We start from the raw sequence: 60,948 nt of genomic DNA on the forward strand, positions 1-60,948 counted from the left end.
GGTATCCCCGATCCACTGGAACAGTGACATCAATCTCTTGCAGCTGCTCAGTTACGCCAAGCAGAAGATGCTTCCAACTCAACATCTTCTTCCCACCAAGTAGCAGTCTGCAATAATATTAGATCACATAACTATTCTGATGGATTTTCAAGTCACCATTCTTCATTTCCTAGTATGTGTTTGCATTTGAATTTTTAAAAGGATATTCAAGAGGGAAACTGGTAACTTCTGAAATTACTTAAATAAAGAAAGAGAAATGACCATACACAAGGAAAAAGGTGCTACAAGTACAAGACATTCAAATTACTAGTCTATTTCATTTAACTCTATTGGTTCAATTACATTTCAGTTGGTTCATATTCAGCCACAGATGATAAGACATTAGCAGAAAATTTTGCAGTGAGAAATTCTAAACATGAACCAACAACTTAAATGATGTGTATGAAACTGTTATATGAAAGTGAGCTAGTGTGGTAGACAGAACAAAAACTGAAACATGGTACACCATTTACCAAGAATGTGCTTAAATGAGGATACACTATTTACAGCTCATATGCTTAGTGACATTAAAACCAGAAAAGTTTTTGTTAAATGAAAGAAATTTTGTACTCTCCTTCTCACAATTTCCGTGGAAACACCACTTTGAGCTTTGGATTTAATAATTCTCCATGCTTGGGTGGTTTTGAGTTAGAAACATTGTGATGTGTGTGTAAAAGAGAGACGGAGAGAGACAAAGAGAGAGAGAGTGAACATTGGGGGTTGGCTAGTTAAATTATATTAAGATAAAGAGAGGGAACCTTGTAGCCTCTACGAAGAAACTCCAGTGAGCTTCCTTTGTCCTCTTGCAGTCCCAGGACCCTCAACAGTTCCTCTTTGGTCTAAACAACACACAAATAATCAGCCTGAAAGCATAACAAATTATTCTTGCAACTAACAGAAAGTAACTGATTCTTGGAGTTTGAGATAGATATATACTTCACCCAGCGTGAAGCGTGTTGCACTCTCTGCTACACAAGCATAAGAACCATCTGCTTGTTTAAGCATTACCTGCCAAGGCCCTGCACAAACAGAAAAAAGATGAGAGAAATACCACTACATGCTGGACCAAGCACATATCCATATTGAAATGAAGGGTTTAGGGTTTGTCAGAATAAATTAGTGCAACAAAATCATGGTGAACAACTACAAACAAGCTGATTGTACAGAAATAGCCCTCATTGATAAGGCAACATTAGGGTTACTAATCGCATCCATAATGAAAACATAAACCAATACCAGCTTCAGTCCAGAACCAGCTAATGCACAGAAGAGAACATAAAACAAATCCCAACTCATGTCCAGTGATGAGGAGATAATTAACAATGGGCGTGAAAAAAAGGGACAAAATGACACTGAAAGAGGTAGCAACATAAAAACTTTTTAAATGTCCAGTGAGAATCTGATCTGTCAATTGTTTTATAATTTTTACATAGCCATTTAATTGAGAGTCTTCTTTTTCCAAAAATAAAACATAAAAATAATGGAAGTAAATAGTGTATATACTAACTTGTAGAATTTCGAAAACTGGCATTAATAGCATTTTTTTAATAAGAAACAAAATTTTATTCATAAATAAAACGATACAAGTGGGATGAAAGAGATGTCCCTCAAAACCATAATAACACCCTCAAGTACAAATGAAAATTAAAATCAAATCAAAGCTTTCCCCCATCAAGATGAATACACACAAAGATGCCTGCCCACAGAGAAGCCATCAGCAGCAATTTAATATTACTTCCAGGACAATTTAAGTTATTTTTTCTATATTTCTTCTGAACAAACTATGGGAGTACAGACTAGATATGCACCTTCAAGAAATAAAGAAAACAAAGAGAATCAAATGACTCTGCAAGCTGTAAGGTCCTAAAATAGTCAAACTGTAAAATGTCCAAAACGAACAAGTAAATATTGCATGGCATGCTTATGACGAGTTATAAATTTTGTTCATGGCTCTTAGATGATTTCTAGACAAATCCCTTGATGTGCTATTCATCAAGTCCAGACCAACACTAGGGTAGAAACCGTCGTCACGCAATAATAGGGCATCTATAAGTTAGCATAACATACAATAACTTCTGATTATTTTTTTAATCGTTCCTCCAAGAACTCATTATATAATTTAAACAATTTAAGGATGTGTTCCAATTTATGTGAAAAAATAAATTATAAACCTTAGTCAAAGATTCAGATTAAAAAAAAAATGAAAGACCTTAGTGAAAGATATTGCCCATAAGATTAGGAATAAATAATAATCAGGTATATAAGACAGTTTTTAAGAATATATTACATACCAGGGTATTGGCGAAATAATGCTCCACTGTAATTCACTATATAAGGTGCTACTGCTACTGTCTTAGGAGTTAACAAATAAATGGTTACCTAAAATTTGAGTTAAGAAAATTGATAACAATCAAGAAAGGTAAATAAATTTAATTTACCTTTGAGTACTCTCTTATTCGAATATAGAAGACTGGAATAAATTGAGAAAGAAATCGGTAATGCAAATCTTTGGTTGGAAATCCGAAAAGGCCCAAGTCAGCACTGCATAATTAACAGCCTCTAATTGAAAATGAGAAGTATATTCAGAACATAACAAAATCAAATTTCATTCTATGGTCAAGAAGGCCACAATGATTACCGCAATGTATCAAGTTCAAGATTAAATAGAAGCGTTGGGGTTGACATGGCAAATTTTTCCTGCAAATCCCAAGGGGTCACAGTAGGAAAAGGAGCAATACACCGACAATACTTTACACAATAATCAAAGGATTTGATAATGCTAGCCATATTACCATTCTCATGATTAACATGTGAAATTGTCAACTTTAGGCTGTAGACAACTTCAAACTTATGAGACGATAACACCTTTAGACTCTGTTCTAAATTAGTTAGAGACTCTGCCATAGGAATATGTGATGGGGAAACAGCATACGACACCTTGAACATTTTAATATATGTTCTCAGTTTAAATTGTGCATGGTCAGTTTCAGGCAGCCAGCAATTTCCAATATAAAGTGATACTATGACTTCTCCAAACTGAATTTGGCAAATACATAAAAATAAGAGTACATGTATGGTAAAAGATACACATACGATTACATGTTAGGGTTAAAGTGTAAGACACCCAATCTTTTCTCAGTAGTTAGTAACCACACACCATGGATTCAGGAATGCAGACGGGAGTACATATTTGATATATCACTAAATAACCAGTATTTGCACATTTAATGTTTAGGCCTCTGTAGATTTTAAGTACAATATCTTGAAATAGCTTATCTGAGTTTGATACATCAACAAAGTTGTTGAAACCTATATACAGTGCATATGCATACATGCATTCACATGTCTACCAAATTATGTCCATCTACCAGATTTTCTAGATCAAGGAATTGTGGGCTTTAGATTCCAATAAATAAATGTACAGAATTTGAAAGATTGACTCATATCAAACTGATTCTTACATAATATAATCATTGGCCAATGTGCACTGATATAATGAGCCACAAAAAGTTATGACTAACTAAGAAAAAACATTGAAAGAATTCAGGTACTTAAACAAGTATACAACCATCAAGCATAAAACTCATAAAATCATTTTGAAATCATATTGCAAGTCAACAATTCAAAATAGGTGAGAGAACTAACACTGAAGAGACCATACCACATACTTCTCTATTGGAGCAAGTTCACGCGCGCTACAATTAATGAATACATAAAGAGAGGGTGCCTCATTGGATGCCCAGCGATCTGAAATTGTAAGAGATAACATAGAGATGAAAGTTAATACTGTTTAGTACATAGATGGATCATATACATGGAAAACAAAGAAAGCAAGAAAATTGGTGTAAAAATCCTCAGTTAAGATGAAATTTAAGAAAAGGAAAGCAAGAAAGCATTTGAGTCAGATACCTACCTTCATTTTCATCTTCGAAATCAAAATCCAGTGTATTTCTTATGGATCTGAAGAACATGGTGACTGGACCACCGGGGACATCATCCAGGGAACCTATGCTTATATCATCAATCTGAAAGGAAATAATCAAAATAAGGAGTTTATTGTTTAAGTCTAGTTACTGAAGAGTTCTTGTGCCAATAACATATCAGTATAAACAAATAACAGACTTTTTAATACTTCAAATATATGGGGATAACAATGATTTTTTTCAAAATGTATTAAATGTATACTACTATTTTTAACTTCTCTTTTTATTTTATTTTATTGTGACTCCAAAATTTTATCCCAACCCCCCAAACCAATTATGAATTAATCGCCTGAGGAGATTCTGATGCAACTGTTACACAAGACAATTAGAGAATAGTAAAATTATGAGTTAATTTTCTACCGAGTCGATAGCTGTTTTAAACAGCTGAGAGGCCCTTCGTTTTTCTGGCTTATCGGGAAACACCTGTATATAGAAGAAATATTTAATATACTCTCCAGATAGAATATATAAAACATCCATATGAAAGGAAGATTCTTCTTACAATGCAAGCTCTTGTTTCCCTTCTTTCTTTTAGCTTCCTTATAACGGCCAAGGCAAGTTGAACGTTGGCATCAATGAATTCATCTGAAGACCCCTTTACATGTTTAGGAATTTGAGAAAATCATGTCTCATGTATTCAGAGTGCTATGTGTCATCAAGAAGCTATATCACTGTGATTTTTTTTTTTTTTTTTTTTTTCGGTGAGAAACAAAACTTTCATTAAACACATGAAAGAGTACTAGTCAGTGGACAAGGTATCCACCAAATACATCAAAAATTCTATATAGGCTAGGAAACATGAACAAAATTCTACAACGGCTAGGAAATATCTTCAAATATCACTGTGATTGATATTTGTTGATTTCATCTTATCATTCTGATTGATAAGATGCCATCAACAATTAAAAATGATACTGGGTTATAGTACACCTTTTTCTTTTTATCGGCGGGGGGAGGGGGAGGGAGTGGGGGCTTAAGTACAGCATGCGGTAATAATCTGATGGGTCCTTCAGTTAACTACGAACTTGATAGCAAAGAGAGGTACCTTATAGGAAGATATGTTGCTAGGCAGGGGCCTGCAGGCACAAGCTCAAAAGAAAAATATACAAGAAAAAGAACAAGTATCAGGAGAAAACATGGAAGCACTCAAAAGCCTAGACAGTAGGAAAAATAAGCACATATCTAACCAAAATTTTCATTCAAGAAGAAATGGTAAAAAAGTACGGAATTCCATGGTGAAAAATGAAGCCTTCAAACTATATAATTGATAGGAAAAGGAATCCGTTGATCTAGTAGTCTCTAAACTACATAACCTCATTCTATTAAATATAAAGCTTAGTTAAGTAACTTCCATAATACTGTACAGTATCATTAAAGCACTTCCAAAATGATGTGTTCTTTATCAGGCATTGCTAGTTGGACCAAATTTAGATACTTTTTATCAAGAAATTTTCCCAAAAGTCTTGTTCCAATTCATTGTTCATTGCGATAAGCTTCTCAACCTTTGTAAGATATTTTCCATCTTTCTCCAAGATGACAGGTTATTCAAAATGCCAAACACGTCAAGATTCGCAACCCCAAAATTACATTGTACTCAACATTTTTATTGTTAAAATTTCCTTATGGATCATTCATAAGCTTCACTTGGTTAATGCTCGACTTCCCTTACCAATTTTGCAGAGTCACACCCAACGCATGATGACTTAACATATGTGAATTTAACAATACTAAGTAACTTTTTAGTAACAATATGTAATCCTGAAAGCTACTTTCACAATTAAACTTACATATGAATGGAAGCTGACTGGGAAAGCTGTGACTTTATTATTCAAATGAAAGAGAAATAAAAGCAAAATAATAAAAGAGAAATCAAATTAATTTAAATGCACTCAAGGAACGTGCTCAAAAGTGAAAATTCTAAATTGGGTTGTGCTCATAAAACCATTTCAAGCCAAATTAACGAAATGGGTATCGATAAGTCACTCTGAAAATTATTAATTTCTCATGAAACAAACAAAACCCAAAGACCAAAAAAACACATAAACTATATCACCTCAAAACCTTCCACAACTTCTCCCCAACTGTCTCAAAAGCCAGAACCTTTCAGCAATCCAAACATAAAGAGCAAAAAGACTTACGGGAAATCAATCTCCAAGCGGGTTTTTCCATCTTCAAGAGCAAAGGCAAGCGAATTTGCAGCATCAGCAGCAAGGACCTCATAGGACTTGGGCTTGTAAACTGGAACTCCGGCCTTGGGATCAAGACCTGAAGCTGAAGAGGCTTTGTCAACACATTGGACTCTTTTGGTATTGAATGGGAATCTTGGAAGAGCTCGAAAACTTGAGAAGGTGAAGAGGGTAGAAGTAGTGGTTTTGGGTAATGAAGAGAAACAAGTGTGAGAGAGAATAAGAGAGTGGTGACCAGCAGCGCAATGTGGGGAGAGAATGTAAGGTTGTGAGGAGAAGGCCATGGTGGGCATGGCTATCCCAGCGTTTGGTGGTTGGTTTTCTTGTGAGGGAGAGGAGGGAAAAGAAACCGAAATGGATTAGATTTTTTTGGTCGGTATTTGAACAACTTTGTTCTTCTTGTTGGGTCCTTTTAGTTTGAGACCATTGTACTTCTATGATTCTATTCTATCCCAAATATTTTGAGTTGAGTGTAGGCCTGTTAAAAAAAAAAAGGGTCCAGGCCCAATGGGCGTATCCCAACCCGAGGGTTATGGGTTGGGCCGGCTCAGTGTAATGAGCGGTTCTAATTTAGCCCTTTGTTTAAAGAGTAGAGCTTAGACCTTACATTTTAGTTTGACTCAATGACTTAGACCGGCTCTATACTAGAAGCAATAGTTGGAGAATAAATAAAAAAATTTGTTTCATATTTTAGAATTTAGTTAATTCGATCAATAGGCAGGACCTGGACTTGGCCTATTTAAGGTTTCATTCAACTCATCCAATCACAGTGCCAAAAAACCCAAGAATGGGTAGGGTTTGGGCCCTTCTTTCCTAATATTAGACTGGCCTAGTCCTACACATTCGGCCTAGGGAATTAATCTTTCTAAGGTTAAAATTTTTGGGTAGTTATTAAGAAAAAGGATTGCAAGCAAAAGATCGTCTTTGAGTTTATTATCCAAGTGTATGTTGGATGCAGATCATTCCTTTCGAGAGCAAAAACATAGGCAAGTTTTATCAGAAGTAAGAAAGTTGCTTTTACATGAGGTTTAAGAGGCCTTTTAACTCACTTTCTCTTGAGACATGCACTTGTACTTATTCCAGGTTAGTTCAAGCAAACAGTTCTCTCTAGTTTTTGGCAAGCCCCTAAATATGGTTCCACATTTATCCACTAGTTTCTATAACTAAGACCATTTGAAGTTTTGAACCCACCTACTCAAATATATCAGAGGTTCTGTTTATGTCATATGACTCATATTGTCATGACTCCTTGTCACCCACCAGCTTCAGCAGCAACAGCTGAACAGCCTATCTGAGAATCCAATGTGTTTATCAGCTGCTCACTCTCTGCAACACTCTTTTAGATGTCTGCATTGCTCAAAGCAACCTTTGGGAACTAACAATGTCCAAGGCCGGCCGTCAATTCCATATTATGTGATTAATTAATATGGTCAGAAAATGTGGTGCATCTAGTATTATCCAAAAAAATAATTATGAACCTGATCCACTTTTATCCCCAAAGAAAAGTTCAGATTGCATTAGAGGGTTATACAGATATATAACAATGAGGCGAAATAGAGATTTAGTGCTCAAATTTAATTTATCATCGAGCAGTGAATTAACCCTTTATGAATTGTTATTATTATTATTTTTTTAAGGAATAACCATTTATAAATTTACGCTACTACCATATGGTTTTTTCTTTTCTTTGAGAATAGGATAACAATATTGTTAATTAATTTCTTTTCAACACAACATCTCAGGGAAGACTTCAATTAGCATGTACTGATGAAAAAATTAAGTTATATATAATGTTCTCAACTGGACTATTCTTCATGGCAAGAATTCCACAAAATCAATATTTGTACTTTCAACAGGATTATGAAGAAAACAAGATACCTGTAATTTGTATGGCCTGAATTAACAAAGTAACATATCAGAAGGCAGCAGATAATAAAAAAGCTAAAAGGGATATTCTACTAATGGTCCAAATAAAAAGCAACATATTGTAATTACATATTCACTTTATTGGAGGTGTATGTCAAAAATGCTATCATATGCTAATGCTTTTCTTGAAGTTAGTGGGTGTGTGATTTGGAGCGCATGTTTGGTCACAGACCTTTTGCTGAATTGCCACTACTGCAAAATCAGCATATAAATAACAATATCCTCCTATTATTTGATCTCTCATATGAACCTAGCAACAACATAGGAGAGTGGGAATGCAGATTTTCTTTATTTGATCCCATGAAAGGCTGTCTGCTACAGCATTTGAAGGTAAAGGCTGCCATTCAGAGCACTTGCAGTAGTTCCTTTCTCTTTTTAGATTCAAACAGATTCGATCTAATCCTTACTTTCTCATCTGTACTAGAAGGACCACACAATAAAGTTACTGATGAACATTGCCTAATTCTGATTCCTGACTTTCTCATATGTACTAGTTAGGGATATTGGCAAATCTATTCGTTATATCAATGTGATGTCACATTACCTAAAGGATTCAAAATTCGCCTCTGATATTTTGTGTGTTAATTAATATGTTGTTTATTTAAAATAAAAATGAATCTACTTTGGAGTTTGGACTGGACAAATTCAACTCCATTTGAACTTAGGTGATGTTTGATTCAATGGAACGAACATGGATGAAATGAGTAGTCATATGGAATGGCCTTCTTTGGTTGACATAAATAGTTTAGGAATGAGAATTCTCATTCCTCCAATATTTGGTTGACATAAATAGTTTAGGAATGAGAATTCTCATTCCTCCAAAATATTGGAATGGACATTCGCACATTTGAGACGATAAAAGTCAATTAATCTCTTCATAGTAATTTACTCAAGCTTGGGACTCCAAACCCCCAAGGCACTAGCCTAGAGGCATAAATCTAGGTAGACCCCTACACCCCATGCCTTGAGCACTAAACTACGAGTCACATACCCCATTCCCAAACATTGTACTTGGATATGTGGACCTTAGAACTTGGCCAGCCCAAAGACCCTTGACATTGAGTTGTGGACTTGGGATTCGAATCTCAATTCCGGAATTTGAACCTATAATAAAAACTCGAGCCATCAATACCACACTCTAAATGTAGGTCTTAAATAATCAATCCTTTAATTCTTAATCCGTCGCTCATGAACTTTATACTTCAAATTCTGAGCTCTAAAAACTCGAATGGTAAGTCAAGAATTTGAGTAGTAGGCTCGTATACTAATTTTCAATCAAACTTGGTTCCATTTTGAACCAAATAATAGATTGATTTCATTTTCATTCATGTTTCCGTATTCTCATTGCCATTTCTATTCCTATTCTCATGACCATTCCCATTTCCCTACCGGCTCCCTACATTGCCACTAGTCTTTCTCATTCCCATTCCCATTCCCATTCTAATTCATATGACCATTCTCATTCTATTCCTACGACCAAACACCAGCTTAGAAGTCAACACTCGTGTCCCCGTGACATCAAAGTTGCTCACTTGTTAAACTGACAGACTGCATGGATGTACCACTTTGCAGCTTACGCCTTGAAGAAAACGGTCACTCGTTCTCTCTGCAAACGAAGCAACACAAAATGGACGATTTCATGAACCTGATTTGTCCTAATTCTCCTTCCGTACGCCCTATCTCTCTCTCTCTCTCTCTCTCTCTCTCTCTCTCTCTCTCTATTTCTTTCTATTTTTCCAAATTTTCAATATTTTTCTCCCCCTCATTTCCTCTGAATTTGGTTTCCCATAATCTCTTTCTTTCTTTACCTTTTACATGCTGTAATGGAAGCTAAGAAAACATTATGGAAAACAAAGGAAAATGTTTTTATTTCCTGGAAAACGAGAACACTCCTCTAAACCCAATTTCTTGTGATTAGTCTTTTGTTAAATGGAGTAAAATTTTAACTGTAGTTTTTGCCTGTTTATATTTTTATGCTCAGTTCGATCACTTGGAGGTCAATATGTACGCTAGAGTCTGTTTTTTTTTTTTTTGTTGTGTTTGCTGATTTTATTCTTTTAATATGATGCGTTTCGTTGCCGAACAAATGCGCAAGTGTTTAGAAACTTAAACAATTTGTGTTATATTCTTCTTTATGTTCTTTTCAATTTTATGGGATCCCAGAATATATAATCTGGTTCACACAAAATTGAGCAGAAATAAATTTGTTGGAGATGAGCTTATTATTTTTCATCTTCTTCAAAAACCAATTTAAATTAAGAATTTAAGCATCATTCATAAAAAGATTAATACTTTTACTAAGTAAGAGACAAGGATTGGTCTCTGCTTCAGTTGCTGGTGACTTCTAATTACTTGTAAATTTTGCCATATCTGTTTGGCGCCAAGAACCTCCACTTATATATTCTTAAGTGAGACAAGACAACTAATGGCTCAATTGGGTTTTTCAATTCCTAGGAATTTATACAGATAATATAATTCAATTTACAGACAATGATATAACTGAGTTCTGATTGTAATTTTCTGCCATCTTCTTCAGGTATGGGGATGGGAATGGGACTTTCCGAGTGTTTTGGAAACATATATCCTTTAGATTTTAGTGTTTTGCGTGATTGCTCTTTCATACGATGAAATAATTCTATTAGAACTGCTTCTCCTTAACAATCTCTACCATTTTAGGTTTTGGTGCAAAATTTAGTGACTGCAGTTATAATTGCTGTACTTGGAATCATTCAAAGGACTGACAGAAGAAGTTGGAGGGTGGGTTTAATAAAATATATTATGTTCTTGGTTGTTGTTGTTTTGAGAATGCAAAGGATTGAGTAATAAATTTACATTGGTAGCTACACTGTGTTGAAGTTTCACCTTCATTCAACAGAAAGCACAGGCAGGCAGTTCTATTTCTGTTTCTAAGAAAATGTTGAAGATTGAAAGAAAATAAGGAAAGCCAAATGACTTTAGGACTAGCTGAACTATCCCACACCACTGCCTGAGTTTAAGGTTTACTATGTTAACTTGTCCTGAAACAGTTTCACATGCAGGCGCACATGTAAACACACACCTAAAAGTGCATATTTCTTTTTTCATAGTGAAAAAAGCATGCTGCCTTGATATTAATCTTTATTATCAGTATTTTTGTTTTTGAATTTCTCTTCGTAATGAAACTTACATGGCTTTCTTTCTTAGTTTATCATCAATTACCTTTTGAAGACTCCCAAATATTATTCTTGTTTCATCTCTTCCATCATTGTTTCCCAATCTTTATAGAGTGTCTTTGAACCATAAAGCAGTTCTATCCTCTTTAGCTTCAGTCTCTCCTTCTAGAGCCTTGCCTTGGAACTTAACCTCTCGGAAGAACCTAAATGATATGGAATTCAAGAGTTTTTTATTTGTTGTTTCGTACCAGTAATATTACTTTAAGTTTGGTCCAACCTGATAGAAGGCATTGGTCTGTTTATGTGTCCGAGGTGTTTTCTTTTAACTCATTTTTCTTTGGATGTTAGATATTTCAGATAACCTTATTTTTGGTCCTTGTCAAATCAATACTTTTGATATGCTTCAAAAAAGGAGGCCCTATGCTTCATTGTATCCTCATTGGTGCGTCTTCTGAGGGTGATGGCCAATAGGAGAACCTTTACACTTCGGAGATGTGCAGTACTGGCTTTTATTTGGAGTGTGTGGTTGGAGAGGAACATAAGATTTTTCGGAAATAGGGAAGATGAGTTGATTTCTTAGGACAGAATTAGATTTCTTGTGTCCTTGTGGGCGTTTTTATTTGAGTACTTTAGGGATGTTCCAGTTAATGCATCACCTTGATTGGTCTGGAGATTTGTTTCGAGTGTGGTGTGGTTTTTCTTGTTTTGTGTTTTTAGTTAGTTTTGCCTAGGTGTACTGCTTGCCCATCTTCCATTGTATATTATATTATGTCTGTTTTTGTACACCCCCAATACATTCCCGTTTCTTATAAAAAAAAAGTCTAGTTTCGAGACAAGGGCTCTGCATTAGAATTTGCAATAGAAGATTGTTACTTATACTTATATTGATGGCTCATCAAATAATACTCAGATGAAATTTTCGGAAAAACTTTTCTTGCACTTTCTTCCTGCCATTGGAGTATGTATATCAATTTTGGACATTGCTTTACTTTCGAAGAAAGCACTTCATGGCGTCTCTATCACACATCATGAATGGTTATTCAGATGTTCTCAGTTTGCATTGTGGGTAAGGGACTTGTTTTGTCGCAGTTACAAACTTACATGTTATGATTTTTTAGAATTTTGACTGAGTCATTGTTTCCTAAAATTATGTAGACAATTATTATACTCTTCTCAAAGTGTTTCAATGGTTGCCACATTTTTTGCAATCGGATCCTGTGTTTCTGGTGGATTGCAAAATTGCTTCTGGGAATTCTTCATTTGCTGACAACATATTTATCATTGCCATTTCTGGTACATTTCTTTTCTTGAATTTTCTTATTGCCATTTCTGTTGTTCAATGTGGTTTTCATCTGGAAAATTTGCCATATCTTTTTTAATTAGTAAAATTTGGATATCCGATGTACGGTCTACCCAAATCACCCTACTTTTCGCCACTTAAGATGAAGTTGATAAAAAAGCAGTGTTGTTGAATTTAAGTATATATTTATGGTACTTATGCTTAATTATCAAACTGTTTGTCAAAAACTTCCATATAGATAAATAGTGGTCATGATAGTTCTCCGTGGCATCTAGTCTTAACTCTATTGGGTTCATTTTTATAGTTAGGTTTCAGAAATGGTATCTGATTATTTTTTTGTAAATGGAATTATAATTTACAACAAGTTTTTTCTTACAGGTCTGGTTATGTGTTAAAGAGATTTGTATTGTTTCCTTGGACATCATCTTTGGTATATCGATTAACATTATCAGAATAAAGCGGACATCATCCAAGAGAAGGTGTCAACTTTTGTTCTAATCCTTTTCTTTCTGATCATACTTACATAAAACTGTGTGCAAGTTACACTGTAGATTAGTATACTGGTCGAATGATGAAATTTATAAATGATGAAGTATTATACTTTAAAAAAAGATAACTCATCAATGCAAGACAGTTTTGGAAAGTTAAAATTGCAAGTTTCCTTTTAATGAGGGTGTTTTTTATTCTCTCTCTCTCTCTCTCTCTCTCTCTCTCTCTCTCTCTCTCATATACTACAAATATGTCATATTCCAAATTAAGGCTTGTACGCTTGTAATGGTTATGTTATTGTCACTTTTTCACAAGTGTGTTTGCTCATTTATTTGTATTGTATCCATATAGATCTAACATTGTATCCCTTGTCAAATTCCTTTAGATCCTTTAACTATACTGTCTGCTTGGTTAAGTTGCAGCTCAATGGAAGATACACTACTTTCTGCTGACATAGATGTTGAGGAAGGCTGTCTTAAGGACTCTGTAAGTTATATATGTCATGCTACTTTTTCTTATTCTCTTTTCATTCAATTAAATTTAATGTTGTCTTAGAAACATTTTTTGTGTTTGGTATGTTTTGCTCTCAAGAGTAACAAGTAGTTGTAATTAGATACTGGCAATCTTAATCTTTCTGGAACTATAAGGTTTACTTCATATTTTATCTTTCTTTCTTTATTGTTAGAGATGTGCTTTTCCTCCATACTAAATATTTTATGGTGCAATCAAGTTAAACTCTGTGACCTTTATTGAGATAGTTTAGATGGAAACTATACAAAAAATTTGACCTTTACAATGTACATTTTGCTTTTAAGAGTTTTCTTTTCTAGGTATTGTTGAACAAAAGCCTAAATGAGTGCAAATATTTTTACTTGTCCATTATAGAAACTTCAACCTAGGGTCTTCAGGATCTAATTCAAGGTAGAGTTTTCTTTTTCTGAACTTATTGATGCAATCAAGTCGGTAAAGTTTTGAAAAAAAATTTCAGTAAAGTTTCAAAAAAAATTCTTTTTCGAATTCAAGGTAGAAATTTTGATGGTGCAATAAAGTAAAGTTTTGAAAATTTTTTCAGTTTCCCACTGTCTTCTTACATGCACCTGGTAGTCTGGTATCATTTTAATTTATGTTATTTTATTTGTCATAGGGAACATAAAATTTTATTAAATAAGAGAAAGATGGATTACAAGAAAAAGAAGAACAAGATGTCCACCTATACTCAACAGACAAACCAGAAAGATTACGAGAATACTGTACATTCAGCTCATAACTTGCACACAATGAAGATAAATTAAACTGAAGAGTTTAATGCTAATTATGTACATGAGTAGTTTTTCAAGTTTAAGTTGTAACTATTGAGAATGAGATGTCCCTCGTGTGGTGTTTGTTAATAGTCGTCTTTTTCTAAAGTTGTTGAGCTCATACTTACAATCTTGTATTGATTGTCAAAGGGAGACACTCAGAGCTATTTCAATCTTATGACATTCAGATCTATCACTTCTGTGATGAATCATGGTGTCACAAAGCAGCTTGAATTTGAAGATTTGCTTCAACCTCCTACTGATATGGATCCCTGTTCCTGTCATGATACACTGCTTAGCTGTTGGCAATCCCAACAGAGTCGTTTCCCTGACCCATCCCTCTTTAGGGCAATCTGTTGTGCATATGGATGGCCATACCTTCGTCTGGGCTTGTTGAAGGTACTCTTTCACATATTGTAGATTTCTAGTCATTAATTTATAAGTAAAATATTTACTGTTTTCCATTAAAGCTTTTAAATTGTTTTTAATGAACTGAATTATTACCTTCCTTATTTGGTCAGTATATTTAAAATATTTTGAACACTTATATGATTTGTTAGATACATCCGTGTATTGACAAATTATAGTACCAATTCTGTAACAATGAATAATTTAAAAACATAACGTACAAATGGGAAAAAATCATATAATATTGTAATTTTTCCAGGTACTTAATGATTGTGTTGGTTTTGCTGGACCGTTGCTTCTCAATAAGCTGATTCGCTTCCTTCAACAAGGTTTTGCACAAATTGATGGGTTCCTTTTTGTTGGTCATTTTACATTGAAAAACATTTAGTGTCATTCATGCTCTCAGCCTCTCACTTTGCTGTCTTTGTTTTCTGGAAATTACTTTTAGTGTGTGGTCAATTTTCCTTTTTGCTACCCCCATCTGTTGTCACTTGTATAAGACTGTTGGAAAGTTTCTTTAACCAAGTCTCATTTTTTTTCCTTTGTGAAGAATTGATTGCAGATGAACTTATATTCACGGAATTTGTCACTATTTTGTCTTCTTTAGGGATTGGTCTTTTCTTGCTACTTTTTCTGATTAAATGCTGTAGCCATGTATTTCTGTTTGGGTTTTGCTTTGATTGTTATTTCTTTCTTTAGCTGTAGACTAAAAGAGTGGATGTCAAGGGAGCACCTTGACCACTGTGTTGAAATTTTCATTTTTTTTTTTTTGAAAATTTTGTTTCTTATAAAAAAATCTGTTCTGTCTCTTTTATCAGGTTCAGAGAGTTTGGATGGCTATATTCTTGCAATATCCTTGGGCCTCATATCTATATTTAAGTAACAGTTCTGATTCTTGAACTTCATTGACACTGTGAAGATAGTTTTTTACTGTCTCCCTCTTCTTTTCTCCCCCTCCCTGCCTCATTCACATCCCCTTCTTTTGTTTCCCATTTTATAGCATTGTTACAATTAGTTTTTGGTATTTAGATACAGAGCTAATGTGTGCCTTAGAAATATAAAGAAAACATATAATTCTTCCATTTTTGATAATCAAATATAATGATAGTTCATGCATCCATAGGGCCCACTGCTTGTTTTGTTAATTATCAACTAATGTATGGTAGAATAAGACAATTGTGAACCTCCATACATATTACATGGTACATCCAGTTTTCTCTTTTAACCATGGGTTAACCGGAAGGGTCATTTTGGCCCATGGGCTACTATTGGGGGTCCAAGAGACGTATTGGTATATTCACTTTTCGGCTTAGCTTGCACCTAACTATTATTGAATGCCTATTTAGTTGTTGTCAAGGTATAATGCTGAAACTTGTGCTTGAACAGAAACTGTGTTTATGATTTCTTTTACATTCATAGCTGTATACTTCATTTATACAAAAAAACTTTTTTTGGGTAAATGTGTACTTAATTTGCATTACACATGTCAATTTCTTTTTCTGATAATATTAACTTTATTTAATGGTAAATTTAGTTGAAACAATTTTCCAATTTTTCAGATCATTTTTGGATACACAATATACTTTTCATCTTTCAAAACTGAAGCTCAAGCTACGATCTAGTATCATGACTGTTATCTATCAGAAGGTATACCTTTTTATATCCCTTTATTTGAAGTGTTTGGACATGATACTAGTTAAGAACTAGACTCTGTATCTTCCTTTCCTCATTATACATGTGACATCAAATTGTTTGTAGTAGTTTACCATGACTTGAGAGGAGTAGAACTTGTAGTCTTTTTCAAGACAGTTGAATTCCGTTTTTGAATGTAGTTCAGGTGGTTTCTGGTTTTTGTGTGGTTTTGAAATGTTTGTTCCTGTTTTTCAGTTCTTGTGTCTTATTTTTGTAGGTTGAGGGTAGTATCTTTTGTGGACTGCTGGTCCACTATTCATTGTACTCTTTTTCTTTATTAATACAAGTATCTTGTTTCCTATAAAAAAGAAAAATGAAAAAAAGAAAAAAAAAAGATTTGGTTGAAAAAACTGATTTATAGCATTGTCCAGCTTGCCCCCCTTCAAGTTGCAGTAGATTGCTTTCTGTCAATTCACATATATAATTATGATTTGGATTGTAAATTTCAGGCATGCACGCTGATTTTTTACCTTGAAATAGCTCCTTATATCGATGCTATATTAAGTTCTCTCTTTCTAATCTGAACTCTGTATTATTACAAATGATTGTTGAAAATATATGGTCAGCTTACAAAGTTGATGTGTGCAGCTGTGGTTTTTTCTTTGTTCATCCATCTTCTACTGACCTAGGTCTTTGATCTACTAAAGAACTACTATTGCTTTATCTTAAGTTTATTCTTCTTTCTCAGTGCCTATGTATCAATCTAGCAGAGCGATCAAAATTTTCTGAGGGGGAAATCCAGACATTCATGTCCATAGATTCTGATCGAACTGTCAACTTGTGTAACAGTTTCCATGATATGTGGAGGTAATGCCTTTGTATTGCATCAAAGCACATATCTTACGCTTTTTTTTTTTTTTTTTTTTTTCCTGTAGTTACTAATGTACACCTTCTTGAATTTAGTTTACATATTTTTTTTTATAAACTAAGGCCTCTTTTTTCCAATTTTTTTGACCTTTTCTTCTAAGGTATAACTAATTTAAGAATTAATTTTTTTTATTATTCATTAAATTAATTTTATTTTTTGTTTGTTTTAGATTTTTTTATCTTCACATTTCATAGAGTTGAAGGTTTCCCATTCTAATAATGCCAATGTTGCACAGATCCATATGATTTTATTTTTATTTTTTAATATCTTTTGTTTTCTTTCTTCTTATGAAGTCAATACATGTACCCTGTCAATGGTTCTTTCAATTAGTCAATACTATATTTTACCACTCTGCTCATATTAATAAATGTTTGTTTTCAATAAAAAAAAAATACTTGTACGCTGTCAATGGTGCTTTGGATCCCATTCATTTTGTTTTAGTTCTATTTATCATAGCAATGCTTGTTGAGAATATATCCCACATCAATGGTTTTCTGATCCATCCTATTTTCATGAATGTTTCAGCTTGCCTTTACAAATTGGGGTCGCTTTGTTTCTTTTGTATACACAAGTCAAATTTGCATTCGTTTCTGGGATTGCAATTACCATCTTATTGATACCAGGTACCGCTCAATATCCTAACTCTTGCATGGAATTTGAAAAAGAAGCCTACACTTGTTCTAATTTTCAATTTTAGCAATTAGCTTTATCAAATGATGTGAAGGTTGTGCATAACTTTCATGGAATTTAATGAAAAGCCAAAGAGTTTTTTCGATTTTCTGTAATATATAATAAGTTATTCAGAAATGTGTAAAGAGTTATCGATGTTTTGCCGGAAAAGTAAAAGTCTGTTAGGGAAGAGTAAGAGTCATTAGTAAGTAAATTATAAAAGAGTGCTGCTATTTGCACACCTTTTTTTTTCTTTTTGCACATAATTTTTATACTTTTTCTCATTTCACACCCTCACACTCCTCTCACAATTAAATTTTCTCAAATACACACCCCTCCCAATTACCATAATACCCCTATTTTATACATTTCACAAAATTTCTCACCACAAACACACCCCTTCACCCACCACACCCCATCAACTCAGACAAAAAAAAAACACACCCCTTCACCAACCCACCCAGCCCTCCCCTTCCCTCTCCGACCAACCTCCCCGCATGCAGCACCGGCCACCCTCCTCAATCCCTCTCTCTCCTCCCCGCATGCAGCAGCACCACCTCACTCCCTCCCCCCGTTTCACCCGACCTACCCAGCCCATCTCCCCCTCACCCGACCACCACCTTCCCTCCCGCACCCTCCCTGCACCACCTTCCTCCCTCTCTCTTTCTCTCTCTTCCCCGGTAGCACCACCTCCCGTCACATTCTCTTTCCTAGCTCCCTTTCTCTCTCTGGCTTATCAACCTAGCCACATTCTCTCTTTCCTCACTCTCTTTCTCTCTTCCGAACCCATACTCTCTCTCGCGACTCCACCTCCCCGCAACACCACATCTCCTGCAAGTTCCGCGAAGCCCAACTGCCGGCTCCAACTCCTTCCAGCCACCTTGTGCAACACTGAGCTCAAACACCCGCCAGCCCAACTGCCTGGTCGCATCGTCGAAGTTGTCCGCGCGCCGTTCGGCACTGGTATGTCGAAACTAACAATTTCGTTCGGCAGTCATCCGCCGAAAATGTGAGTTTCGTTAGGCAGGTACCCACCAAACATCCACGACCCGTTCGGTAGGTGCCCACCGAACCAGCTGCAATTTTTCCGAGGTGGAAGCTCGATGGTGCGCGCTGATGGAGGAGCTGTCGCTGATGTCGGCGGCTCGAGGGAAGCTGGGCACTTCTCCGGTGTGGAAGAGCAGCTGAAGGCACTTCTGATGTTGATGGAGCAGCTGGGCACTTCTCCGGGGTGGAAGCTCGACGGTGCGACGCGGGAGTGGCGCTGGTGGCAGCTTGGCTCTGTTAGAGACAAAACAGAGAAATGGAGAGAGGAGAGAAAATGAGGAGGTGACCGGTGGTGGTCTCACCACCTGGTTCACCGGTATTCGCCGCCGCCGGGCAGAGGAAATTCGAGAGAGAGAGAGAGATAGAGGTGATCGGTGGGTTGTCGAACATTGGGAGGAAGAGGAGGTAGGGTGGTCTTGGTGCTGTTGACGGGAGAGTTGCAGACAAAAGAAAATAAAAAAGGAGGAAAGAGTTGCAGACTGCCAAATAAAGAAGGAGAAGAAAGAAGAAAAAAAAAAAAAAAAGTTGCAGTCTGCAGACACAAAGGAGAGGAAAGAAGGAAAAAAAAAAAAAAAAAAAAAGGAAGAAGAGAGGGGTGTGTTGGGAAGGGCTTTAGGGTATTTTTATAATGGGGTAATTTTGTAAATTGACTAATTAAGTGATAGGGGTGTGCAAAAAGAAAAAAAAAGGTGTGTAAATAGCAGCTCTCTTATAAAAAGAGGCAGCACACAGAGCCATTAAAGATTAGTAAGTAAATTTTTATACATCACCCATTGATGTGTGATGTGTAAAAATGCAGCAGAAAGTTTGTCCTTGTGACAGAAACTGTTTAGGGAGGCAAATTTGGAATGGGATATCCAAGGATCATGTAATGCCTTACTGTGTGAGAGATATAGTTTTTTTGGAGGCATGAGAGATATAGTTTTTTTGGAGGCAGAAAAGGGGGCGTGGTTTTGGGGTGATGTGCAGTGACGGCAATTTTTTGGGTGGTTTGGTTGGGAGAAACAGACGGATATTTGAGGGAGCCAGGGTTAGGAGGTAGATAAGTTGTGGCAATGGTTCGCTTTGGGCATCGATATCTTCAGAGTTTAGAGATAGTTATTTTCAGGCCATTCTTTTTATTGGAATGCAGTTGTGAGTAAATGTCAAGTTATGTATTGTGTGGCGTTTTCAAAGCATGTTCAAAGAATTGAACCCTGTTCTGTGGGCTGGAGCCTTAATATTATGGCATATCAACTAGATATATTTTTGCTCACCAAAAACTAGATATATTTTTATTCTGATTGAAATTCTCATTTTCCTTGTAGTGAATAAATGGATATCTAAATTGATTGCAAGTGCTACAGTGAAAATGATGAAGCAGAAAGATGAGAGGTATATATGCTTTGTATCTCATTTATGTAGCAGTGTAAAAGTTCTCTCTGAACGTAGTGATTGCATTCATAGAAAACACATTGGTATTGCATGCAGTAACAGTTGTTAAGTTTCTGTTGATCCCAAAAGTTTTATACAACCAAGTAGCCGAGGAAAAACAAAGCAAGGCAAAAAATACAAATTTTCTTAAGATACATTAGTCTCTACAGCTTTTCACAAGGATGATTTACCCTACACCTAAGAGAATACATATCCACTTTCCAAATCAGAATAGGTAGAGAAATAGCATCTGGTGCTTCCCAAAATCTAGAAGTGTTTCCTCTGTTCTCTCAAGTTTGAGGCTTCTTTAAGAAGCTATCTTGAGATTACCTTGTGTAGCCACCTGGCCAAAAAGTCAAACTTTTCAGCTTCCACAGCCCGTCTTTATAAAATACTGGAAACAACCCACCTGCTAACTATTAACTTAAAAATAGCTGAAACCATGTAATTTCTTATAATCATATTCCAGTAGAGGTATTCTGCTGTGGGAATTTAGGAAATGATAAAAATAATTATAGTTTTGAATTGAACGTTTATTTGAATTTTGAAATTACCTTCCATCATGAGATGACATAGTTCTCTCTCTAAAAAAATAAAAACATAGTTCTCTCTCTAAAATCATTATACTTCTGGCCGTGTGACTCTTGTTTTTGTCCCACAATTTTTTTTCATGTACTGGTGGAATATTTATTCACACTAATGCTTTATATTGGACATGGGTATTTGTAAGAATAATAGTTAAGTGCTATATGAATCAACAAAAATAATATTCTGCACAGTAATGTTATATTTGTTTTGTTCAATATTTACATTTAGCAGCTAACCGCATTTTGACAGGATAAGAAGGACAGGAGAACTTTTGACATATATCCGCACTTTGAAGATGTATGGCTGGGAGCTTTTGTTTTCTAGCTGGTTGATGGAGACAAGATCATCAGAAGTTATGCACTTAACTGTATGACTCTACTTTTATTCTTAGCGTACCCAAGATCAATGCAATTGATTAGAGTCCTTTTCTTCCAGTGCTTGAATTAGCTTCATATAATAATGTCTGATTTATTTACATTGTTTAGACACGGAAGTATTTGGATGCCTGGTGTGTATTTTTTTGGGCCACAACACCAACTCTTTTTTCTCTGTTCACATTTGGACTCTTCACATTGATGGGACATCAACTTGATGCTGCAATGGTACTAACTGTTCCCTAAGCATGCACATAGCTCAGATCTTATACTTTATATTTTTCTCTGCATTTCACCTCTTTCTAATGATTTAAATTTTTGTTCTTTGGGCATTTCCTAATAGTAATGTAGCAATTGCCAAGAAAAGCTGACCTCTCTAAAAACCCCAAATGCAGGTCTTCACTTGCCTTGCCCTGTTTAATACTTTGATATCTCCTCTAAATTCATTTCCATGGGTCATTAATGGATTAATTGATGTAAGCTTTCCTAGTTCAATGAGTTGGAAGTAAAACCTTTTTATGATTTTGTGATTATTGATTAAATTGCATATATTCTCTTTACTCAATTCCAGGCCTTTATATCTATCAGACGGTTGAGCAGGTTTCTCTCTTGCTCTGAGCGCAAATCAAAACTGGAAAAGACAGCTGATTCATCTTCACCATATATCTCCAATGACCAGTCTGAGTTTACCCATGAAGATATGGCTATTATGTTCAACGATTCATGTTGTGCTTGGTCAAGCAGCGATGAAGAGGAATTAAACTTGGTGCTGAATCATGTGACTCTAGGTATTCCGAAGGGTTCCTTCATTGCAGTTATTGGGGAGGTCAGATATGTGAACATAATTAAATTTTCTCATTATCACTTTATGTCTAATACCGTTTGTAAATTTGAATGCATGAAACAGAGGTTTCTTAGCTTATTTGTTTATGAATGTGTAATATTTTCACAATGTTCCCTGTTATGAGGAAAACATGATTATTGCTGATGGTGATTGGTCTGGACTAACATTCAGAAGTTTTTTACCATCATTCAGCCAAAGTTAAACATATTACTCTGGAGCTAGGAGTCTTTTGATCATCTTTTATAGTATTGCAATATGACAAGATTAAAAGTGTAATTCTACTAACAGAGTAGATATCTCCCAAAGGCCTTGTAATACCTCAAAATTGAGGGTACTATAAATGAAGTCCTTATAATTCATGTCAAATAGGTTCTGAAGGTACCATTCAGTGCTTAAGAGACAAGGAGGAACACCAAGTATGAGTATCTTATATATGTCAGTTTTCAAATTGTAATTATGCTCACTATGATTGAAAATCTCTGATGGAGTAAGTATTGCTATTAGGCTATAGGTGTGTGGCACGGCAGCAATTTGGGGCTTTGGCTAAGCCAATAAAATTATTTGTAACAATATGCCATAGTGATAATATTAACAATTTTTTGTTATAGGAAACAAGACTTTATTAATCAAAAGGAAATTTTACAATATTGAAGACAAGGTGTCCCTTAAAGGAAAAAACAAAAGCCCAAAACCATCTACTTTAGTAACAAAATTTTTGTACCTATATATATGAAATTTTGATTTAGTACTTGAATATGTGGTATAAATCTTATTCTTTATGAAGGATTTAAGTTGACATTTACAGCATTCACTATTCTGTTCGTTAATTGCATGCTCTCAGGTTGGTTCAGGTAAATCATCCTTATTGAATTCAATTTTGGGGGAAATGCGACTCGTTGATGGATCAGTATATTCACGTGGATCTATAGCATATGTGCCACAGGTTTGTAGACTAGTCTAATGTGGTTGCTGTATCTACACTCTTGTGAAATAGAATTTTCTCAAGCTGGCCTTTGCTTTTTCAAATGGTAGGTTCCGTGGATTCTATCTGGAACCATACGTGACAACATACTGTTTGGAAAGCATTATGATCCCAAAAGGTTTGATTCTTCAAATTTGAACATGTCTAATATTCCTCATCTTTTACATTCATTTTGTTTGATCTGAAAAGCATTATGATCCTCTTTTAAATACTTATCGCTCTAACTCTGTGTTTCATTGTTCACATTTAATGTCCATAAAATAATGTAGCACATTTAGGTTTATGAAGTAAGTCTTCAATATGAAATAAGTTTACGAAGTATGTTTAAATTTTCAAACGATGCTAATTTAACTGAATAATTCCAAAAACTTGAGCTTAATTGCTTTCGTCAGATATCTCAATTTTGTAGATTTTTTAAAAGAAAAAAAAAACATTTGAATGTATTTTTTTTTTTGGATATCTTTACATTCACGATAAATGTAATGGGCCTCACTCAAAAAAAAAAAAAAAATACAAAATGGGCCCCCTTAGAATTGCAGTGTCTTGCTGTCTTTCTAATTTTTTCTTTTTTCACATAAATATATAGATGAAATTTGTTTTAGGCCTCCCTTGATGCGGGGTTCTGGGAGGTCGCCCACTGTATCCTTATTTAGGGCCAACCCTTGATGCGGGGTTCCGGGAGGTTGCCCACTGTATCCTTACTTAGGGCCAACCCTGATTAAGGACGAGCACTCTCCATTTCATTGCAAGTGGAGATGATCCTTTTCTTATCTTGAAGGGGAATGTTTCTCCAATTTTCTAATTGTGAATTATTTTATTTTGTTGATAGATACTCAGATACTTTAGAGGCAAGTGCACTAGACGTTGATATTTCATTAATGGTTGGAGGTGACATGGCTTATATTGGAGAAAAAGGTATCAACTTGTCAGGTGGACAGAGAGCTAGAATTGCTTTGGCAAGGTTTCATCATCTCTTTATACCCAATGGCTGGCAATTTTTTCTTTCCTTGACTCTGGTCAATATTTTTGTAACTATGTGCAATTGCAGGGCTATTTATAATGGCTCCGATATGTATATTCTTGATGATGTCCTGAGTGCAGTTGATGCACAAGTTGCTCGGTGTATCTTACATAATGCCATTCTGGGTCCACTTATGAAACATCAGACTCGTGTGCTTTGTACACATAATGTTCAGGTTATCTCTATGTTTCCCAAAAACTTTTACTTAAATTGAACTCAGAACCATCACCAGGACAACATTTTTTATGAATTTTGCTAAGAATTCTTTTATATTTACTTGGAATGTATTTTCAAATATAGATTAGCACATTGAAAAGTCATTTCAATTGTAGTTATGGTAATAATTTCACTATCATTTTTGAGAAATTATATGGCAAAGTTGGAAGTGTACGGAAACTTTTATGTTTCTTTGGAAGGAAACAAACCCTTGACTTTTCATAATCCTAGCCCATTTTCCCACCCTCCCTCACCACTTGGGCTGAACTAAGGGCTTACTAGAGAGCAACTTCAGATCATAGAAAACTGTCCAGCATGTACTTCCATTACCAGTTCTTTTGCAAATGAGTTTTTTCTCTGTTTCTTCACTGCACAGGCTATATCTTCTGCCGATACAATTGTTGTTATGGACAAAGGTCATGTTAAGTGGGTGGGAAGTTCAGCTTCTTTGCCAGTTTCTTCATATTCAGCATTCTCTCCACTGAATGAATTTGATACGTGTTTATACAATGAAAGACAAGAGCACAGTGTGGTCGTAGATAATCTTACCAAAGGCCAAAAAAACCTTCTCCTAGAGAAAGATCCTGTGCCTGCTTCAGAGGGAGCACAAGAGATCATTGAAGTTGAGGCACGGAAAGAGGGCAGAGTAGAACTTACCGTCTACAAGTGAGTAGAAATATTTATAATCTTACACTGCACTGAATTTAGCACTCCAATATCAATCTTTTCATGATCCAGAGATGTATTTTTATGATTTATTAGTTATTATATTTGCAGGAAAGTTTATGATTTAACATTTCACAGCATGTAAGAGACTACAAAATATTTGTAGTGGATGTGGATATGGTTAGGGCTTTTCAATACTAATATTGTAGGGTCTAACATTAATTAATATTAATTATGGTTGCAGGAATTATGCCACATTTTGTGGTTGGTTCATTTCAGTTGTAATATGCCTGTCAGCAATCCTAATGCAAGCATCTCGTAATGGAAATGATCTGTGGCTCTCATATTGGGTTGATGCAACACGAAGCAGTAAGAAAGAATACTCCACATCCTTTTATCTGGTAAACAGCTTCACCAGCTTTTCATATTATTGCAACTTCACCATATTATGGCATGATTTTCCATTTTTCCTTAAACTGCAATGAATTAAAAGCTTTATCCATAGTCCCAAATTCCCAATTTGGTAGAAGTCTTCAAAAAAGAAAAACAACCACAGGCTTTTGCAAGAGGTTTACAGTATGATAGCTCCCAATTTTGTATTCAGATTTGTATTGTCAGTATGATAGCTCCCAATATTGGTTTCCTAATTTGACTAGGGGTATGATCTTTTTTTTTTTTTTTTTTTTTTAGATTATTTGAAATTTGAAGTGATTTATACTGTGTACTTCAATCTATAAACATACCAGCTTATGCTTACTCTTTTTGGTCAAAATAGTGAAACTATCTTGTAAATAGTACCATATCGTAAGAAGGTCAATGATTTATTTGCAACAAGAAAGAGAAGGAAAAGCTCCAAATTTCTTATTTAGATGTTTCTTTCTCCTTTATTTTTTGACTTGTGCAGGTTATACTCTGCATCTTTTGTATTGCAAATTCAATTCTTACATTAGTGAGGGCCTTCTCATTTGCATTTGGCGGCTTACAAGCTGCAGTTAAGGTGCATGATACACTGCTGAATAGGCTTATCAATGCACCTGTGCAATTCTTTGATCAGACACCAGGCGGAAGAATACTAAACAGGTTTAAATAAGATTCCTTCCCAATAGTTTCCTAGTTTCATTAACTATATTAATTCTACATATATATTTTCTTGTGTAGGTTTTCTTCAGATCTATATACAATTGATGATTCTCTTCCCTTCATTCTTAACATTCTCCTAGCTAATTTTGTTGGCCTCCTGGGAATTGCAATAGTTTTGTCATATGTACAGGTACCCTAAGTGTTAACTTTCATGAGACATTTTTCTGGAATTCCAAACTCTTAGCCATCCTCATCATTGAAATGTTGTTCTAAAGGATTTATGTGTATATCTAGGTCTTATTCTTGCTTTTGCTGTTGCCGTTTTGGTATATCTACAGCAAACTTCAGGTATTATTCATGCGTTTTATTTCATTTAACTGTCAGAAAAAGGGTTTCAGATATAAATTTTTCAAACCACTGAGAACTCTTGGAACTCTTAATTAAAATATGAAAATTCAGACTCAATGACCGGAAAGTTTCTATATAGGCTTTGTTTGTTTTGTCATAAAATAGGTTGGGGGGATTCATGTAAAATGCAATGTTCTAGGGGAAATGTGAAATAGTGCAAGAAAAAAGTTAGTTTTACACGGAATTACAGCAGATGGTGGAAAAAGGTTTCCACTTTTTAAAGGGTAAGTCAGTTCACTTTTGTATGAAAATTTACTTGTAATATTTTACCTTTTTTCCGTGCCCATAAAAAACATGACGTAAAATATTACTATTTTTTATCATCTTCAGCTCACACCCAAACAAAGGAAATTGGGACCGAATATCTAGTTTTGATGTAAATGATACATTTTACACCGTGAAATGTTTTAAAATGAAGTAAATGGAACCTGAATATGTCTCTCCAAAAATTGTTTTAAATAAAAAGAATTAAAGTTAGACATAAGAGCTGTCTGATTAGTGAAAAATTCTACAGTTCTTCTACAGGTCAACATCTCGGGAATTACGAAGGCTGGACAGTGTTTCTCGATCTCCCATATATACATCCTTCACAGAGACACTTGATGGATCATCAACTATACGAGCATTCAAGTCTGAGGTTGATATCTCTACTAAACTGACTAACAAGTGACAACTAGCATTATTCATCTGATGATATCATGCATTATATTGTAAATTGCTTCGAAGGACAAGAAATGGATTCCATTGACACTCATAGATGTCCACATGCTTGCTCGGTGCACCACCACTGCAGTAAATCTGAATTATTCTGCAGTACAAGACTATTAGATGCTTAAATTAAGGTTGCTGAAACTAGCTGCACATTTTGTATATTGCACAAGTTCTATCTTGAATGTGTGGTAAAAATAATGTGTAGCTTCAAATTTTCTACAATTGAGCGAAATTGCAAATAGCTGCTGATTACTTTTTGTGCATTGCATTTTAAAGTGGTATCTTGGTCCAAACTGTGGACTAAGTTTGGAAAGTATAGTTAATGTTAAGTGTCCCACCCATTTTAAAGCGAATGTATGCTGGGAATACAATCTTCTATAGTAGCATCACTTTTCGCAGTTGCACCAATCATATCAAATGAGATGGCCTTTTCCTTTTTATTCGAATGATTATTGTTAGACAGTGTCCCTTTCTTTTTGGAACTACCAAGTTGGCCATTTTTGTTGCTCTTGTTCTTATTGGTCATGATGAATAGCTTCTTCTTATAGTAAACATTGATGGAAATATTGCAACCAATCAATTCTGCTTGTGGACAGGACCTCTTTTTGGCCAGATTCACTGACCAGGTGAAATTGTATCAGCAAACCTCTTACACAGAGTTAACAGCAAGTTTGTGGCTTTCCCTGCGTCTTCAGGTGCATCTCAGTATTTAATAACTGCCATATTAAGGCAATTTCAGTTAACTACTATTATACATTTACAGTCTGTTAACAAAATAGTTATACATTTACAGTCTGAAGCTTTGTTTCATCATAGGAATAAAATATGAAGCAAATTGTTGTAAAATTTTAGTTGCAAAGTGAACTTCTAAACATAATTTTTTCTTAAATACTATGTTCTTAGCTTGTAAGGCTTGAAATTGTTTTGTTAGAAGGAGAGAGTTATTTATAAGCTTTATAGTCTAGAAGAAAGAATATAACCTTTTAGAAAATAATATAATTGTTGGCCCACATTCTAGCAGCTTAAGCTTTCTAAAATAGCAGTAAAACCAACAAACTTTATCATGGTATAGAGCCACAGATCCCGAGTCCGAATCCCTGCAATTGAAACCTTCCAATATAAGTTGGATTCCACATGTTGGGTTCTATAGCAAAGAGAGGCCTACATGTAAGGAGGAGTGTTAGAATATAAAATAATTGTCAGCCCACATCTTAACAGTTAAAGATTTTGGGAGTAGGGAAAACCAACAAAATTTATCATAACCTGCTGTAACTTTCTGGTAGTGATCTTCTTTCAGTTGTTAGCTGCATTTATCATCTCATTTGTTGCTCTGATGGCTATTATTGGATCTCATGGTGGTTTACCAATCAATTTCAGTACCCCGGGGCTGGTAAGCTCTTTGGACCTTCATCTATCTTCAACTTCTACCATTTACAATTAAATCTTCATTTTTAGATTTGAGTCAAAGTTGAAGTCTTTAAGTATTTCCATGTATTGTCAAATTAGAAATAGAATTAAATGATGTGCATTCTTTTATAGGTAGGATTGGCTCTGTCATATGCAGCCCCAGTTGTGTCCTTATTGGGAAGCTTTTTGACAAGCTTCACTGAAACAGAAAAGGAAATGGTTTCTGTTGAAAGAGCTCTTGAGGTACAAAGATGGACCTTGTCTTATACAGATTCCTATTAATTACTTACGTCTGATTTTACACTTAAACAGTATATGGACATTCCTCAAGAAGAACTGCATGGATTCCAATCCTTAAATCCCAATTGGCCATATCAAGGACAGATTGAATTCCAGAATGTCACCTTGAGATATAAGCCGTCTTTTCCAGCTGCACTTCGTAATATTAGCTTTAATATTGAGGGAGGGATGCAGGTTAGTACATATACTCAGCCTGATGTTTTTCAACCAATCTTGTGCAATTTGTTTTTTTCAATGACTATGTGCTTGGCTATTAAAGCTTACAATTTATTTGGTTGGACTATTCATTTATACTTCCTTTTGATTGTTAATCAGGTTGGAATCATTGGAAGGACAGGAGCTGGAAAATCTAGTGTCTTGAATGCTCTTTTCCGCCTCACACCAATATGTACAGGATGTATTCTTGTGGATGGCATAAACATAGCAAATGCTCCTATCAGGGATGTTCGTCGACATTTCTCTGTTGTTCCTCAGACTCCATTTTTATTTGAAGGATCATTAAGGTACTCTATTAATATGTCCTTGTAATTGTGCTGTAGTTTGCTTTATAATATATTCATTTGATGTCCTTGTAAGTTGTAGCTATAAGCCTATGTTTGGTCACGTCAACTACTTTCTATATTAATAAATCAGTAAATTTGCATGCATTTCTTCTAAATGTCTAGGGACAATCTAGATCCGTTCCGGCTGATTGATGACTTGAAGATTTGGAAGGCTTTGGAGAGATGCCATGTCAAAGAGGAAGTAGAAGCAGCCGGAGGGCTAGATATTCACCTAAAGGAATCTGGGATGTCATTTTCTGTTGGGCAACGGCAGCTTCTTTGCCTTGCACGTTCACTTCTGAAGTCATCAAAGGTAAGATGAGATATTTTTTCAGACTCGCATGCTAAATACTTCCAGAACAGCACAATAAAATAACCACATGGTGAAATGTTTGTACAAAAGGCAATTCCGTAAGTCTTGATTATTCAATTGTCTAAAACCATTTTAATCAGGTTAAAGTGACTGATTTGGATGTAATTACTAAATTTTTACCACATCCCACTATTTCCTGCCTTCTGCATTCTTTTTTCCTTTTTTTTCCTGTGAGTCACTTCCTTGGTAACATAGAACTCTATTTATTTCTAATTATTTATGTCTCTCCTGTTATTTGGATTATGCTTCCCTTGCAAAAATATCTGAATTATTTAATATTTCAAAATTTAAGAAAGAGAAAAATAAGAAACAAACAGAGAAGGAAAAGAAAAGGTCATTATGCATTAGTTCAACTAAATTAAGTGCACATGTGTGTGGCTGTGCAGTGGTGCATGGTTCCCTGGGGAAGGGTTGTTTATTTTATTCACATATAGACCGACAATATTCACATCTTCAGGTCCTGTGTTTGGATGAATGCACAGCGAATGTTGACACTCTAACAGCATCCATATTACAAAAGACCATATCTAGTGAATGCAGAGGCATGACAGTTATCACAATTGCTCACCGTATTTCCACTGTCTTAAATATGGACAATGTCCTGGTCCTTGACCATGGTATCCTGGTATGTCCTGTGCTTATCTTTGTGTAACTGTGTATTTCCTGTGTTTACATGTATCTTTTTGGTTATTATATTATATCTATTATTTTTTTTAAGAAACATAATGGTTATATAAATATTAATAAGAATGGGAAGTACAATCAAAGTGGACCAGCTGTCCACAAAAATTCTGCCCACTTCCTACAATAAGCAATCAACCAAAAATGACACTACAGCATCCATCCAAACATAAAACAGAAACAAAAGCCTCCAACTACAACAGCTTACCAGTTCTCAAAAATTATTTGATATCCTTTATTGCATAAATAAAGCTGTTTGTAAGAAAAGCGAAAACATCTTCTAAAATGCTAGATTATATTTGGTTCACGTGGGATGCGTCTGAGTACAGTTCAGCAATGATGAAATTGGCTGGCGTGGCATACTTCTTGGATTTAGTCAAACAGTTTCATGAAACAAATTCTTTACATCTCCAATTGAGAATATATAGAATATACTAATGTAGATGACTCAGACTATCTTTTTCAAGTCTACTTCAATTAATTGGTTTTCCATTCATCGCATGCTAGAATGTAGAAGGTTTCACTCATAAATGATTGCAGTAGTGACTGGCTGGCTAAATGTTTCCTTGCCTTTGAAATGCCTACTTGAAAAATGATTTTACCTCGTTCTCTGCCCCCATGCAGGTTGAACATGGAAATCCGCAAGCTCTCCTACAAAATGAATTCTCCAGATTTTCTAGTTTTGCTAAATCTTCTACAATGTGATTTCCACAAGAACTGCTGTGCTCTTTGCTGAGTTGTTGCAATCTGCAAGTTTGATATCCAAAACAAGTCACAGTTTATTTTAATTTTGTAACCTATGTTTAATCATCAATGGAGTTGGCAATCCAGTAAAGTCGCTGCTAAAATAGCTCTGGACTATTAAACTTTGAAGATGAGTATCATCTGATAAATGAATCTGTAATTGACCTTCTAGGTAATGAATCTTAACAGTTTGCAAGATGAAATTGGAAATGAAATCATTTTGACAACTCGTTATTTGTTGATTGTTTCCAGCCCTTTTGTATGTCTTTAGTTGAAACCATTTTGTTACCAAAAGAACGAGGGGATTATATGGGAACAACAATGGATCCTGATGATTTTGGAAGAAATAACAGTTCAAAAATGGATATTGAAAACATCATTGACCTAGAAAAAAAAAAAAAAAAAAAATCTTTAGCCATAATTTTGGAGAAGCTAGCCACGAGTAACAAGATGATGCTAACTGAAAAGTGATCTGGCCAAAACAGAATATTTATGCAAAAAAAAAAAAAAAAAAACAGCAAAGAATATGTTTCAATGCATACAATTACATCTTTTGACTATCTAGATACCTTCGCATCAATAAAATGTCATCTTAAGAATCTCCATTTTCTGGAAGATAAATCCCACATCCTTTTCGCATAAACAAAACTTGTTAGTGAGAACATATGTGTTCAGAGAAGGTGGGCATCTGTGCATAGCTTGTGAGAAGAGAAGAGTTTTTAGGCAACATTCTGGGATTGTAGAGTGGTTCTGGATTTCCTTGGCAGAGTTATTTTGTTGAGAAAATTATGCACCACCTCTGCTTTAGCTAAGGCATCATGTAATATTGTAAAGATCACAAGGTTGGAAGCATGGTGCACAAAAGAACTATAATAATGGAGATATCCTCTGAATATTAGGTACCTTGTAAGAGAAGACTAGGGTTACTTTGCAACAGCTGATAAGCGTCACCAGGGTTGGCATGAGGGAAGGCGAAGTAGGTGACCATCTCGGGCCCAAAATTTTATTGATTCCTTATATATTATGTTAGGTTCAATTACTGCTAAAAAAATTACATGAATATACATGAAGTGTCGAGATGCCTCAATTATGGTCATGCACATAGCTGCTAGACTATGGACTATGATTGTGCACATGCATTTTGGTCAGTGCACAATTCTCTATCTAATAGAGGGTTCCAACTATTAGAGAAATGACACAAGACATGATTAATTAATTAAGATGGTACAAATAACAACACTCTTGTAAGAATGGAACTAGTAACCACACCTCTAAAACTAGGTTCATTCACTAAAGCAACAGAAGAAAGGCCTAATTACCAATTATAAATTGAATTAAGATTGTGTTTATACACCTTTAAGCTTTTGACCGATCATTAGCGTGCCACTAAAGTATAATTCAACCTTTGGTCCCCACTGCAGAAGGGGAAGGAAAAAGTCTCCAACCCTTTGAAAGGACCAACCCTAATAAATTAAGCAGAACCATAACAATAAGATATATAGAGTAAAGTATGAATTAGTAAAATCTAAATATTTAAAAAAAAAAAAATTGAAATACAAATATAATAATACTCAAGAATCTAGCCACATGTCTGCTTTAGGCTGCACTGCCAATGCCTTGCCCTCACAAGTGTCAAAATCCCCACCTTTCGTTCCCACAAAGATTCTGGGACCACAATTGCAATAACATGTGCCCAAGTTGGGAATATTGGGAATTTAATTTTTATTTCTGATTATTTTATAGCTATGTAACTTGTGGAAGGTTCTCGGTTATTTTATGATCAATTACATACATTTTTTTCTTTTAATAACGAGAAGATCGAGATTGCAATTTACAATGGATATCATGTGTAAATTAGTCTACAACACTAGTTTGAGAAGAAAGGGCAATACAACGACAGTCCTGAACATATTTCCATATTGTTGTGATATTGAGTGTTTGTTATTTATTTTGGGAATGAGATTCCAATTTAGAATATCTTTCAACAAAATTCACTGAACAAATAATTAATTGATAGAATATTGAGTATTTGAATCCAACTAATTTAATTATATGGACATTAAATGATTGAAATTTGAAACAGTTTAAAACATACGTCTGTGACATTGATGAAAAATGGGAAACTATTCTTTTCACCTGAAAATTGTTTTGAATATGAAGTAGATATGATATTGTGGGTTACATATATTGATAATTATGACATGGAAGGATTTGGATTGTGTAACTAAGATGTTGTAGTTTTAGAAGATAAAAGCATTTATCAACTTGAAACCTCAGAAGATATATATCATTCTACACACATGGCTAAGCCTAGAAATATGCTAACACTACCCTTAGCGCTAGGGCTGAAATCATTCTATACACATGGCTAGAGATATGTATCGGATTCATTCCTGTGGTACATGTGCTATATATGATACCATATTAAACACATAGGTAGAACTTATCCTTAAAAAGTTAAAAATCGAGCTTATATATTATTAGGAATATTATTCAAGTGCTTATATACTACATACTCTAATTAAATGAAACATGGCCATGCGAGACTATGTTAACCGTTACAACTTGCAATTTGAAACATGCACTAGCTATAACATGTAACTAAGAACATTTTTTCTTCTCATATATATTTGTGTAGAACTTACACGTACATTACTTGTTAAAAGTCACGAGGGTCAACAAAAATCACTGATGAAGAGGACCGAGTGTTAATCCAATCAAAGTGGTCATCACATGATCTCTCTTCATCCTTTCCTTCTTTCAGCTTCTTGACACACCACACATCTTCTGCCCAAGAAAGCTTTCTCCAATGTGGGATTGCCTCTCTAACAGGGTCCCTCTGGCCCACCTCAGCCACCACAGCAGCACATCCATGGTCATCCCTCCCCATGTTATGCACAAAGTTGCACAAAGCTTCCATGACCCTCTTCCCATGCTTGCCTTCCATGTGTAACCCATACATGAAATACACCCCAAATTGCTTAAAAACATTAGGAAATGAAGGCAATCTCAGCCATGGAAGCCATGCATCTAGCAACCTAGTGCCCACACAACACGCATGTGTTAGGCTTGACACACCCTTCACTTGCAACTTGAACACTTCCTTGGTGTTCCAAACACTGAGGATTGCAAAACTTGGGGGAAGGACAATGTCTAAATTGCCCTTACTCTGTGGGCCCCACTTGGGGGGTAGGGACTTTTTGGGTAGGGCCATGAAGGTGCCCAAATTGAGGGGACTAGATAAGATGGTGTCTATGTCTTTGGGAAAGAATTCAGAATTGGCAAAGAGCTTGCGGTAGATGGACTCGGCTAGCCTTGTGGGGAGTCTGACAATTGCAACGTGGCTTGATGCTATTGGCTTGTGGTGGGCGTGGACTGGCTGCACCAAGATGGTGGGTGTGCGGAACTTTTGGTATTCACATTTTAGTGTGAACAAGTTGATGGAGGCCTCGTTGGTGCAGTCTGTGGCCATGTATGCATATTCTGCTCCTTTTTGCTTGCACCATTCTTCTAAATGTGTCACTAGTTTTGTGCCAATGCCAAGCCTCCTGCATGAAAAAATTAGAACCATAAGAACTATACAAGTGAAGCATGGATAATGTTATTAGTTCTCACGGTACGTACTAACTAGTACATCATGATGTCCTGTAATTAACTTTGCGTGGTGACATATAGTAACAAATAAAGTGAATATTTATAGTGGGGTTATATAAGAAGCTAGCTAGAATTGCTGAATATATACTCTAGCTGTGAGATGATTTTCAATTAATATAAGAAAGGAACATTTTAGATGTTAGACAATTAGTATTGGTAAATATATATATAATTGATGTATACCCTATTAGGGTCCACACGAGTCGTTTTTTGTCGATCTGAACCGTTCATTTTTTACATCTTCATTGATAGATCATTATTGCAAAAAATTAGCCAAATCGGAAATCATTTGCCTATCTAACTTTGATTAAATAAATTGACGAATCAAATATTTTCGATGAAACTGTCCATTTGTTTTATCAAAGTTAGATAGGCAGATGATTTCCGATTTGACTAATTTTTTGCAAGGATGATCTATCAATGAAGATGTAAAAAATGAACGGTTCGGATCGACACAAAACGACTCGTGTGGGCCTCAACAAGATTATACCTCAACATAAATAAGTTGAGATATACCTCAATAGAAAGAGCCTAAGCGAATAATTTTCCTATATATACTTAAGGGTTAGTGTTTTATTAAGATTTTATCATGCTTTAAGCGATCAATAGCGCAGTATGCTTAATTAATATTAATTAGTACCTTTGTCATATTAATATGTACTTATTAATATGACAAAGGTACTAATTAAGCATACTAGCTATTGATCGCATTATTCTATTATTAAAGACATCCGTCTGTTGAATATATGTAATCACTTAAGGGGTTTTTAAAAAGTATTAGTTAAAGTTGACTTTTGAACTTTTAAACTTTATTTAAGTACTTGTAATGTGAGATTATAGGATGAGGCAAACTATTGTATATATATATGTTGTCACATATATATCCAAGGGAGGCTTTGTCTAGCTAGGGATGAATCAAAAACTTTATTGGGGAGACAGAAATTAAGTAAATAAAAGCGGTGGTATAGATCACACTAATGAAACTGTGTGGATCGATGAGGCAATTTGGTAGCAATTGTACAAATTAACAATGAATGGGTAGAGATGAGATGAGAATGGGAGGACAAATTAATTAATATCTAATTGTTTAATTAGTAAATTAATTAAAGTATCTACTGGTGGATACATGTGTCGATGCCAGGCTAGCTAGGTGCATGCTTAATGCTACTTTTGATCCTTTCCATGATACGAGGAACATTACCATCTTTTTAGTAGAATCTAATCTCTACCCTCTCACTCTTCATTAATTTCTTAACTTTTTCTTGTGGGGTGGGAATGCATGGGATTAGAATCAAGGAAGTATACACAATTACACGTGTAAAAGAGAGGGAGAGAGAGAGAGAGAGTTTTAGTTAACAAATACAAGCAATATAGCAACATGGAAAAACAAAAGCAACAAAACAGTTTCTCAGTTCAAGGAGCAAAATGGGGCACAAAAGCAAAGAAGAAAAAGAAAAGAGAAGAGGCTGCTTTTCTTAATTTGCTTTCAGTAATATTACCATAACAAGACCAAACTCATGCATAAACATTGACAGTTCCCATGATAACACAAGTTTGTGTGACTGTGTCACGCTAATTATGAAGTTTGTCCTTCCTAATATTTTTGAGGCCAAAATGATCTGCATGCTAATGCAGTACTAACGGTAGAACAAATTAAATAAAATGGAACAAAAAAACAAGAGATCAATGATAGAGAGAGAGAAAGAAGAACTAGCCTGTGCGTGTGAGAGACCCTTAGCCCCAAAATATAAGCCAGCTTTACAAAAACTGAATTTCCTCTTGTTGCCTTTTTCACACAACCCCTTATGACACCCACAATCTCATTTTGTTCCCCGTACTCTGCAACCTGATCGAAGTTCACAATTTCATTTTGATCATCAACCAAAGATCCCACACATTAGATATATTGGAAAAAAACTCAAAAGACATAAAAAACTCGCTATGTGAATGAGACCATGTGAAGTGCAATGAGAAATTACCATAAAGTAATATATGTATATATATATATACATGAATAATGTTTTAGATTGTGCATTTAAAATATCCCGTTAATAATCAACTTAATTAATAATCTGACTAGATTCACGACTAGTTTGTCATAATAGTTACATAACTTTTCTTTTTTTCTATTTCTTCATAAACAAGTAATTATAAAGATCAAATAGATCTTGTACATGTACACATGTACACTAGGCTTAATTTTAATCAATATATATTATATAGACCAATTAACAAGTTATATGAGCAACCATGCAAAGGTATAACATGAAAGCATCATACTCATGAACAAGTAGTTTTAGAGAGAGAGAGAGAGAGAAATTATTAATTAGTACCAGCATAATGTGTGTTGGGAAATGTCTAATGCGACATATAGGGTCACCCATGAGATCAGTGAGCAGGGAAGGCTTTCCCCGCTGGCCAACCCATTCACACCGCCTCTCCATCTCCTCCACCGCCACCTTGTCTCTCTCTTCATCATACTCTCTCACCGCCACTTCTTCGAGCAGAGGCTGCACTGTTGGTGATGAATTCTCAGCAGCCACCTTTAGCAGCATGGTAGCTATCTAGTAGAGAAACAAAGAAAGACACTGTATAGATGATGTCTGCTGGTGAAAATAAATAGCTAGCTAGCTATAGTATTTCTCTATGCCTCAATCTGTGTTTCTATTTATAAGTAGAGGTTTGCTGATGTGGCATGCACCCACCTTTTTTTAGTGCATATATAAGCCTCAGGATATATTTGTATACTATTTATATTATTTCTTTGGTGATGATTGGACCAGATATTGTTTCAATTATTCGCTCTCATAAGGTACATACAATGCCCCTGCATATGTGGCACATATAAAATAAATAAATAAAAAAAGAAAAAGAAAAGTATTCATCATGTGGAGTGGGACTATTATGACTATATGATGACTGATGATCAGATTTGATTATCATTTGGTAAGAGGATTGCATTCACCCAATCGATCATGTGGTAATTTTAAATTAGTTAACTTTAGGTTCATTTTTTAATTTCGAATTATATTGATATATTTGGCGAGTAAATTTGTAAACAAATTTGGTAATTTTAACATTATTTATATCATAATATGATTCTATATTTACTAATTGTACATTTTACAAAAGTGATGATTCTATATTTACTAGTTATATTTTTACAAAAGTGACACTCAGTTTCTAAATATTTTATTTTTACAAGATACAATGTAATTAATAAATATAATACATTTAGCATTAAACACTGAAGTATAGCTAGCAATGATTGGAAAATGTTCTAATCAAACTATTTTCTTTTACCTTGCCCCTAAATAGCCTTGTGCTTTAAGAGATGCCCAAAATGTAATCAGAGCCTTTTGCTCTCATACACAAACCATTCCCATACATATATATATAATACTAGTTTCTTTTCACCAATTATTGGTGGAGGTGATGAGAGAAGCATGCGAGCAACACGTAATTGTTGAGAGCATGTGAATGGTCCTGTGAGTGTGGTCATCACCACCAAAAAGAATGATGCTTATCACCTTATAATCTTATATATATTGTGTAATAAAACAAAGCAAATGTACGTACTACTTGGGGGCGGCTATATAGCTGATGTTGTTTGTTCCCTTCTTAATTTGGAAGGTTAATTACTTCGTCCTGTAAATGGTGAAAATGGCCGGTGTTCAATTTTCACTTGCACAAGGAGTTCGGATACTCTATTGATCTCTTTGCTATTTGGTCATATACTTAGAAAAATTATTGGGTATAACTAATATATATACCGCTTTGTGTTATAACTAATCCAACATGTAAGAGTATTATTGGACGACATGTTTATATTTGTAGAGTATACTATTAATAACATTCACTCATATTATAACACATAAGTTGGTTATACCAAGTTTTTTTATTTATCTTCTGCATCTTAAGACCGTTATAGTTACTATCTCATTCTTAATTATTTTCAATTTCTTTTCATTTTTGTATGAATTATTAAGGTTATTGGAGTTTATATATTAGTGTAAGATGTAGTATATACTATATAGTTTAGGGGGTTTATGACTTAAAATTTAGGTTAAATAATTACTTTATATTTTAGGGTGTAGAATCATTGTTTTAGAACTAATTTCAGTTGACAGTTTTAGTAATCATAGGCGGAAAAGAAGTAGGAATCCTCTAATCCCACGACACAATGTAATTAATCTCTTAATCAATCTAGATCGTCCATTTTTTAAGTTTTACCTCATCATTATTAAAAATCAACCAAGTTAATTAAAAATCCTTCAATCATCTAACTGAGTAACCGGCCAGTTACCATTAAACACTCTTGTTAAACTCTAAGCTCAAAACGGTTCATATATTTAACACTTTAACACAATGCTATTTATATATAAGTACAAAAATCAACGCCAAAATAAAGCAGCAGGTAATTCTATTTCTTAGACAAGAGACGTTGTGCAGGGGACCAGTACATTTTCATAGTTTCATAGTCATCAAAACCTATTTAAGGAAAGAATATTTTATGTGAATGATGCTGATTTGGTGCTTGACATGTGTTACCAGGTTTGTTATAGGCAAATGTTCAAAAACAGAAATGAGACACTATATATGACACTCGAAAATGAGAATGTCAAAAAAATGCTAAACAAGATGACATTCATTTTGACACATGCATCAACCAAATGTGAAAGGCAAGAAAATCAATTGTGCCTCGCCATTTGTCCCACACCAATACGCTGTATATCATATAATAAGAAAATGCATGCTCATTTTCAATAAAGATGAAGAAAATTAATTAAAATGAATTTCAAATTTAAAATAATAATAATAAGATCACAGCTACTTTGCAAGTCTATTTAGATTTGATGAAAAAATAATTAGGAGTTTAGGAACTTACTAAAACCAAATTTGAACGTTTGGCTAATAACATCCATAAGTAATTTGAACTTGTTGGCCGGTGTCGAATTACCCAAGTGTTGTTCTCTTCAGAACCATGCTTCTTTTTGTGAGTAGTAAAACCCCGAACCTCAGTTTCTTTTTGTGAGATGGAAGGCCAGATCGATCAAGGTTTTGGCTCCAAAAGTTCTTCACCTCTCTATGATATTAAGAAATACTACGGAAAAGATTACACACCAATTAAGCTTTAGTGCACAAAGAGTTAGGTAGGTGGGTGTGTTTTTTCTACTCTTTTTGCAACATTTTCAAATGCAAATAAGTTCCTCTATAAAGGCTCAAGATGACAAGTCACAATCTCATTAGAACTCAATCTCTTATTTAGATTTGATAATTATCGTTGTACATATAATTCTATATTTTTGTTACTTATAGAAAATTAAAATATCCGACCAAAAATCAATTAGTAATGGATAAGGAGGTCAACACCGCAAGGCTTAGCAAGCAGCTACAAAAGGGGCTGACCAAGAGAATATGCCAGCAACTACATATAAAAACACAAATACGTACAACATAACAGAAACCCCAGGGGCAAAGCTTAGCAGCAACACAAAGCCAACTGAAAAGGCAAGCTCGTCAACCCAAAGAGCCTGCAAGCAACGTGAAACTAAAGAGTGATCGATACTCTCAACACTTAGAATACATAAAAATTATATATCCTCTAAGATAATTCTAATTATCTTAAGGATTATCTTATCAAATAATTCCAAAAATTATCTTAAAGGATGATAACATAATTCATCTAGTTATCTAATGTAACATCTAAGTATATTGTAGTGCCATATATGTACCACCAATTTGGAGATTTTTATGTGGCTGCGAGCTTGCAAACATATACATTATTGATTATTATAACGAGGGAAACTTTAGGGTCTAAGATTTAATGGCATTTATACATATGGTTGAATGGCATTTATATATATAGTTGAGTTGACTATATTCTTTGCGAAGTTCATAATATTCCATATTAGCTAGAAGCAAAGTGAAAACAAATGGTATATAGGAAATGATTCCTCAATATATAAAATCCTTAAAAGCTGAGAATGAAGTTTGATAGGTTGGGATATATATATTCATATGAACAATGGAAAAATATGCCTTGGAATTTATTCAACCTCCTAGCTTAATTTATAGAAATCTGCTTTATATTAATTATTGAATCGCATGTCCTTGGTTCTCAAAGTGTATGATTAGAGAAAAAAAAATTCTAAGCCATATAATAAACGGCCAATTAAATAACACTTGTAGTTATTACTATTTTGTGTTGGGGTTTTTCAATTTCGTCCCTATAAGTTTGACATATACCAATATATATACCCTTATAATTCATATGCTGTTGCAGTAAACCCAAATCTCTAGCTTTGTCAATGGAATGGATGAAATGATAACGTGGTCATCACGTACTTGCCATGAGAAGGGGTATTTTTATCATTTCATGTGGCTCCATCACCAATATGAATTTTAAAGGATTTTTAATTGTTTAGAAAATTTGAAAATTCAATTTAATTAGGGGTGACCGCATCATCATTTCATATGTTCGATTTATGGAGAGTTAAAGACTTAGTTTCAAATATAGCAACCTAATATATATGAATTAGTGGGGTATGCATGGTTGTATATATTTGAATTATATATATATATACATAGGGATAAAATTAGAAACTCCAACAAGCTAGAACAACTAAGGGTCCGTTTGGTTTAAGTTTTGGAGGCTTGGGAATAAGAATTCAACTTCATTCCCACTTTTGATAAGAAATAGTTTTTTTGCGTGCCCATGTGAATCTGATGCACTCAAAAAGGGGAAAATGAATCCCTCATTCCCAGTTGGGTTTGTTTTCCCTCTTAATAGGAAAATATTTATTACACTTTCTCTAGACAAATATACCTTTTCTAATATTTGAAATTACCAATTATAATACCTTCATTCATATATAATAGATGAGGATATAATTTAAAAACTGGACAATTTTTATTTCTTATTCCTACACAAACCAAACATGGGAATGAAAAGAAAAATGTAATTCCTAGTTTACTTTCCTAGCATTAATACCAAACATAGAAATATAAATTGTACATTTCATCCCCCTGGGAAAATGTATAGGAATTGATTTTTCCAATAAATCAATTCCGCGAACCAAACATGCCATAATAGTACTAAAATTTGGTCATAATATATAAGTGAATAAACTTTAGTTTTTTGTATTATTTTAATTATATTTGAGAGAATTGAATTTAATTCTAGACCTATCATATTCATAACTAGGGCTGCCCATCGGTTGCTTCAGATCGGTATTGGGGTTTACCAAACCAAAACCAAAAAATTCGGTATTTTTCAATTTTCGGTATTTTTTCGGTTCGGTAAATTTTAGTAATTTTGGTATCAGATACTTTAGCTTTATTTTCGATTTACTTCGATTCATTTTCGGTTTACTTCGGTATATCTTCAGTTGATTTTCGGTTTAATTATAATAATACTAATTGTTATATATCAATATAAATTAAAATTTAATAAAATATGATGCATAAAATATAATGTTTGATGAATATATATTTGCGCGAGTAGTATTGATAGTTTAATATAGTACTAGTATTTTACCCTAGTAATAATATATACTAATATAATTAGTTTAATAATATGTATTAGTACATATCCTATTAATTTATTATGTATATATATACTGATAAATATAAGTTATATATATATATACAAAAATGTTCTAGAACTAACTAATTAATAAGATAATACAATACTAACCACCATTTTGGGCCCACTATACAATGTACGTAATCTCATAATCCAAACCGTTCATATTTTAGGTCTCCATTCAAAGATTAACCTTACAAAAAATCAACCAAATCAAAAATCATTTAGCCATTCGATTATCATTACAATCATTTCATATTTTATTGAAAAATTTGTGTTTGTCCATTTACATGAGCACAATTAGCTTATTAATAGTTGGCTAAACGATTTCCGATTTTGTTAATTTTTTCTAAGGATGATCTTTGAATGAGAGTTTAAAAAATAAACGGTTCAAATCATGAAATTACATTGTGTAGTGGGCTCAAAATGATAGTTAGCGTTATATTATCTTACTAACTAGTTAGCTCTAGAGCACTCCTCTATATATATATATTTTTTACTTACCTAAAGATGAGATTTTTATTTTCCTAACAATAATAACATTTACTTTATTAGAGAATGACTCTATATCTTAACTCACACTTTTGATAATATTAATATGATAACATTATACAATTATATTTTCTTATAGTTGTTTACGATATTAGTAGTTTAATATTTATTATACCACTAACATAATAGTATTATATAAGCATATATAACTAAATTTCAGTAATTGTTTCAGTTTTTTCAGTATATATTTTAGTTTTTTCGGTAATAATCGATTCGGTTTCTTTCGATAATAATTTTCGGTAATCGGTTGATTTATCAACTTTTTTCGAATTTTACCAAAACTAAACTAATTTTTTTTTGGATTTTTTCGGTTTTTAATTTTTAATTTTCGAATTGTAAAAATCGGTATACCAAACTAAAAAAATTCGGTCAATAGTCGGTCAGTTCCGTACAAACCAAAACAAATGACAGCCCTATTCATAACTCATCCCATCCACCCGTAATCATCACTTCAATTAATTCCAAGAGCTTTATTACTTTAGTTTACAATATGACATATAAGATTAATTTAGATGGATGCAAATCATGCAATTATAGGCTTATAGCTAGCCTTATAGGATGCTGTCACGACCTTCGTTTTTTTGTCTGTTAAACATGCTGCCAAATACATGTATTTGTGATGAATCTTGATTATATATATCCTTCTTGAAAAGCACAAATTCAGGCATACCAATTAGTTGCTCATACATAGACTTTCATATAAAGATTTAGATAACGATATATTCTTATGGAAACAGAAGCAAAAAGAGGAAACTTCATAACTTGATGGACTTCCACTTGCACACATGTCACTGCCTTGATAGCTAGCTAGAGATAAACATGAAACATGCATGCATGGTACTTGCATGACCTGCTTTGCTTATTAATTAATTGTTTTTGCTGATTAATTAAACTCGATCAATTAGCAAATAATAGTGTCTAGTTTTATAATTAATCATCCAAAAAGCTTAAAAGGGGTAGGCTTTTTTCTGGACACCTAGGCATCACATGGGACAAGTGGTCCATCCATATGTATCGCCTGAAAATTAAATCTGTGCTGCCGCCGCCCTTGTTAATGCTCCCAATTATGCAAATGATATGTATTCTAATTAAAGAGCACAACGGTTGGCTCTTTAGACTAAAAACAAAGAATTTTACCATAAAACCTTCTTAATGAGGAATTCGATCTTATGTGAGTAATGATTTGTGGCCTGTAAACTTGGATAATACAATACTAAATATGCACAACTTGTTTGCTAATTCGTCTAATATAACATCGATCATCAAGTGGTCTCAAAAGAAAAAAACGATCTTTTGTAGAACCATTTTGTGCATGAGATCTTTCATATGTTGAACTTTTACAATTGATCATAACCAGTTGTTCTGAGAGATGTCATAACAGTTGAAGAAAAGATCCTCAACACATTTTTCATACAAGACCTACGAGGAGGTTGGTTGACGGTCACCAATCTCCTCTTAGGTCCATTGGGGGAGGAACTCAACAAAGCAAATTAAAAAAAAAAAAAAATTAATTTTAAAGGGTTAGTTTTGGCTCATATACTCTACAATATTGTTGGATGTAAATGTAGTATATTTAAAATTGAGTATGGTTGTGTTGAGTAATTCGGTGCGGAAATCAAATGTTTTGGTTTATATAAAAGCAGGATAAGGATTTCCCTTGATTGAATGATCAACATCTAACATCTCTATACAGGCCTTAATGTATGGGTCCGAAGATCACATAATCCAAAATCTGCTAAATATTGGGCTGTAACAATGGGCCTGTAGCTGGCCTTTGTTGGGCCCTTATCCGACTTCAAAGCTCACGCAAACACAAGCAGGAGTTCACTGAGCTACCAAAACAATTCCCGAGAAAGTGGCAGAGAAAATCAGGTGAGGAAAATGGGGATAGTAGCAGCAATAGGAGTGCTTTCACCTTTCCCATTCTACTACTGGCTATGGACTTACCCGCAAACATGGGTCGACCTGTGTGGGAAAGGGCGTGACCCATGTAAAGTGATGGCGTATATGTCCCATTTCCTGAAGCTGATTCAGTTCCTCTCTCTTTTCTCAGTCTCCACCATCTCTTGGCCTCCCCCTCTTTACTTCTGGCCCCTCATTGCCTTTGGCCAGTTCCTCAACTTCAGGTCAGTACTACATTTGTGGATGTACAAATAAATGTTCATGTGTTTAAAGTTTTCTTTGTTTAGGTGATGGAAAGCTAACTATGCATGGTTATTTTTCCACTTTGACAAGATTTTAGGTCATGGGTAGTTGTTAGTTTTGTTTGAATGTGTGGATGTGGGAAGGTTTGAGAGGAATTTGCACACTGACCCATGTGCAGCAAATTTCTGATGTGCTATTTAGGTTCATTGATTAGGCAGTTGGTGAAACTTTGTTTTTTAATGGCTGGAATTAATTAATGTATTTACCTTTTTTCAGTCTGTATGATACTTGCTAAGTTCATTACTGTTGTTTGAACATTGAGGTTCTTGGCCATCTTCTCTGGTCAAACATATAGAATGAGAAAATCCTTTTGAATCTTTGGCTCTGATCGGTCATCCTTAAATGAGTTCTTGCTCTAGAACTGATGGTGCAAAGAAGGTCAATGTCATATGTCATGCTTCTGGTTATAGCATGCTTGGATGCACTTGAATGAATTCCATTTATAATTAGTAATGATGCCTATTGTTTTCATGATTAATGTGGAAAACATGGTGCATTTTAATCCACATTAAGTGTAGCTCATATATGTGATACTAGAACAGAGTGTTGAGATCCCGTCATCATTTTATGTACAATCTCTTTTCAAATGATACATTAAATGATACTATTTTGGATCCCTTTGTTAGTCAGCTCTTCCCAGCTACAGAAAAAGGAGGTGCTTTTGTGTAGAAAAAAAAAAACGACTTTTTTTCTATAGGAGGTGTAAAAAACCTGACTGATGTATTGAATGGAGTGATGGTTATGATTTTGGGATGGAGTAAAATAAATTAGAGAATCCCCCCCCCGCAATACTCCTTGATTGGGGTGGAGTGGTGATTTGAGTGAATTTGGGTGAAGTTGCTGTGTCTATGTTTTGAATGTAATTGGTGATTTCTGTTTCTGGTTTTGGTGTGTTTATGGGTTGTCTTTCAATGGTTGTCAGCTTCTGTGTCCTGTTTTTGTAGGATTGCAGTAGTTTTTTTTGTGGATTGCTGGTCCACAACTGATTGTACTCTTTTCCCTTATTTATACAACTATCGCATTTCCTATCAAACAAAAAGAATGCAATAATTTGCAAGGGCAGTGAAATGTAGTGTTTTTGTAGGATTACGGTAGTTTCTTTGGTGGATTGCTGGTCCATTTCTGATTGTACTTTTTTCCCTTGTTAATACAAGTATCGAATTTCCTATCAAACAAAAAGAATGAAATAATTTGCAAGGGCTGTGAAATGTAGTGATTTTCATAAGGGTGGAGTAATGATTTTCCTTCATGGTCTAATGGAAAAAGGAAAGAGTAAGGACTGAGACAAAAACAATATGGGAATTTATGTTGTATTGATTTTTCTTTTTTGGTCTCTGTTAGAAAAATTAATGTGCTAGAACTAGTGTTCAGTACATGCACCATAATAGCCGCTGACCCAGATACCCAGTTGGTGTTGATGTTCCTGCAGTGTATTTTTTTTTTATGTGCTTGATTTGAACTTCCTCTTTGAAGCTCAGTTTTTCTCAGCCAAAAGAACTAAATTAACGGAGCCTAAATCACAATAATATGAGGATTAACAGAAAGCTAAATCTTGGAATTTTTTAAAAGATTATTTAAACAATCAAAAGAAATGCTTAATCAAAGTGATATCTTAATCATTAAATGCAGCCTGTAATTTATATTTCTTCTGTTTCAGATTTCTGTGGTTGGGGGTTTAAGGCCTTGATGAGCCAGTTAGAACATTGATTGTGTTTCTTATGTTTACGTGTGATTATTTTCCTGTCAATTTTTAGGGTCTATCAGTTGCTCGGCGAATCTGGCACCTATTATGGAGTACGTTTTGGGAAGAACATTCCCTGGGTGACAGAATTTCCGTTTGGGTATATAAAAGATCCTCAGTATGTGGGAAGCATTTTAAGTCTTTTTGCATTTCTATCATGGGTGCCCTTTCAATACATTTTCTTGTGGACAGTGGGCTATGTTTTTATGCTACATGTGGAATCAACGGAAGATCAGGGAACTCGTGCAAAGCCACTCATGATTCAACATTTGAATTAGACCAAAGAATCAGTCTTGTTTACATAAACCAAAAATTGTTCAATTGAAGTGGCAGTAGATTTTTCTTTTATTTTATCTTGCCTCATTCATGTTCATTTGGTTTCTGTTTATCTTCTGTCATAACATTTTTTTAATGATACTAATTCATGTATCCCGCTTGACATAAAGGTGCAGATATTCTTGGCCTTTCAAATTTCCAAGACATAATATGCAGCCTGTTTAATTCCTAGGGTTACAACCTACAACTTCAAGGCTGAAAAGAGTTCTGGTCCTTTGGATTGTGGATTGTGCATTGTATATTGTTTTACAAGGCCTATTGTGCGATGCAGATGCAGAATAAATGCAGGATATGAGAGAGCAATTGAATGTTCATGGTGCAGTGTTTGAATGCCTCACCACGTTCTCTTACATTCCGCATTATTCCTGCCTTAGAGAATTCGTGATTTAAAACCAGTTCCAACTGCAATGAGCACAACTTTTAACCCATGGGTAGAACTTGTCTTGGAAAGCCAGCTTGCAAGGAAAGGGTGCCTATTTGCTTTTATACTTTTGTATTCCGAAGGTACCCAAACGTTGTTGGTGATAGAATTAGAGCATCCAACCCAAAACCAATTGGCAATGGGGGGAGAGGCCCATGACTTGTAAGCACATATGTTAAGCTCTAGTTTTCCGATGTGGGACATTGCTCCACATTACTCTCAACACGCCCCCGCACGTGTGGCGAGATTTTGAGCCTTACACGTGAACAAATTGTATTGGGTGACGTGGGAGCACGTGTGGCCATTGGGCCTTACACGCGAATAACCAAGCTCTGATACCATAATAGAATTAGAGCATCTAACCCAAAACCAATTGGCAATGGGGGGAGAGGCCCATGACTTATAAGCACATATGTTAAGCTCTAGTTTTTCGATGTGGGACATTGCTCCACATTACTCTCAACGGTTGGATTATGTTGACATAGTCCTCAGTGCCAAGGATGAAATAAATAAGACTGGCTTATTAGCATACATGAGCACTCTTTTCTTGTAAGCGGATTTTCAAGGATAAGTTTTACCAATGGGTTTAACATGATATTAGAGCAAGTGTACCGCAGGGATGGGTCGAGTTCGTATCTCTAGCCTTGTGTGGAGGAGGAGTGCCGAATGACTCCGACTCTGGTCCTCAATGTGAATGTCAGTATAGTCTCACATCGTTGTACCTTCAGAATATGTACATGGCAAGTTAATAAGCATATGAGCACTATTTCCTTGCAAGTTAATTTTCAGTTTATTAAAGTTGTTTCAACTAGCTTGGTTTCTTATGCACATGGCTAAATAGGAGTGACTGAGTAAGGTTGTGGATGTCACAAAGACTTGAATGTCTACCATTTCTAGACACAGTGCAATCTATAGGATTTTGGTGCATAAAATCTTTGAGCCAGACACCATTCATGTAGATATGTTCAAACTTGTTAAACACGTCAAGTTTCAAATGAATCATTTAACTTCTTGATTTGGGTTGGCACATTCTAGATTTCCTAAGCATTATAGAAAGATGGCTTAATTATCGATTTACCATCCAAAATTGTAACTCATTCCCACTTTACCACCTGAAAGTTTTTTTGTCCCAGATTACCACCTGTAACTTACATCCGTGTCCCATTTTACCTTGTTCCGTCAACAATTCCGTTAATGCTGACGTGGCGCGCTGGATGTGCGCCACGTGTCACATCTTTTTTGTATTTTTTGATTTTTTTGATTTTTCTATTTTTATAAACTTTGAAAATTAATTAAAAATAGCTCCGAACTTAGAAAAATACACGGAAAATTCCTACTGACTTGTCTTAACTAGTACTAATTTACTATGGGGTCAAAATGCCAATTTTCCTTCTAAAAATTTCCAAAAAATTTGGAAAGTCTAAATTTATTTCTAGAAAATTAAAATACTCTAGACTCTTTGAAAATTCATAGAATAATCTCCCGAACTCCAAAAAATATGAGGTCTGCACCGTTAGTCTTCTAAAAACTAACAATACCTTTCTCGTGAACACTTGCTACCCAAAAGACCTCTCGGTCTTAGAGAAAAATAAAATTCTCTATAAAATAAATTCTAGAAAAATTCTAAAATTTCTGTAAAGTCTCGAAATAATTCTCTAAAACAAGCTTTTGGTAATTTTTCAAAATATTTTTGAGAATTTGTCCAAGAGTTTACGAAAATTCTAGAATTTATTTAATAGAGGAAAGTTTATTTTAATTTTTTAGAAATAAATTTGGACTTTCTAATTTTTTTTGAAAATTTTTAGAGGGCAAATTGGTAATTTAACCTTATAGTAAATTAGTTCTAGTCAAGACGAGTCCGTAGGAATTTTTTTTTGTATTTTTCTGAGTTCGGAGCTATTTTTAATTAATTTTCAAAGTTTATAAAAATAAAAAAATGCGAAAAAATAAAAAAAAGATGTGACACGTGGCGCACATCTAGCGCGCCATGTCAGCATTAACGGCCAGATCGTCAGCATTAAGGGAATTGTTGACGGAACAAGGTAAAATGAGACACGGATGTAAGTTACAGGTGGTAATCTAAGACAAAAAAACTTTCAGGTGGTAAAGTGAGAATGAGTTACAGTTTTGGGTGGTAAATCGATAATTAAGCCTAGAAAGATCCTAAAATTTTCATAGGAAGTGATCTCATTTTCAATCACGTAGGTCTACTCATCAAATGTATATACAACTAATAAACCACATATGGCTATAGATTGATTAGGAGTTGAAGGTCAACCTAACAATTATGTGGCGGTCATCCTATTCTTCATAGAATCATGACCTGCCTTGAGATTAAATCATGTATGTTAGGTCTTCTACAATGGTGATCTCCAAATACCTAATACCCAAATCAATTTTGGGTATCAAAAAGTGTAAAAATATAAATTTTGGGGATCACCAACACAATGGTGTTGAGGCTCAAATATGGAGATATTAATATTTAACTCATTTATTTGTTGGTGAGCCAGCCATTTAATTTGGTGATGGGCAAGCCATTTAATATCTTTTATTTGTTGATAGGTCAGCCATTTAATTTGGTTTTGGGTATAGTCTATACCCAAAACTAGGGATAACTTTTGGATCTCAAAAAATTATGGGAATCACATTTCGACCCATTGTGACTGAATTATACTCATTTTATATCCAAAAAATAAGTTTAAGGATCAGATTCAAGTTGCATTATGGAAGACTAGAAGTATATTTCAATTCCATAAAAAATGTACCATCTAGTGGTTAGGCCAGGCTTGGTAGCGGTGACCCAAGTGATAAGAGGGTGGGATAAGTCGCTTGTCTTGTACGTGGTTTAAACAACACAGTTGAAAAAGACAAAAAAAAAAAAAAAAAACCCATTTAGTGGTTTAATGGTGTTTTTCTTCCTAATGTTGAAAGATGTCATAAATTCAAATCTCTCTCCCTCAACATAAAAAAATAAAATAAAATTCCTTAAAAAATGTACACCTCAAGATAATAAAATGCAAAATATACTTATATTCAAAAGAAAAAGGAAAAGAAAAATCACTTCAATATTTCATCTCCGTCCACACCATTCCAATGAGATTTCTTAGTTTTTTTTTTGGTGAAAGGGAGGGGCGTAAACCTAAGAAACCCGAGCTACACTAAAATAGCTCTCTTACTATCCAAGCCCATGGTATCAAGAACCAAAAAACTGGAAAGAAAAGAGGGGAAAGATAAAACATGAACACCCAAAGCTAAGCCAAATCCCAAGGAAGCCATATGATCAGCAACCCCATTTTAGGTGTACCTTACTCTACACTTCCAATATATATATAGCCATCAACTCTTTGCAGCTACTAATGAGATTTCAACCACATATAAACAAAAGGGAAAAAAGACTAATTAAAAAACTCGGTAATAGAATTGGATAGGATGTCATTATCACTCAATAACATGATTGTTATTTGTTAATTAATGTCACTTAATAACATGTTGTAATTGACTATTAGAAAATTACAAAATTAGGGTGGATTTTTTTTGTTTCTCGCAAACAAAAGTAAGCTAGATATGAATATATGATTCATTTTTCTCATACTTTTGTCTTTTTGTTAGTGTATTAAGTTGTCTCTAGCCAATCTATCAATCCCCTTGGGCGGTTGATCACCAAACGTAAACCCTTTACGCAAAATCGATCTCATGTTGTAATGATCAGTCACCATGACAATTTTCTAGAGTACAATTTTCTAACAATTGATCTAATGTCGTAACGATTGGTCAACATATATATGTCGATTGCCACCTATTTATTTTTGTTCTGCTTTTGGTAGATTGATCCTGATCGTGACAAAGTCAATCTTGGCGCAGAATTTTGCGCTATTAACGTCATTTATTATGTGTTTTCACATGTTTTAGGGTTCTTGTGAATCCTATTTCGACAGATATTGTAACCTAAGCTATAAATAGGTCATTAGGACTAAATTGACATGAAGTGTACCCAAAAAGTGACAGAGTGGTTGAAACCGAGAGGGAGGCAAAATTCTTGGAGTTGTAAATTTTCCTCATGCTACTAAAATCTTTCACGGTGATCTTGGAGGACATGGACACAACACCAAATTAACCTCATTAAATTTCTTTGTTCGTTATGGCCTTTTGTTTTTGTCTTTTAATTGCATATAGCCATATAGGTGTTCATCAAATAGAATAAACTCAAGAAAGGCACCCACAAGAGCCAAGAGCCAAGAGGCAATAGACTTTATCGTAAATCGGAAGGTCCTCAATTCGGAAAGAATAAATAAAATATTTTTACCCAAGATTTTAATTAACTTTTCAAGAGTTTTTATCATACATAATGTTAACTTCCACTATAACATTATAAAAATCCATCCTTCCATTTAGAAGAAACAGATAAAATAAAGGGTTTTTTTTTTTTTTTTAAGTCCAATTGAAAAATAAGATTGATAACTCAACCCGCGCTATAATGCGCTCCTAGCTCAGTCCAGTTTAATGAAACGTGTGCAACACAAAACCAACCGAGCATGGTTCACCAAGTGCTCGAAAATTGCTACTGTGAAACAGTGGTTCTTTGAAACTCCATAAAAATAATACTTATATATATACCTTATGTTTTTTTTCTTACATAAACATGTTAAAAACTAATGAAACACACATAAAACACAAAATTCAAGTTTATGGAGTCACAACCACCCACGTTATAATGTAAAAATGACTGTTAATTACTAATTGCCACTATTCGACAGTGGCAATCTGCCCAGCTAGTTTAAAAAATTCAAGCTTATGGAGTCACAACCACCCACATTATAATGTAAAAATGACTGTTAATTACTAATTGCCACTATTCAACAGTGGCAATCTGCCCATTTTTAAAATAAAAAAACGCCGAGGGCTTGGCAGAAAAAATGTAGAACCTGCTGTACCGTGAGTTTATTTGTTAAAAAGTGAACTTATTTGTCATTACAACCTTTTAGGTGAGTTTATTTATTATTAATAGCCATAAATTAAATGATTTTAAAATAATTTACTGTAAAATAAAATTATCAACCTTTCAATTCTAAATTAGATTATTATTTTACTAATTAAATATTGCATACCGAACTTCATCACCGTATTCGGCTTCAATTTTTAAATGAAAGGATTTTACTCTAAGACCTGAATTACTAATAAATTAACGTTAGAATTTTCCCTGCATGTTAGAAATAATTACTTTTATGTTGGCCTTTTCGAAAGTCAAGAGTTAGGACAACGTACTCTAACATAAGGTGTCCAATTGTCCATTGGCATTTGTTTATTTGTTTTGAACCTTTGTCTCCTAAACCTTCCCGCAGGGCAAAAACTTCAAAGAAAAGAAAATAAATAAGTTAAAGGTCAAATTTAAATTTTGAACCTTATAGCTTTGATTATTTTCCATTTAGATTCCTTCAAAGTTTTACATTTTTTTTAGTAAACTCCATATAGTAAATAATGGTTGCAATTAAGTTAAATTAAGACTTTCGATCAACTAAATTGACGGAGACATTTGGTACTCGCATATAATTGCATATATGTGCAATTAAGCCACATAAAATAACCTAATAGCCTTGCACGCAACACATGCACATTCCATTAATTTAGTTGACGGAAATTCGACTTTGGCCTTAATTTCAAATCTTATTAACTTATAGGAACTTGTTTGAAAAAAATTTAAACTATAAGGATTTACGTGGAAAACGACCCAAATTACAGGCACGAAAATTGTAATTTAGCCTATATTAAATTTTGAGAAAGAACAAGTAGCAAAGCTGGCATGCATGAGTTATAAACACTATTTATAACAACAAAAGTTATGAGAGAAAGCAAAGTGGAATATGGAAGATATTGGCACAAAGGCTCTAGTTATGAAGACAATGATGATACTGATTTTGCTTGTGCTGGTTGCAGTGCAAGCCAATGAGGAAAATAATGCTGATTCTTCTTCTTCTTCTTCTTATCTCCGTCCATCTCTCTTCCCTTATAAACCCTTTCGCGGTATTCGCTTATCCGTTACACATGATGGTGATTCTATTAAATCTTTTGGTTTCCAAAATTATTGGTGGCTTAAAAGGTCATCATCATGGAGGTGTAAACCTTGAAAAAGGTGGTATTTCTGGAGCTTCTGCTCTTCCTGGAGGTACTAAAATTAATCCTGGAATTCCTGGAGGAGGAGTAACTACGATTCCTGATCCTGCTAAAGACATTCCTAGGAATAACGATGTGCCTCATGGTACTACTCCACCAGGTCCTAAAGAACCTATTCCGATTCCTTCAACTACTCGTAAGAAAGGAGATGCAAATCGTTTAATTCCTGCCTTAACCTAGGTGTGATATGATTGTGCCTTTCGATATCATCAGAGGTCCTCTCTCTCTCTCTCTCTAGCTCCCTAGTCCCTCCAAATATGTGCACACAAATACATATACATTTCTCTCTTGTTTGGAGTATATTTTCTCGATTGATGCATCGTACGTACAACCTACAATTAATGATATATACCACAAAATATTTTATAGCAATAATAAAATAAAATAATTTGAAGTCCAATAACATTAGGTACTAAATCACAATGGTTTTTTATATATTTTGACTGTGAAATTTTTTTATGTCAATTCAGTTAAGCTAGCTACCAATTTTTCAGCTAAAAGGCAAAAATGTTGTTCTATAGCAATTGATGAGTCAAATAATATTTTGTTATTTACAAACTCAATTATCAATACAACTTTTTGACTGAGTTGCAATCACATCTTATTTCATCTGTTGTTTTTTTAAATTGTTCGTATTCTGGTTTAAGATGTGTTTAGTTTTTAGGTTGTGCATGAGGCTTCATCCTCCAAACCTAAATATAAAGCTTAAATCCCTCTAAATTATAAACTTTTATGGACTCCATACAATCACTACTATGACTGTAGAATAAAGTTATATACAAAAAAAAAAAAAAGGAGTGGTCAGTAGACAATAACTGATTGGTTGGCGGCACTTTATTGAACTTTTTCTTTAGTTGAAAAAGAAAATAATTTTATCTATGAATTCTCAATAATTTTGAAATTTTGTGCTCCACTTTATTGATCTCTTTCTTTATATAGATTCATGGAACTAGGAAACATGTGTTACTTTTAGTGATGTTATATATTCACTGTTCGCGCAACTGTTGTTGTATTTTCACAACATTGTATGACAGGATCGATTGTTCACGCTCTCCTGTTGTACTTTCACAATAGGAGAGCGCGGACAATTATGTTGTACTTTCACAACATTGTACGACATGATTGGAAATAGCATTCATTAAAGCATTATTGGCAGTCCAACACAGAGTGCTTGCTCTCATCCATTTATTCTAACTTAATATATATAAGTTTTCATTTAAAGATTGTAGAAAATTCTTTTAATAATTAGCGTTCTTAAGGGGTTTCTTATGTATTTTAATAGAAAGAGCATCCTTATGTTGACAGATATTGACAACTTGGAAGGCTATTTGGAGACATACCACAACAATATGAAGATGAACTGTTATATGTTTTTACTATATATCTAGCTAAAAATAAAGTTATGTGTGTACTTGTAACACCCCATTCCGAGAAAATATCATTTCTCAATTAAATTAGGGGTGATTATTATTAATTATGAGTACTTTTTCATTTATTATGTGAGTGTTTATTATTGTAAGCTAGCGATTTCTGTGTGATATTTTCTTCTAATCAATAACATATCCAAATTTGGATAAGTTTAAATATGCATATAATTGGAGACTTTTGTTATTGGTATTGCTAATTATCCACACTTGCTTTGATTTGAAATTAACAATGAGAATACATGCATCATGCATATATCAATTTGAAGGGTGCACTACAAAAAGACAGGTCTTTTGGTCACAACTTTTCAGTCACAATAGTCATTAATGGTATATTTGGTGACAATCCATCATTCCTAATTAGTTGTCCTCCAAAACCTTTAGTTATGAAATTTTTCCACTTTTAGTTACCGAAGATTGTCAAAAGTTGTGACTAAACCTTCTGCTACAGGACTTTCGATGACAACATTTAGTAACGAAAAGAGAAGAATTGGACCTGGCTATGGCCTTTTTATTGGGTCTTCCACTTTTATTCAACAAGTTTGATATGCTCTTGCCGGTCTTAACTACCATATGGCCTATTACACAATTATAAGAATTTGATGGGCCTCTAGTAATAGTACTATTGATATAATTTTTATAAAATAACAGTTTAAAACCTTTTTTTATGAAAAATAATAGTATAGTTAGATATAATCACCACAATTTCTTCATAAATTATAGTACAAACTACTATTACTAAGAGAGGCCTCATTTGAAATATTTGCACCGGACCCCAAAATCTCATAAATGAGCCTCACAAATTCACAATCTTCAAAGATATATGGGAGTCCTCGGATGTGAGGACCTATATATGCAATCTAGCTATTTGAGTTTGGTGCATTAAATCTTTGAGTCATACACCATATTAGTCTAGATATGTTCATAGTTGTTAAACACGTCCAAGTTTCAAATTAATAATTAACTTCTTATTTGGGTTAGCATATTCTAGATTTCCTAAGCATTTTAGAAAGTTTAAATTATCCTAAAATTTTCATAGGAAGTGACCTCACATTTTCACTCGCATAGGTCTACTCATCATATGTATATTACTATATATTGAGAGCAGTTTTGCTCGCTTCTTTTAACTATGGTGTATGCTTATCTTCCTTCTCAAATCATGCCATTTCTTTACAAAATTAACTCTAGTTAACATATTATATATTTAATTAATTTTTATTTATTTTACACAAAACTCTCTTTCTTTCACATTCTCTATTTCTCCTTTCTCTCTCCTGCATTCTCTTTCTTCCCGACTCACAACATTCTTTTTTTTTTTTTTTGTATGAAAAGCATAGCTGCTTGCATTAAGGCTCATGGCCAAAAACATCTCCCTCATCAGAGAGGGCAAAGAGTAACCAAGAAGGAAAATGTTCCTTCTAGAGTGTAGAGACATCTAAATTAATAGAGTACTGGGCAACTAAGTGTGCCATCCTATTACATGATCTTTTACGAAATTGAATAGAAATAGTTAATTTGTCACTGATCCATCCTCTGAGATTTTGAACCACATGCCCATGACTTTCCTACCCTCGCAAACGTTATATAAACCCCACTCCTCATTCCTCTTCTGCGTATCAATGAATACATAAATTTCACTTTCTAGGTTCCCAAACAGAGTTTCTCTTTCTTTTCTCACTAATTTGAAGCATGCATACCCATTTGGGTTTCTGTGATTCTTGGGGTATGTGTCAAAATCTTAGTGTGTCAGTAATTGTAGTAGCAGTGATATGTAGAGAGAAATGGGTTTCGGTGGGAAAAGGCTGGGTGTGGGATTTTGGGGATATTGGTTGGGGGTGGTGGTTTCTGGAGGCAGAGAGAAATGCAGAAAGGTGAGAAAGGCTGGGTTTTGGGGGGTGGCAGCGGCAAGGGAGATCGAGAAAGAGGAGAGAGGTGAGTCAGGGAGAGAGAGAACGCAGAGGAGAGAGAGAGAGAGAGGAGAAAGAATGTGAGAGAGAGTTTTGTGTAAAAAAAAATAATTAAATATATAATAAGTTAACTCAAGGTTAATTTTTTAAACAAATGTCATAATTTGAAAGGAGAGGTGAGCATACACCCTAGTTGAAGGAGGTGAGCAAAACTGCTCTCCTATATATTACATCTAATAAAACCACACATGCATATATGACTATAGAATATTAGGAGTTGAAGGTCAACCTCACATTAATTATGTTGAAGTCATATCCTATTCTCATAGAATCATCGATCAGGACCTGTCCTGAAATTTTTGGGTTCTATGTCAATAACAAATGATGCCGGCCTTTTAATTTCTGTATGTAAAAAAATCATGTATGTTCTAAGTTAATTTAATCCTTTAAAAAATGTATCAATTATTTAGTGATATTTTTTTTCTCAATATTGATCGAGGTTCCAAGTAGTCCAAATCCCCCTCTCACAAGATTTTTTTTTTTAAAAAAATCCTTAAAAATTTACACATAAAATTGTGTAACCATTTTCTTAAAATCTAGCATTACACAACATTTTTTTTTTATTCGTAGCATTACAAAATTAATAATATAATTTTTCAACCTCTTTAATACCCAAAACAAAAAGTATTTATTTAGACATGACAATAGAATGGAAAATTTAGTCATATTCAAAAGAAAAATTACGTCAATCTTTCATCTCCATCCACAGCATTCCAAAGAGATTTCTTGTATTTATTTTTTTATTTTTTTTTTGAAAGGGAGGGGCCTAAGCTATGAAACAACCATCTAGAGTAAAATAGCTCTCTTACTATCCAAGCCCATGCATCGATCAACAGCCAAAAATTCGAAAGAGAAGAAGGACCGGATGAAACATGAAAACCTAAGACAAATGATCAGCAACCTAGCTCATTTTGGTCCCTATAGGTGTGTCTTACTCCACACTTCCAATCTGTAGCCAGGTACTAATGAGATTTCAACCATGCACATATAAACAAAAGGAAAAAGGGAAATTAAAAAGCCCGGCAATAGAATTTGATATGATGTCACTATCATTCATTAACATGATTATAAAGTCACTCAATAACATATTATAATTGTTGATGAACAAATTTCTTCAAGGTCTTCGTCAATCACTACGTCACTCTCCTTCTACTCTGCACACTAGAACAAATAACACAAATCGTAAGGGGGCACTTGTGTGGTACTGGTCAAGGACCCTTCGATGCTCAAGTTAATAATCACACATTTTCAGAACAGTCTAGAGAGTTAGGGTTACATGTCATATATACATATATGAGGGCTAATGTGCCCCTTTTATAGTGATTATAGCCGAAGATCTCCTAGTCCTTGTTGAATTAGGGTTCCTCACAACTTGCCGCCTAAGTCTTAACTTAGGATAGGTCGCAATTCCTGCTTGTTCAAGTAGAACACGCCTTCTTTTAGGTTAACTCTCGCACAAGTTGGGCCTTCTATCTAAGAAGCCCATCCACTCCACCCTAGTTGCCTATGGACCTCACCACCTGGAAGCTCATGGGTCCCTAAGTGTCATCTTGGGCCGACACCGGTACTGGGCCATCTCCAAAGCGCCCCCCTCTCCAAGGCGTCCCTTGGGTGTGGGCCTCTGAGACTCACCTATAACGAAGCCGGCCCTAAGCCTAGATCATTGAGACTTTAGCCTTCCATTAATGCCAAGGCTAAGCTCCCCTTAGCCTTGCAAGTTCAATGCACCAAGGCCCTCTTAGGCCTTGCGCCTTTATAATATCGAGCGCTTGTATCCATGGGGGCTAACCCACGGTCCTTAACATGCAACAACTCGTGTCTACGCTAAGGCTAGTCTTGCTTCTCTTGGTCACCAAGCCTCATCGGCCTTGGCTTGTTGGTCGCCAAGCCTATAATTGAGCCTTGGTCCTTTGGGTCACGAGCCCATGCTCGGGCCTCGTCCTATCCACTAAACTTTTCGGGCCTATGGACACATTTCTAGTCTCTTGGGCCTTTTTTTTAGCCTATGTCTAGGCAAATAACGATCTCAAGACCTGTTATTTTCATTTCTACGACACTTAGTTCTGTTCGATCAATATGGGTATCAACAATAACTAAGTGCATGCAATGCTAGGGTGCCCTAAATTTGTGCCCTAATTGACATGGCATTCCATGTCAAATTATAATATTTGACCTGTCATAATTTTTCAAAAAACAAAACATAAATATAAAATAAACAAAAACAAAAACAAAAAAATAAATAAATAAATCACATTCTTCTTCCAGCCATGGCAACCATGGCATCTTTTCCCCACCATTTTTCATAATTCCTCATCACTCTCCCACCTTATCCCTTCCTATCTCTCTTCCATCGCCCACCCTTGTCTCATCTAATTTCGTCTTTTCTAGAAATTTTATCATATTAGTTCATTTACATCTTCAATAGAATTCACCCTCAATTCAAATATGGTCTCCTTTGATTCCGTACCTTGGAAAAACCCACCACCCAAATTGCCACCAAAGTCATCGAAAATAATCATAAATATAAAAGGATAGAGAGAAGGAGATGAGGTGGGAGAGTGATGGAGAATGAAGAGTATAGGTGGAAGTGGAGATGGGACATGGCTACAGGAAAAGAAGAACGCATAACTTTTTTTTTTAATATTTATTTTGATATTTTGTTATACAATTTTACATTAAAAATAAAAATAAAAATCAGTGTGAACCATTAGATTTTAATATAAAAAAATCCCAATTGTTGTGAAAAATAAAAAATGATGTGTATAAAATAATAAAACATCAGCCATATATATCATTATGGCACAATTAGGACACACAATATTAGGGTCCAAAATCTTTTCCATATAACTAACTAATAGAAAATTACAAAATTAGGGTAGATATAATTCTTGCTTCTTGAATTTTTGTATATATTTAGTATTAATGTATTAATTTTTCACTTGTATATATAATAAAAAGAAACTTCTCCCCGGCCCCTCACCCGGGAATGGAAAAAGGGAATACCCTTTATGCAAAATTGATCTTATGTCATAACCATCGGTCACCATGAGGATTTTCTGATGTATGATGGACCGACCCTTAGGGGTGATCGATCGCTACATCAGTTTTAAGCAAAAATAAACATTAATCTAATCCAAAGAAATCAACACATACACTAGAATTTTTATGTTGAGATTTTTTCATTCATTCTTGATCTTCCTTTGTGTTCTAGATCTCTCTTATTATCTTCCTCTCATTTTTTTTTTTTTTTTGCTCAATTACAAAATACACCCACCAACTATAGTGGATATTTCAGCTTGGTTCATGAACAAAAAAATGTTTTAGATTAGTACAAAAACTAATAGAAAGTTACAAAATAACATATCTGTTATAAATTTCGTCAATAAGGATATTAAATGTCAGTGTAGATAGTGTTGACGTGGATTTCTTGAATGATGTGGCTACCAAATTTAAACCACATGGATTAATGATGTCATATTTAATTT

At 34.4% G+C, this 60,948-nt stretch overlaps 4 protein-coding genes across 4 annotated transcripts in view; 2 read left to right on the top strand and 2 right to left on the bottom strand.

The window, feature by feature from the left end:
• The window catches only part of LPA3 (Low PSII Accumulation 3), a 7,050-nt gene extending 455 nt beyond the window's left edge, over positions 1–6,595 (bottom strand). Inside the window, exons 1-12 of the mRNA XM_086242461.1 lie at positions 6,161–6,595; positions 5,068–5,098; positions 4,525–4,617; positions 4,383–4,445; positions 3,953–4,064; positions 3,701–3,786; positions 2,678–2,736; positions 2,478–2,580; positions 2,331–2,391; positions 976–1,058; positions 798–878; positions 1–107 (exon numbers count right to left, since the gene is read on the bottom strand). The exon at positions 1–107 is cut by the window's left edge and continues 455 nt beyond it. Of these exons, the coding sequence (XP_086098587.1) occupies positions 48–107; positions 798–878; positions 976–1,058; positions 2,331–2,391; positions 2,478–2,580; positions 2,678–2,736; positions 3,701–3,786; positions 3,953–4,064; positions 4,383–4,445; positions 4,525–4,617; positions 5,068–5,098; positions 6,161–6,501 (1,173 nt within the window). The 5' untranslated portion in view covers positions 6,502–6,595 and the 3' untranslated portion in view covers positions 1–47. The remainder of the gene's footprint in view (positions 108–797; positions 879–975; positions 1,059–2,330; positions 2,392–2,477; positions 2,581–2,677; positions 2,737–3,700; positions 3,787–3,952; positions 4,065–4,382; positions 4,446–4,524; positions 4,618–5,067; positions 5,099–6,160) is intronic.
• Positions 6,596–9,630: 3,035 nt separating this feature from the next.
• Positions 9,631–31,634, top strand: ABCC13 (multidrug resistance-associated protein 11). Its single transcript, XM_086242462.1, is given in 38 exon segments — positions 9,631–9,803; positions 10,671–10,679; positions 10,682–10,713; positions 10,803–10,821; positions 10,823–10,891; positions 12,197–12,352; positions 12,442–12,579; positions 12,965–13,065; positions 13,498–13,561; positions 14,524–14,772; positions 15,041–15,110; positions 15,600–15,660; positions 16,341–16,428; positions 17,162–17,280; positions 17,867–17,964; positions 20,365–20,431; positions 21,308–21,425; positions 21,544–21,660; positions 21,828–21,908; positions 22,004–22,258; positions 23,118–23,219; positions 23,309–23,376; positions 24,088–24,219; positions 24,307–24,454; positions 24,872–25,161; positions 25,406–25,562; positions 26,066–26,241; positions 26,320–26,431; positions 26,536–26,589; positions 27,164–27,286; positions 27,957–28,055; positions 28,658–28,750; positions 28,900–29,010; positions 29,080–29,241; positions 29,383–29,570; positions 29,733–29,922; positions 30,440–30,607; positions 31,288–31,634. Coding segments are annotated over 38 exon segments (4,482 nt in total). The 5' UTR covers positions 9,631–9,686; the 3' UTR covers positions 31,369–31,634.
• A 2,432-nt stretch (positions 31,635–34,066) lies between these two features.
• On the bottom strand, positions 34,067–37,616 carry LOC147286928 (putative N-acetyltransferase HLS1). Its single transcript, XM_086242545.1, has 3 exons — positions 37,395–37,616; positions 36,777–36,907; positions 34,067–34,955 (listed from the first exon to the last, which is right to left on the bottom strand). Exons 1-3 carry the CDS (start codon positions 37,614–37,616, stop codon positions 34,067–34,069), a joined length of 1,242 nt encoding a protein of 413 aa, XP_086098671.1.
• A 7,429-nt stretch (positions 37,617–45,045) lies between these two features.
• PLMT (phospholipid N-methyltransferase) lies at positions 45,046–47,552 on the top strand. The gene is made up of 2 exons (XM_086241883.1): positions 45,046–45,327; positions 47,161–47,552. Exons 1-2 carry the CDS (start codon positions 45,083–45,085, stop codon positions 47,423–47,425), a joined length of 510 nt encoding a protein of 169 aa, XP_086098009.1. The 5' UTR covers positions 45,046–45,082; the 3' UTR covers positions 47,426–47,552.
• The last annotated feature ends 13,396 nt before the right edge of the window (positions 47,553–60,948 follow it).

Source organism: Dryas octopetala, chromosome 4 (assembly GCF_963921425.1).
Source record: "Dryas octopetala chromosome 4, drDryOcto1.1, whole genome shotgun sequence".
In the NCBI taxonomy this organism is placed as follows: domain Eukaryota; kingdom Viridiplantae; phylum Streptophyta; class Magnoliopsida; order Rosales; family Rosaceae; genus Dryas; species Dryas octopetala.

Bases quoted from the DNA above. Each gene is read 5' to 3' on its own strand.
- PLMT (XM_086241883.1), top strand. From the start codon at position 45,083: ATGGGGATAGTAGCAGCAATAGGAGTGCTTTCACCTTTCCCATTCTAC. The intron at 45,328-47,160 runs GTCAGTACTACA...GTCAATTTTTAG, and splicing joins GGCCAGTTCCTCAACTTCAG to GGTCTATCAGTTGCTCGGCG.
- LOC147286928 (XM_086242545.1), bottom strand. From the start codon at position 37,616: ATGCTGCTAAAGGTGGCTGCTGAGAATTCATCACCAACAGTGCAGCCT. The intron at 36,908-37,394 runs GTACTAATTAAT...AACTTCGATCAG, and splicing joins TCCCAACACACATTATGCTG to GTTGCAGAGTACGGGGAACA. The intron at 34,956-36,776 runs GCTAGTTCTTCT...TTTTTCATGCAG, and splicing joins AGGGTCTCTCACACGCACAG to GAGGCTTGGCATTGGCACAA.